We start from the raw sequence: 72089 nt of genomic DNA, 5'->3' as shown, positions 1-72089 counted from the left end.
TTTGGGCTGGTTCCAAGTCTTTACTATTGTAAATAGTGCTGCAGTAAACATATATGTGCATGTCTCTTTATAGTAGAATGATTTATAATCCTTTGGGTATATACCCAGTAATGGGATTGCTGGTCAAATGGTAGTTCTGGTTCTAGATCCTTGAGGAATCGCTACGCTGTCTTCTACAATGGTTGAACTAATCTACACTACACTGTTTTTACCAACAGTGTAAAAGTGTTCCTATTTCTTCACAGCCTTGCCAGCATCTGTTGTTTCCTGACTTTTTAATCATTGCCATTCTAACTGGCATATGATGGTATCTCATTATGGTTTTGATTTGCATTTCTCTAATGACCAGTGATGATAAACTTTTTTCATTCATATGTTTCTTGGCCACATAAATGTCTTCTTTGGGAAAGTGTCTGTTCATATCCTTTGCCTACTTTTCGATGGGGTTGTTTTTTTTTTCTTATAATTTGTTTAAGTTTCTTGTAGATTCTGGATATTAAACTTTTGTTAGATGGATAGATTGCAAAAATTTTCTCCCATTCTGTAGGTTGCCTGTTCACTCTGATGATAGTTTCACAATTGCTACAAAGACAATAAAATTCTTAGAAACACAACTTACAAGGGATGTGAAGGACCTCTTCAAGGAGAACTACAAACCACTGCTCAAGGAAATGAGAGAGGACACAAACAAACGGAAAAACATCCCATGCTCACGGATAGGAAGAATCAATATCATGAAAATGGCCATACTACCCAAACTAATGTATAGAGTCAAGCTAGTCCCATCAAGTTACCTTTGACTTTCTTTGCAAAATTAGAAAAAATGACTTTAAATTTCATATGGAACCAAAAAAGAGCCTGTATAGTCAAGACAATCCTTAGCAAAAACAACAAAGCTGGAAGCATCTTGCTGCCTGACTTCAGACTATACTACAAGGCTACAGTAACCAAAACATGGTACTGGTACCAAAACAGATATATAGACCAATGGAACAGAACAGAGGCCTCAGAAATAATGCCACACATCTACAACCATCTGATCTTTGACAGACCTGACAAAAACAAGCAATGAGGAAAGGATTCCCTATTTAATACATGGTGCTGGGAAAACTGGCTAGCCATATGCAGAAAACTGATACTGGACTCCTTCCTTACGCCTTATGCAAAAATTAACTCAAGATGGATTAGAGACTTAAATGTAAAACCTAAAACCAGAAGAACCCTAGAAGAAAACCTAGTTAATACCATTCAGGATATAGGCAGGGGCAAAGACTTGATGACTAAAACACCAAAAGTAATTACAACAAAACCAAAATTGACAAATGGGATCTAATTAAACTAAAGAACTTCCATACAGCAAAAGAAACGATCATCAGACTGTGAATTAGTTTCTATATAATTTAGAGAAATTTGTTCTTCTTTGTGGGCCTTAATTTTAAATCTTGAAAATTGGGGATGGTGTTCAATGATTTTTAAATACCTTTAAAATGTCACAATGCTTTATGCAAATACTAATATGGAGGTGAGGAAACTGATCTTTCTCTACATGTGTATATATCTATATATCATTCATATAACGAATATGTGAATAAATCCCAAGTGGAACTAATAACATTATTACTACCTTGGGGTGCATTTAAAAAGAAAGAATTTTTCTTGCTTTTTCTTTTGTAATAGGTATTTAGATGTGCTTACATATGAAAGCAAAAACATATTTTCTATGGGCTACTTGCTTGATTTGTTAGGAATACTTAATCTAAGTTTAATTTTTTTGTACAGAAGTTTTGGTATACCTAATTTAGTCAACTTTGCAGACATTTATATTAATCTTATAAAGAGATTATGTACAAATCATATTAATACTTCTTTTAATCTTCTAGATAGTTGTCTATGTTTGCTATAAGTCTTTCTTAATTTAAAATTTAATGGTTTGCTGATTCAATCACAGAAATTTTTAAATGTTCATGGAAAACACATTTATCTTTATTACCATAGTTAAAGGACCTTTCTTCTTCTTGCATAATATGTTATTACAACAGTCTTGGGCCTTATTTCTTTTTATTCTCCCAAGGATTCTTTCTTTTTTTCTTCTTTTTAAAAATCATTTAAACAGTACTTTCTCATCCTAGCTAAGACAACAGAGCCTACCCACTATCTTTTCCAACTTTCTTTCTAATGTAGTGTTCAAATGCCAATTTAGGTATGACTAATGCTTGTTTGTGAAGCACTCACCATGTTACATATGCTTTTCCAAGTTCATCACTCTTATTAAATACTTGTGAGGGAGGTACATTATCATCATCTCCTCTCCACTTCATAGATAAGAATGAAGCTCCAAGGAGTTAAATAATGTACAAAGAGTCACATAATATTGAAGGGATGAGCTAGGGTTCCAAGCCCAGCAGTGCATCTCCAAAACCATGCTCTAAACCACTAACCCACAGTGGTTCTTACTATCTGAGGGACTGTCTACACTTAATGGATATTAACCTGCTATGCTAATGGAACTGAACATCAAGACCTGAAAATCTTGGTAGGGTTCTCCTGCATAAGAGGTTTCTTGGAAGTTTTCTCTTTGGTCATTGAGTAACTGTGCTTTATGTGTATGTGTGTGTACTAAAAATAGAGAAAATGTTAATCCTACGAACTCTGCTTAGTTTTCTGACATTATGGAAATCTGCAAATAAATCAAGCACCAACAGATCTGAGTTTTCCAAGATATTAAGTCATAAGAATAACCACATTTTTTCTTGCCTCTCCACCTCATCCTTCACTCAGGCTTTGGAATACCTTACTGAATGCTCCCAAGGGTTCATGGAAGTTCAGGTCAAGAACAGCCCAGTTTTTTCATCTTTCCAGTTTTCACCTCAACTAGAGGAGGTGCCATTCCCATGACAGAGGTGAGCTGCCCTGCATGTGACGTTTCCAGGGAGAAAGGTTTTAAAGAAAAGCAAATTTTCTACTAATGCCAGCAAGTGTTCTGCAAATAGGGATTGTCAAGCTTCAGATCAAGATTGTTTTGTTCTGGACTATTGAGCCTTTGCAGTCTGTGTCCTGAGTGAAGCTGGAAGCATGGTACCTCTTCTCTTCAATGACTTCCCCCATGTGCTTCCCAGCACTGCTTACCTGGACACGAAGTGATCAAAATCAGAAGCTGCCTCTGCCTTCCAAGAGAGGAGAAACTGGGCAAAGGACAGGGAATTAATGCAGGCAAAGTGAGATCCTACATCTTTGTGGGACTTTTTTGTTTTCCTCGGGCTGAAAGAAAGGAAGATGAAGAAAATTGTGCTCTAAAAATCATATCACATAATCTTTTGCACATTTGCTCTGCTTTTGAATTGGCCAGTGGAATGGAAGAAATGGGATACTGGGCACAATTATAGCTATCCAGGATTTAATAGTACAGGTATTTTTCCCATGTTGGTCAGAAATTTATTTTCATCATTAATTCAGCTTTTATTTTTGACGGGTGCTCAAAGCCCCCATTATTCCTTTAGCAGTCAGTCACTTAACATCTATTGAGTACCTACTATGAACACACCCTTGAAGGAGACTAATGAAGTTTTCTAGTGTTTGTGTTGCTCCCAAACTTTGGGAAACTGTCTTAGGCTAATGGGCAAGTTCACGTTCGTAAATATGTCTAAAGCCCTAACACCTGTCTTTCCTTGGGGTGTTCACTCACATCTATGTAATAAGTGAAATAGAAGCTGCATAAAAGTGAAGCTAGGTTATGATCAATCTTGTGATACTGTGTATGATGTTACCATAAGTATGTGCTTTATACCTCATTATTCACAGTTTCTAGGGACTAGGAAATACCTATGCTAAGGAAGACAGACATTAAACAATTAAGGGACACTTAAAAATCCAAATTAATAAACGCTTCTTTGGCACCCACTGTCTGCCAAGTATCATGCTAGATTTTGGGCATCCAAAAATGACTATGTCCCTCCCTCACAGAGTTCATCATCTACCAAAGAAGCTCACATGCTAGTTTTGTATGAACTAATTCTAGTATCTTCATAATAGTGTCTTTATTATTTTTTATTTCAATAGCTTTTGGGGTACAAGTGGTTTTTTTTGTAACATGGATGAATTATATAGTGGTGAATTCTGATATTTCAGTGTCCCCGTCACCTGAGTATACATTGTACTTAACGTGTAGTTGTTTTATCCCTAGCCCCCCTCCCACCCTCCTCCTTCTGTGTCTCTAAAGTTCATGATATCACTCTGTATATTTTTGTGTACTCTTAGCTTCTCCCACTTATGAGTGAGAACATACGAGTTTTGGTTTTCCACTCAGGTGTTAACTTCATTTAGAATAATGGTCTCCAAGGCCAGGCGCGGTGGCTCAAGCCTGTAATCCCAGCACTTTGGGAGGCCGAGACGGGCGGATCACAAGGTCAGGAGATCGAGACCATCCTGGCTAACACGGTGAAACCCCGTCTCTACTAAAAAATACAAAAAACTAGCCGGGCGTGGTGGCTGGCGCCTGTAGTCCCAGCTACTCGGGAGGCTGAGGCGGGAGAATGGTGTAAACCTGGGAGGCGGAGCTTGCAGTGAGCTGAGATCCGGCCACTGCACTCCAGCCTGGGCGACAGAGCGAGACTCTGTCTCAAAAAAAAAAAAAAAAAAAAAAAAAAAGGAATAATGGTCTCCAGCTCCATCCAAGTTGCTGCAAAAGACATATGTTGTTCCTTTTAATGGCTGAGTAGTGTTCCATAGTGTATATATACCACATTTTCTTTATCCACTCATTGTAACTGTCTTTATTAAAGCAATTGTGCCACATGCACTGTATAACAATAAGGGGTAAAAATTAAAATATTAGTATCCAAAAGACATCAAAGGCACTCTACCTCCGTGTGACATCTGCCATCCTGCTAACTTGCACTGATATGCATGCAGCTGGCTTGTGAGTCATTTTCTCTTACTTCCTCACAAGATTTCCTTTCAAACCATGTTCTTAGAGAGGCTGCTCTTCCAGTCATGTCCTGACCGTGAATGAAGTCTTTGTAATGAGCTGAATTCCCTCCTTTTACCTCTAAAACAATCTCAAGGTCCATTTATGAAGAACAGAGTCCTCATTGTTCCAAGTCCCACAAATGATATGATGTTTTTTAAATGGCCAGCAAACAGCTGGAAACTTCTTAGGAGCCCTTGGTGGTCCTGTGGCCTTTCCTTTAGTTAGATTCTCATGAGTTGGAGAGGATCTGGGTTGTATCTACTAACTGAACTTATGCTAAGGTTACTTCAGAGGTACACCTAGGTGTGGTCCACAGCTAACTACTTGGAATTGCAACTCTTATTCATTAAGGCAAGAACCAGAAATCAAACTCTGTTGATGATACTTGGTGGAAAGTCAATTCACCCAGGAAAACTCAGGGACAAACCAGCTACTCTCAGATTAAGGAAGTGGAGAAGAAACTACAAAGCTTCCATAGCATAGGCTATGGAAGTTTTCAAGTATCTCATATTGCACCAGAGTCTGTAAGATGATTGGAACAACCATCCATACACAGGCATAAAACAATCTTCTTTTGAATATGCCACAAAATACTTTGGTTTCAATATTTGAGAGGCAGTTAATGTGATCAGGAAGATGATGTGTTTCAGGATGTTTACTTATTGCAAATACACATTTAAATCAACATTCCCACCCAGGATTCACTGTGTACATGGGTTCAGGAGCCTTTTGCTTATGATGTTTGAAAGTTAATCAAAAATTACATTGTCAAAAAGAGGTGAAATTCCATACATTTGTACTATCCATTTCAAGACCTGCTTCTAACACAGAATAAGCATTTGTGAGCTCTTTTAGTGTGGTAGAAATATAATTATAGTCCAGAATTCTGCACTTTTATTCTGAAAGAAAAATATCCTAAGCTCTGCTAGTTGGAAATAACTTTTTGTATAGTTCCATGTGTCAGAGCTTCTTCAATGACACAGCTGTGGCAGATTATACCTTAGTTCTCCAGAGAGGCGATACAGGTTTTGCTGTACAAACAGACCTGCCACGGAGATTGGAATTACCCTGCCTTCTGAGATTTATAGCATATTACTCAATTTTAAGAAATATAAGCAATTTTCAAATATTTTAAATATTTACTATTTCACATGTAATTAATAACTTAGTACCTCGGCCTTAATTAAATTACAGCTTCTAGTATCATTTTATATTGAAGGCTTTGGTATCTTTATGGATTAATGGCATAAGCTAGGGTGCAAAATTCTTGAATTTTATAGTAGCAAATTCTAGCTAGCTTGCTTTGTGCCTGGAGATATGTTTCAGTTTTCTTTACTTACATAATTCATGCATTTCTTATTGACCCACTTTATAGTCTTGTCCTTTTAGGTTGCAGTTATAATTAAGGATTACTTGGAGGTCAGATTCTTTGTACTTTTGCCTATCTGTCCAGCTGTTACTTTGTTTGAAGAATACAATGTTCTCATCATTCCCAGTCTTACCAAGTATGGAATTCAGTCCTTGTCTTTGGAAGCCCCATTGCTGTTTTCTGTTAACCTCTAGGATCATTTGGCAGTGGCGTGGAGAATATAAAGCACTCTTCCAAGTGTGACCCATCTTCTAGCAGGGAGACTCACCATCTAAACTTCATGACAGACTGTTTGCGACCTTAAAACAGAATCAAAATAGCCTTTGTTTACCTGTATTTGGAAATATATTTTGGACTGTGAGTACAATATGCTTATTGCCCCAAACACACAATTTGGACAGAGTCTTGCATTCCTCTTCCCTCCTCTTTCAGAATTTTAAATTTATATAAAAGTTGTAGTGGCTGCATATTCATTTGAAATCTGCCAGTCAAAAATCATTCACATCTGTGTTTCATGAGTGCTGGACCAAGCTAGGATGGACAGATATTATCTTCATCATTTCAAGTTCTGAATTTTATATGCAGGTTACAGATAAAGTCATAAGGACAAAGAATGTTAATCCATCATTACCACTTATAGTCCACAGCATTTTCTATTGCATAGAATTAAGTTTCAGGTTATGTACTTACTATAAATAAGAAGAGGATAAGAGCTAACATTTACATGGCATTTCCCAAACATTAATTAATTCAACAGCAAAATAAATATTATATCTTGTGACGGAAAGCTGCCTAAATTTTATAACTAAATTATTTATTACTTGGGAAACGTTTCAGTTGTATGGCAATCAGATAAGCAGAAAAAAAGAGACTGCAACACAAGGTGTTCTTATTGTTCATGTTTGCACTGAGATAATTTGATGGGCCTAACTGTTCATAGGGAATACACCTGGTAGTTTAACTTACTCCAGTGTTAGTTACACAGCAAGTAGGCACACAATGACTAGCTTATAGTACTGTTTAAATAAGTTGCAAATAACAAGTCAAGAAAACTATAAATAAAGCATTAGTTAGAGGTAAACAAATTAGAAGTGTGGATGAATCTGAGAGCAGGGATTTGCTGAGAAAGGATAAATGATAAAAGCGTTTGTTTCCCAGGGCACCTGTATCAAATTCCCACAAACTCAGTGGACTCAAACAATACAGATTTATCATCTTACTGTTCTGGAGGTCAGAAGTCTGAAATGGGTCTCACTGGGACAAAATCAAGGTATTGGCTTGACTATATTCTTTTCTGGAGGTTCTAGGGAAAAAATGTGATTTTTTTCCCCCCAGTTTCGAAGGCTGCCTATGTTCTTCCATTTCTGGCTCCTTCCATTTTCAAAGTCAGCAAAGGCTGTTCAAGTCTCACATTGTATCACCATAACACTGACTCTTCGGCCTCCCTCTTTCAAGTTTAAGGGCCTTTTCATTACATTGGGCCTACCTGGATAAATCCAGCATACTACCCCTATTTTAAGGTTAGCTGGTTAGCAACCTAATTCCACAAGCAACCTTAATTCCCTATGATAGGTACCCTAACATATTTAGTTTCCAGGATTAGAACATAGACATCTTTGGAGGACCCTTATTCTGCCTATCACAGGAAGGTAATATGATACAATGATGTGATATAGCAGAGTGTCCACCTCGTAAAGTTAGGTCTGGCTCTAACTTGATAAATATAAGGACCACCTTGATCCAAGCCACAGCTCATGCCTCTGGAGTTTCTACTCTAATATAGCTAGAGAAAATTACCCAAGTCAGAAACCTGAACATCATCCCCAAAGCCTCTCTTTCCCATCATCTACATCTGATTTTGTTATCAAGATCTGTTAATTTTGCCTCTTAAATATCTCCTGAAATTCTTCCCTTTGTTGCATTTCTTACCTTATCTTGTTAGCTCAGGTTCTCATCAACTTTCACCAGAACAATTGCATTTATCTCCCAGCAGGTGTTTGTGTTTCAAGTCTGAAGTTAGCCCATCTCTATTTCCCACATAAGCATCAGGGTGGGCTTTCTAAAACACAAGGCTGTTTAGGTCATTCTCCTTTAGTAATCACGTAACGGCTCCCCATCCTTCATAGGAGAGATTCTCATCTTAAGAGAATAACAATCTTTCTAAAAAGGCATTTTGAACTACTCAAATGTAAATTTTCACTCACCTAGCCCAAGTTTCTAAGATGTTGCTTTAGGGATCATACCCCTTCCCCCTCATTGATCAACCATTTGAATACCATTGTGTAAGTATCTGGTACACAAATAAGCACAACTATTAGATACAGAGTGATTTTTTTTTTTTCTCTCCATGGTCCCTTAATGCTTTGTTCTGTGGGGCTAGTTTTCTCTCTGCTCTTGATGAAAACTCCACCATACCACTGACCTTTGTAATTAATCTTAGGTAATACAAAGTCATAGGATCATCAAATATATATAGCTGGGGAGAGTTACACAAGGAGAAACCCAAGCATGATATTCAAAACCCTGTCTTCCTCACCACCTACATAAAATATGTTCATCAAAAGCCTTCATTATGCCTCTTAGACATCTCTTGGATTTGTCTAGTTTCATATCACAGGTAAAATGTCCAACTGCACTCGGATTACAGCTATTCTCCTTTGCCTAACTAAGGCTGAATGGTGGAAAGCTTGCAGTTGGGGAAGTGGATGTGGTCAGCCTTTTCATTCTGGACAAGTTCTTCTCTCAAGTTGAAAAGTGTTGTTTCTAATTGTTTTAAGTGTAGTGGAGGAAGTGATATGTGGGCTGGAAATATCCTACTTGACCGGTACATTCAAAAGTTGGTTTCATACTCTCAGGACATGGCTAAAGTTAAAAGCCGCCTTCTTGGGTGCTGAAATTGTGGTTCTCTTTAGAAGTCTCAATACTGGGGAGTGCTCATCTACATTTCCCTTGATGCAGGTGATATACTTTTCTCTGACTCTAGGAATGCTGTATTTTAAGCATCGTTGTGCTGAGGCCTGTTTGCCCCTATGGGTGACCCTGTAATAAAGCAGTTCACATGTAGTCCAAATCTAGTTATGGCAAACACTCTTGCATGCTTTGTGTCAACCAAAGTTGGGAGTCAGGCAACTGAAATATGCTCCCTCCCCTTCCTTCCTCCTGCTTGGAAGAGCTAGCCAGTCCCACTTGCTTTTTGAATTTTCCCTGTGGGAATCAGACATCAATCCACTGCATCACTTCAATAGCAAGGACAGCTACCAAGCTCTCGGTCGAAGCTCTCTCATTAGGGTCAAGGTGAGAAGTGAACAAATCCTTTCCCTTGGAGTTGGTGTTTCTCACAGTAGACTAACTTATGAGTAGCTCTCTCTAAAGTCCCCACAAATTCTTTCCACAACTGCTGTCTAAACTCTTATATTCTTCACATGCGTGAGAGGTTTGAGTCTCTAATTAAGTACTTTTTTTAGTTTTCACTTGGTGTGATGGTTAATTTCATGAGTTAACTTGTCTGAGCTACAGGTGCCCAGATATTTGGTCAAACATTCTAGGTGATTCTGTGCAGGTGTTTTGGATGAGATCAGCACTGAAAACAATAGGCGGAGGAAAGCAGATTGCCCTCCCTAATGTGGGTACATCCAGTCAGTGGAAGGTCTGAATAGAACAAAAACACCAACCCTCCCCTGTGTAAGACAGAATTCCTCCTGCCTTGCTTCCTTTGAAACTGGGACATCAGCTTTTTCTTGCCTTTAGACTCAAACTGAAACATTAGCTCTTCTTGGATCTTGAGCCTGCCAACTCTTGGACAGGCACTCCACCTTCAGCTGTCCTGCATCTCCAGCTTGCTGGCTCTGTCTCTATCCACACACATATCCTATTGGTTCTGTTTTTCTGAAGAACCCTTACTAATAAACTTGGTGATCTATTTTGCAACTCATTTTGGTTTCTAATGCTTGTTGCCATATATTCACAGTCAAATTTCCACTTAAACATCCTGCTACACATCTCACATGTAATGAAAAATGTATCTAATTGAGTGTATTGTGCATGTGGACAGTATAGATGAAGAAAAAAGATAAAAAACCCTTTCTTTCTAAATCTACACTGTCAAATACAGTAGTCATGAGTCATGTTGGCTATCTAAATTTACATTTAAAACAAATAAAGTTTTTAAAAATTGAGTTACTCTGTGGCACAAGACACGTTTCAAATTCTCAATAGGCACATGTGGCTAGTGGCTACCATATTGCACAGTACACACATGTTGTCCATGAGCCAGTTCAGGTTCCTGATTTCACCACACAAAGGAATTTGAGAGTGAGTCCAAATAAAAGTAGACAATGGAGGCCATGTGTGGTGACTCACACCTGTAATCCCAGCATTTTGGGAGGCTGAGGCGGGTGGATCACCTGAGGCCAGGAGTTTGAGACCAGTCTGATCAACATGGAGAAACCCCATCTCTACTAAAAATACAAAAATTAGCCGGGTGTGGTGGTGCGTGCCTGTAATCTCAGCTACTCAGGAGGCTGAGGCAGGAGAATTGATTGAACCCAGGAGGCAGAGGTTGTGGTGAGCTGAGATCGCACCATTGCACTATAGCCGGGGCAAAAAGAGTGAAACTCTGTCTCAAAATAATAATAATAATAATAATAATAGATAAAGGAGTTTATTGGAAAGTAAAAGTACACTCTGACAGCTGATCAGAGTAGGTTGCTCAAAAGTAAGACAGCACCTACTGATGCTGGGGAAACTCCCTTTATGCGAGTCTTACATGATTTTCATGAAGGGGTGGGAATGGGCATTGTTGCAATGCATGTTGTGGGTGCTCTTCTGGACACATATGCACTACAGCTGCCATGCTAGTACATATATTGCATGCCTCCTTAGCATCTTAATTCTCTACACAGCAGTGTTTTTAACTATTATAATGAGCATAGATCAACCCAAAGACACTGTTCATGGGCTTCTGTGCTTGCAAAAATTCGGGGATTTTCTCCCTTTCTCTTTTACCAGCTTGTGGCAGGATGTTCTAACCATGAACCCAGGATATGGTTTGTGCACTGTTGGGTGGTTTGTTCCTCTTTAAGAGAGGCTACGACCACCTTATCTAACCCACCTCAGACATAGAAGATTTCCCTCATTGCAAAATGTTTTATTTGGCAGCATTACACTACATACATCCAAGTGCATTAGAGTACACCAGGTCTTTCCTTCTTCTGACCAAATCATCATTATTCTCTAGCTTACATCTTCATCTAGGCATACAGCCACTTTTTAAACTTCACCTAGATTGCTTCCTCTCTCGGAAATGGTCTTTCTTCGTTTTTCTTCTTCTTGCTCAACTTCTTATTTCACTGAAGTGTCCTTTATGCTGTGGAAATTTCCTTATTTCCGGGAAGAATGATATAGTTACGTTTGCTCTTCTAATGCACTGTCTATTCTTCTATGGTTGTGCTTATTTATTATTACATTAAATTTGTACAGTTCATGTCTTTTCCTGGGTGTTCACTGGGTTCTGAACTTCTTCAAGACGGGGACTGTTGCTGACGTGTACATCTCCTGCCACAGTATCTGGCCTGAAGAAGATGCTCAACATATTCTTAAATGACTTAGCCAGTGACGAAGACCCCCATTGGATTAAAAACCACCATAGGATGCATCTACTTCTAGATCAACCGAGAATTTGTTTGTAATACAATTTCCCCTAAGGTCCATGATTATTCCATTATATTCTCCTATATTATTTAATTCATGACATGGTGTTAGGAGTTGAATTGTGTATTCTCAAAATTCATGTGTTAAAGCTCTAACTTCCAGTACCTCAGACTGTCTGTATTTGGAGAGTCTTTAAAAAGATGATTAACATAAAATAGGGCCATTAGGGTGGACCCCAAATCCAATCTAACTGGTGTACTTACAAAAAAAGGACATCTGGATACACAGAGAGATGCCAGGGATACAGGTGCAGAGGGAAAAACAACGTGAAAACACTGCGTGGTCAAGGAGAGAGGCCACAAAAGAAGCCACCCTGCTGCTCCCTGGTCGTGGCCCTCCAGCCTCCAGGACTGTGGGAAAATACATTTCTGCTCTATAAGCCACCCAGCTTTTGATATTTTGTTATGGTATTCCTAGAAAACTATATACATAGGAATATATCTGATACAGTCAAGTAATTTTTTGAAGTATTACTATGTATATTAAATAACATATTTTAAAATAGAATAATTTTTTAAAACTATTCATACTTTAAGTTCTAGGGTACATGTGCATAATGTGCAGGTTTGTTACATATGTATACTTGTGCCATGTTGGTGTGCTGCACCCATCAACTCGTCATTTAATCTCCCCCCTCCCCTCCCCATGATATTCCTGTCCCATGTTCCCCCTTCCCGATGAGTGATCCCATGTGTTCCCGAGTGAGAACATGCAGTGTTTGGTGTTCGTTCTTGCGATAGTTTGCTGAGAATGATGGTTTCCAGCTGCATCCATATTTCCTACGGACACAAACCTACAAAGGACCAAACTCATCCATTTTTATGGCTGCATAGTATTCCATGGTGTATATGTGCCACATTTTCTTAATCCAGTCTGTCACAGATGGACATTTGGGTTGATTCCAAGTCTTTGCTATTGTGAATAGTGCCACAATACATACGTGTGCATGTGTCTTTATAGCAGCATGATTTATAATCCTTTGGTATATACCCAGTAATGGGATGGCTGGGTCATATGGTACTTCTAGTTCTAGATCCTTGAGGAATTGCCACACTGTTTTCCATAATGGTTGAACTAGTTTACAATCCCACCAACAGTGTAAAAGTGTTCCTATTTCTCCACATCCTTTCCAGCATCTGTTGTTTCCTGACTTTTTAATGATTGCCATTCTAACTGTTGTGAGATGGTATCTCATTGTGGTTTTAATTTGCGTTTCTCTGATGGCCAGTGATGATGAGCATTTTTTCATGTGTCTGTTGGCTGTATGAATGTCTTCTTTTGAGAAATGTCTGTTCATATCCTTTGCCCACTTTTTGATGGGGTTGTTTGTTTTTTTCTTGTAAATTTGTTTGAGTTCTTTGTAGGTTCTGGATATTAGCCCTTTGTCAGATGAGTAGATTGCAAAATGTTCTCCCATTCTGTAGGTTGCCTGTTCACTCTGATGGTAGTTTCTTTTGCTGTGCAGAAGCTCTTCAGTTTAACAGATCCCAAAAATAGAATAATTTTCTAAAATTTTAGTACTCAAGAAAATTATTTAACAAAATTATTCTTGTATTTTTTGTGATCTGATGTCATATGTTACAAAGAACATCAACTCTTCCTGGATCTTGGGCCTCCTGACTTTTGGATAGGAACTATATAACTCATATGTACACATTTCTATATTCAACACTGTAACTAGTATCTATTGCACATGTAAACAATGCCCTTGGTGGCATTAGGTGAGTGTTGTACTGAGTATACATATTTTTCCTTTCTTTTTTAACAGAACTGGAGAAAAGTGAAAAATGTTGGGTTCCTGTGATAGGATTACCTAAATAGCCCCAGTGTTTGTATATACCCAATGTCCAAGCTCCCCAGATTGCCTCAAGATAAACTAAATTTTAGAAAATTTTTTTGGTTAACTATTTCTTCTGTTTATTGGCAATGTGTATTTTATTTGTGGTAATTAACTGCCTAGTGTATTTGTCCATCTTTATTTTTATAATTTTTTATTTTATTTTACTTTAGATTCTGGGATACATGTTTATTTAACCAAAAAAAAAAAAAAAAAAAAAAAAGCAACTTCAAAAGACATGTTTTTACTTCTGAAAACCTATAGGTATAACTGATTTTACTCAGGCTAGTCATTCTGATGATTACTCTAACTTCTAGTGAGAAAGTGTTGGGATCTTTTCTAAAATTGTGATCCTCATTTTCTACTACTTGATGCAGAAATAGCCACTGTTAGTAAGAGTTCTTTGGCTATATAATTCAGTTGCATGTAGAAGGGCTTCTAAAAGTCCCAGAAATCAGTCACAATAGTTTTCTATCTTGGGAAAAGCTCACATTTGCTTTATAATAATGTGCAGAGGCTATCATATTGGGACACAAACCTGAATTCTCTAGTTCTCATCTTTTGATATAAAGAGCTATATTGAGTTCATTCACTCTGTGGACTTGCCATTCTATGAGTCTACATGATTGAATTTTCTGTTCCATTGATCTGGTGAGGAAAGATGCTGGTAGGAGTCTGGCATAATCACCAGAAGACCGTCCTAAAATTTATATTTTATTACTGTCTTTTTCTATGTCTGGTAACCACCAAATGGTCATCCTAAAGAATGCTCGCTTTCTATACATTTTTATTCACAGTGGAGAAATATATGGACTGAATGAGGTGTGTGTTTACACACATATATATATACTTGTGTGTGTATATATATATAATTGCATGTGTATTTATTTTTAGAGGCATGTATCATAAAACACATAACTTATAGTTTATATACTACAGACTCAAACTCATGTAAAGAAGGAGTTGCTTTACATTTGAGTTCATTATCGTATTTCATCCTCACAGACACTTTATGAAGTAGATACTAGTAATATCTAAGTAATATTCTGGATCCAAGGTCACTATAAAATCAGGCTGACTGCAATTAAAACAATTCTCTATGACTTAGCCCAACAAAAGTTAATACCCACCCACAAATGTTAATGCAGAATTTCTAGTTGGACAGCTTGACTCCAAGGGGCTAGACCTAGGCCCCTTCCATTAAGTGACTTTACCCTTTCTAAAATTTTCACTTCCAGATGCACGGACTAAAGAGAGTGGGTTTGGGAAATTTCTTGGAATATTTTAGGAGTATGGTGTGAAAGAGGCTTCTATCACTTCTGGCTGCATTCCAGGACTTGCTGTCAGTCATATGGCCAACTCAGCTGCAAGGGAGCCTGAGAAGTAGAGAGACACACACTGTTGTATGCACACTCTAATAGTTCCTGGGCCCCTCATGCAGTCAGTAAGCAGAAAAACCCCAGAGACTACAAAACCTACATTAGAAAACATGTCTGGCAAATTACTTTGAAATCCTGTAGGTGCTTTAGGACAATTCAAGAATATTTCCAAACTTCTTCATGGAACTTTTTGTTTATCAATTTGTAGATCTTAAGGTATTTCATATAATGTATATTTTTGTTTTGAGATGGAATTTCACTCTTTGCCAAGGCTGGAGTGCGATGGTGCAATCTCGGCTCACTGCAACCTCCTCCTCCTGATTTCAAGCGATTCTCCTGCCTCAGACTCCCTAGTAGCCAGGTTTACAGGTGCGTGTCACCAGGCCTGGCTAATTTTTGCATTTTTAGTAGAGACAGGATTTCACTACATTAGCCAGGCTGGTCTCAAACTCCTGACCTCAGGTGATCCACCTACCTTGGTCTCCCAAAGTGCTGGGATTACAGGCGTGAGCCACTGTGCTCGGCCGGTATTTCATAATTTTGCTGAGACAGCAATAATCAAAAAACAAATGTAACCTTGGCTGGCAAAATCTTCAAGGGTCCCTACTCTTGAAATTGAGAACAACCTTTAATAATGAAGTCAATAGTTAATTGTACTTTTATAAGATGAAGGTTAACTGATGAGGATAAATAAGCTATGAATGTATTTATTGGTGCTCAAAGCAGTGTTGGTATTACCATGAAATTTTTTGGTAAGAAATTCAGGGAAGTTGTTTATTTGCTATACTAATGCAGGGACTAACAACTGTAATACTCCTGCTGAGTGTATCACTGACTAGACCACAAATACCTGACACCAGATTTCATGCTTTATTTATTTATTTATTTTTGATAGGGTCTCGCTCTGTTGCCCAGGCTGGAGTGCAGTGGCACAATCATAGGTCACTGCAATCTCAAACTCTTGGGCTCAAATCATCTCTCCCTCCCCCACCTCAGCCTCCCTAGTGGTTAGGACTACAGGTGTCTTCCACCATGCCCGACCAAGTTTTTGGGTTTTTTTTTTTGTAGAGACAGGGTTTCACTATGTTGCCCAGGCTGGTCTCAAACTCCTGGCCTCAAGCAATCAACTCCCAAAGGGTTACGATTATAAGTGTGAGCCACTGGGCCTGGTCTAGGTTTCATACTTTAAATATTGCCTTTATTTTCCTAGTGAATACCATGTACTTTCAATTATTGCACTTGTTACTGGTAATTTACAGAGGACCATTACATTTCACATTACTAGTAACTTGAAAAATTATCAGATTTATAGCAAGTAAAGCATATCATATCTGTCCCAATTGGTGGTTGTGGCCTAGTAGAAGTGACTGGGTTTTGTTGTTGTTGGTGTTGCTGTTTGGTTTTATTTTTGTGGGAGGTTTTCTGGTAAAAACTAGAAATCCTGCTAGACAAATTCTGAAAGAGCTGCAACTCTTGACTGTGGTATTAATCTTGGCCTTATTATTTTTACTGTGTAATTTTGGGCAAATTATTCTAACTCTGCAAGCCTCAATTTCTTCATCTATAAATTGAGGATGAAAATATTGACCTTTTCTGGAAAGGTTCCTGTAAGATAATACAGTTAAAGGACTTAGTATGGCTAACTGACATATTGTTCCTCCAAACGTTAACTCTAATAGTAATAAAAACAATCATTGTAAGTGTTATTACTATTATCTTGGTCCCAATTTATTTTTCTTTAAAATGAAGACAATAATATCTGCACTGCCATGAGAAGTAAAACAGCTATATATAAAATGTGTGATATGCAATAGTCAATCAATTGAAATTGTTTTACTAACCCTTTCTAGCCAAAACAGAACCCAAATTTCTCTCTACATTCGGTTACAGGACCTTTGACACTGATCTGGTAAGTCCTTTAGACTCATTAACAGTCCTTTAGATTCTGAATTTTAAAGACTATTTTGTAAATTTTCAGTGTCAAATGGGAGATACTTGGTGTTTAGTATTTCTTTGATCAATTTCCACAACTTTCTCCATTTGTGAGTTATTGAGTTGGTTGTATCCGTTATAAACCACTCAAACTGTGAAGATATGGATTATCCAGAAGGCAATATAGACTCTTCATGTGTTTACATGGAGTTAGGTTTAGCTGACCCTAAAGCCATGACTTCTCTAATTCTAGAGATAGATTTGCTTTGTGTTTTTTATTGCTCGTACATAGAAGATCTATTGTCTGTTTTGACAGCCATATATACAAATAGGTTCTGATTTATCGAGAATCTTAGATTTTCTCTGTGCTGTATTCGGATTTAGCATTCATGTTATGCTACCCTGGGTAATGGCCATTGCCATTGCCCAGGGATATAATTAATAAGCATTCAATCATTTGGCAACAGGATTAGACACCCAAGTCAGCAGACTATCAACTACAGCAAGTCACAGGACTACAGGCATTGACAGTTCCTATATCAAGGTTAAATCTTTGAAAAGAAGATTTAACTAATGTTTTGAAGTAAAGAAAAGAAGTAATTCCTTGGGGAAAATGTCTCCAGACCTTCTGAATTTAAATATAGTTAATGCAATAGTAAACTGATTTTCCCTTCAGAATCAGTGGTGTTTTCTACTGAACTGTTGGTTTTGCAGCACTAGATTAAATTGAAATCCTCAACCGAACTGAAGAAGGAAGTAGAGGATCTGAGTAAGTTCAGCTGCATCTCTACTTTATTCTTGGAGTAGAGACTGCTCTTGAAAGAAATTCCTGCTGCCTTGACAATTTCCCTTTCTCTTTTGGATTATGGAAATCACTACTACAGTAGACTTGTTATTCTTGTTCTGCATTGCAGTCTTTCTCCCCATCTGTGTTTCTTTCTTAATTAGGATTATCTGCCATCTCTCACTACTAAAAGTTAGGTAAAAGTCATGATTCTCCAGGCTTCTAAGCAGCAACATGATCAGTAAGACCAGCTTCTGGCAGGAAAATGAAATTGTTTTTAATGTTAAACAAGGTAACTGCAGGATTCCACCTGCAGCCCAAGTATCACTGGGAACTGATAAAAGATGAAGTCAGAATATTACTCTCTGATCAAATGGATTGCCTTTCAACATAGCTTTTTAAAAAGAATCTCATCCCAAAAGCCACACAGCTGTAAGCCCAAGATGTAGTAAGAAATGAGCCGCTTATAGGAATTGGAGATTAGCAGAGCCTCATTAGGGATCCAGGCAGGGTAAGCCACAGAGAGGCAGCTGTATTTTTCTGTGGATGGGCCTGAACCTTGGAACGGATGCATTTTGGGGAAATGCAATTTTATTTTGGTCCACATTTGCCTAAGGAATAAAATATTCCAAGAGACTCCAAATACCATTTCAGGGAATTTTAATGTACTAACCTAAATTAGCTAACTTATTGGGAAAGAGGCTCTGTTCGTATTTACTGAGATGTCCAGCCTCAACTCTCAGAAGTGTCTGGAGGAGATGTGTATTACTGTAGTGAACTGGGAAGTTGTGGGAGGCTGGAGAATGGGGGCAATCTGGGGAAGATTACATCATGATTCATATCTCTCAGGTGAGGCTGATGCTTACTCTCCTTAAATTGCTACCGTGCAGGAATCAGCACGGCTGTGCCCTTGTAAAGTGAATGAAGACATGCAGAAGTATTAATCTTCAAAGGGCTTTCATTTTCTCAACATAAAGACTACCTTTCCTAGGCCAAAATTATGGTCTCTTAACCACACGAAGACCCGTGCTTTCCTTAGTAAAGCCTGTATTTAAGGAATGTTGACAAAGGTTAATGTCATGTGCTTGTGTGTGTTTTGCAAAACATCAATTTAAATATATAGAGCAGTAATATCTGTCCTAAGCAGTATGCACATAGCCCTCAGGAATGTCATTTTGCAACCCTACAAGAACATTCCTTCTACGGATCAATAACACACTTGGAGAGATGATTTTGATTCAAGTCATTTTCTTGCCTTTGGTTCCTCCTTTTCCAATGTGGTTCAAAGGTACTGCAGCAGTGTTGTTGATTACACACACACACCACACACACCGACACCCACACCCACACACACTCAGAGTCAGTGAGAAAGTCTATGGGTAATTTTGACCTATGGTGCACTTCTTTCTTTCCCTGAAAAAGTTGCCAGGTGATCATACACAGCAGGAAAACATTAGAATGTGTAAATTGTAGAGAAAATCCACAGGGTAATCATTAACCTCAGGCAAGCAGCAGGCCTGTCCCTCACATTCTCGCATGCAGTGCTGATGGAACAGGTGGTGTAAGGCAGTTACCGCCATGGTGGAAAGTAGGGATCACATCTTAGAAGAAACCATGGTCTGTAATTATCTGGGGGCTGACAGTTGCTGAACAACTTCCCTAATGATACCTGACGCATGTCTTAATGCTTTACTCAGGCAGAAAGTAAACTACTTTACAGCCAGAGTAGGCACCATAACTCACTGCCAGCTTCCTATTTCATAGCTCCTGGCGCTGGGTATGGGTGGAACATGCCAGGACTCTGTATTTATGGTTAACTCTTTAAAAATTATTTAAATTCTTGAAATAAGTCTTCATGTTTAGGTATAATCACTACTTTTTGGAATATGGTGGTTAGGGAGGAGAAGTGATGGGGAGCCTTCTAGCCTTAGAAGAATTTGGAGTCCCTCAGAAAAGTGCCCTATAAATTCAAAGGATAATCATCTGGGTCATTTTTGTCATTATTTCCATCTAAACAAGTTTCTAGATGTATGATTGGACATAAAAATAATCTTGTGGAATGTAGTTCTTGGAGCCATGAGAAATGTGGGCAGACCCTGGGAAGAAATAGCATCCTATTGGCGATGTCTTCAGGGCTTGCTGACTCAGAAACTTTTAAAATGCAGAGCACAGGAAAGCTGTGTGAGATCCAAGATCCCTCTTCACTTTGCACAACTGCGTCCTCATATATTTGTGCCATCTGGTTGAACGTGATTACTGTGACTACTGACGAAAATAATACCCCAAATTATCCACTTAGCTTCATTTATCAGAACAGAGGAACAAAGCAAAAAGAGAATTTGCATTATTTCATGGAGAGTGCATGTATCAATGCGAGGTGATATGGTCTGGCTGTGTCCCCATGTGTTCTGGGACGGACCCGGCGGAAGGTAATTGAATCATGGGGGTGGGTCTTTCCCAGGCTGTTCTTGTGATAGTGAATAAGTCTCACAATATCTGATGGTTTTAAAAAGGGGAATTTCCCTGCTCAAGCTCTTTCCTCTTGTCTGCTGCCATGTGAGACATGCCTTCCACCTTCTGCCGTGACTGAGAGGCCTTCCCAGCCATGTGGAACTGGAAAGTCCAATAAACCTCTTTTTCTTCCCAGTCTCAGGTATTTCTTTATCAGCAGCATGAAAACTGATGAATACAGTAAATCGGTACCAGTAGAGTGGGGCACTGCTGTGTGAAGCCCTTGGTGCCCTGCATCCCAGCTGCTCTAGCTGTGACTAAAAGGGGCCAAGGTATAGCTCAAGCTGTTGCTTCAGAGGGTGGAAGCCCCAAGCCTTGGCAGCTGCTACTGGTGTTGAGACTACGGGTGCACAGAAGTCAAGAATTAAGGTTTGGGAACCTCCGCCTAGATTTCAGAAGATGTGCGGAAATGCCTCCATGCCCAGGCAGAAGTTTGCTGCAGTGGCAGGCCCTCATGGAGAACCTCTGCTAGGGCAGCACAGAAGGGAAATGTGAGTTCGGAGTCCCCACACAGAGTGCCTACTGGGGCACTGCCTAGTGGAGCTGTGAGAAGAGGGCCACCGTTCTCCAGACCCCAGAGTGGTAGATTCACCAACAGCTTGCACTGTGTGCCTGGAAAAGTCACAGACACTCAATGCCAGGAAAGAAGAAGCCAGGAGGGGGCTATGCCCTGCAAAGTCACAGAGGTGGAGCTGCCCAAGGCCATGGGAGCTCACCTCTTGCATCATCGTGACCTGAATGTGAGACATAGAGTCAAAGGAGATCATTTTGGAGCTTTAATATGTGACTATCGTCCGGGCGCGGTGGCTCACGCCTATAATCCCAGCACTTTGGGAGGCCGAGAGGGGCGAATCACGAGGTCAGGAGATGGAGATCATCCTGGCTAACACGGTGAAACCCCGTCTCTACTAAAATACAAAAAAAAATTAGCCGGGCATGGTGGCGGGTACCTGTAGTTCCAGCTACTCCGGAGGCTGAGGCAGGAGAATGGCCTGAACCCGGGAGGCGGAGCTTGCAGTGAGCCGAGATCGCGCCACTGCACTCCAGCCTGGGTGACAGAGCGAGATTCTGTCAAAAAAAAAAAAAAAAAAAAAAGATGTGACTATCTCACTGGATTTTGAACTTGCGTGGGGCCTATAGCCCTTTTGTTTTGGCCAATTTCTCCCATTGGGAATGACTGTATTTACCCAATCCCTGTACCCACATTGTATCTAGGAAGTAACTAACTTGCTTTTGATTTTACAGGCTCGTAGGTGAAAGGCACTTGCCTTGTCTTGGATGAGACTTTGGACTGTAGACTTTTGAGTTAATGCTGAAATGAGTTAAGACTTTGGGGAACTGTTGGGAAGGTATGATTGGTTTTGAAATGTGAGGACATGAGATTTGGGTGGTGCCAGGGACAGGATGATATGGTTTGGCTGTGTCCCCACCAAATGTTATCTTGAATTCCCATGTGTTGTGGGAGTAATGCAGTGGGAGGTGACTGAATTTGGGGGACAGGACTTTCCTGTGCTCTTCTTCTGATAGTAAATAAGTCTCATGAGATCTGGTGGTTTTACAAAGGGGAGTTTCCCTGCACAAGCTCTCCTCTCTTTTCTACTGCCATGTGAGATGTACATTTCACCTTCTGCCATGATTGTGAGGCCTCTCCATCCATGTGGAACTGTGAGTCCATTAAACCTCTTTTTCTTCCCAGTCTTGGGTATGTCTTTAACAGCAGCATGAAAACTTGACTAATACAGAAGGAGAACATCTCATTCAGAAGACTACCTTGATAAACCTTAGGGATAAGGAGGATAAACTGTGGTCAGTGTGTTTTAGTAGCCAAAGGTCTTGGTTAAATTGTATTCTCAGGAAGGCAGGAGCTGTTTGAGGCTCTCTTTGTTTGCTGAACACCACTGGAATGTGTTTGAATATAAAAAATATGCAATAGGTGCCGAGGTAGTGAATTGACACCTCATGTAAAGGAAAGAATGAGAAATTTTTGAGGAAAACCTAGAGGAGAGGAGAGAAGGATCCAAAGTCAAGATATTGCAGTAAGAAAGTGAAAAGTCAAAAGAAAATAATCTTCCATGGAAGTTTAGATGAAGCAGGGTTTTAGAGGCAAGAATATTGAATAAATTTTAAATTATTTGATGTAGGGTGCAAAACGTTAACCTTCTTCTCCATCTTCTTTATGCAAATGTTAGAAAATCTGTCAGAGGCATTTAAACCAGAATAACTCCATCTTGAATCGGGGCTAGGTAGAATAAGGCTAAAACCACCTCGGCTGCATTCCCAGATAGATAAGGCATTCTTAGCCACAGGATGAGACAGGAGGTCAGCACAAGATGCAGGTCATAGAGACCTTGCTGATAAAACAGGTTGCAGTAAAGAAGCTGGCCAAAACCTGCTGAAACCAAGGTGGCAACTTGAGTGGCCTCTGGTTGTCCTCACTGTTATACTCTGACCAGTGACATGACAGGTTAGAAATGCCATGACTATGTCAGGAAGTTACTTACATGGTCTGAAAAGAGAGGCATGAATAATTCACCCCTTGTTTAGCCTATAATCAAGAAATAACCATAAAAATCAGCAACCAGCTACCCTCGTGGCTGCTCTGCTTCTGGAGTAGCCATTATTTTATTTCTTTACTCTCTTAATAAACTTGCTTTCACTTTACTCTGTGGACTCACCCCGAATTCCTTCTTGAGTGAGATCCAAGAACTCTCTCTTGGGGTCTGGATCAGCACCACTTTCTGGTGACAAATCTACATTTCACACTTATGGGGTGTGTGTGTGTGTGTGTATTCCATAAGACCACTCAGAGAAGTAACAAGTTCTGCACCCAAGTTTTCTCAGCGAGAGCAAAAAGTGCATTTACTGACCACCTCAGTATCAAGAAGATTAGGAAAAAGCTAACCTAATTCTTTCAGTTACTGGAGAGAAATCAAACCAAAGCAAGTTTTGGGGGGCAGGGAGGATACTAACTCCAGCCTGAGAAAGAAAATGCCTAAGTGCAATTAAAATGAAATACCCTGAAGGAAAGGAAAGAGATAATAAAATTATTTTAATGATCATTATTGTAATTATTTTTAAATAGAGTCAAAGATTTCCACATTGCTTAATTGTTCCAGTGTTGTTACTATTTTCTTTTCTAAGCCTCTTCTGATTATCTTAATACTTAACACATCTGAACTCAGAACTCTCCTTTTATCCCTCTAGAGATTTCATTTTAGAGTTGAAATAACAATCTTGGTGCTATCATGATTTGCCAACTCAAACAAGATGAGAAGAGATCAAATACATAATAGCCAAGTAGGATATGTGGAGATGTTTATTGAGTTGCATCACATTCTGGTTTTCTGTTGATGTTCTTCCTTTTGTTTGTTTTTAAAGACTAGGGGACTTCTTGGCTCATCTGACAGAGGCAGCCTGTGGATCATCAAATCCTAAGAGCTAAAAGGACCTTAGAGATTATCACCTTCTCAATCTATGCTGGAGACTTACCTGTTCTCTCACAGTCTAGAATAGAGATTTAGTCCCGACTTGAATTATTCAGGGGTTCACAAGGCTGATAGTTAAATTTTCTGAACCTCTGAATTATTGAAACATTTTTAGGTAAGCCAAAAGATGTTCAATAAAATTATTTTCTGTTGTCTCCAGCGGCCCAAAGTTGGAGAACAAAACATTCTAAATCATGGCACTAGACTTGCAAAGGGGGTGATCCTAAATTGGGCCTACCTGCAGTAGTTATCACTCATTCACAAGCATCTATAAAAGGCCAGGGTTGAAAGCCTTCAAGAAAGACATTTCCTTGGGGAGCATTTTCTGTGTCACTAGGATGAGGGGAGAATTAAGTACTTTCCATCCCACTCTAAGTGAGAAGCCTTCAAGGAAGAATCAGGCTAAAAACCCTGAAATAATGTTTTGGTCAAGCTCTTGATGTGTGAAGATGTGATACTTGAGTTACTCTTGGTCTAATGGGAGAGGCTGTGACTGGAGCTGTGCCTTGCTGGTGACAAGAGGAAGAAAAATGACTTTGAGAGTGAGCTATAGAATGAGCTGCACTTGCTCCAGCTATAGGCAAATGCGTGTCCTTACTAGTATCTAGATTCGAATCCCACCGAAAGGAATTGGCTGTAGGTCAGCTTGAAAAGAATTCCACCCAAAAGGACTGCCTGAAGAGACAAGGAGAGCACAGCAGAGGGACCCAGCAAAAGTCCAGATTAGTCCTAAGCAGCCGGCTGGAGGAGCAGCCTTGCCCAGGTTGACCAGCAGTAGAGGAATCCTCAGTAGAAGAGTTTCTAGGAATCTGCAGAAACACTGTTGAGAGACACTGTCAGCAAAAAAGCCCTGAAAGTAACTCAACCAACCACATACAACTGAGCCACTTTTGCCTAATCTTCTCTCACTTCCTGGGTCTGACCTGGGAGCCATCAAAGAGTAGCTAGGGAGTGAGGAGAAGAAGTGGAGCTGGGAAGAGAGAGGAGGTCAATCACTCATGCACTTCAGATTTCCAGCCAGATACAGGGGAAGGGAGAAGCTTCAAATAGGATAAGATTCAAAGCTTTTTATATTATTGGGTAGGGCTTTGAAAAGTACTGAAGGCCGGGCGCGGTGGCTCAAGCCTGTAATCCCAGCACTTTGGGAGGCCGAGACGGGCGGATCACGAGGTCAGGAGATCGAGACCATCCTGGCTAACACTGTGAAACCCCGTCTCTACTAAAAATAAAATACAAAAAACTAGCCGGGCGAGGTGGCGGCGCCTGTAGTCCCAGCTACTCGGGAGGCTGAGGCAGGAGAATGGCGGGAACCCGGGAGGCGGAGCTTGCAGTGAGCTGAGATCCGGCCACTGCACTCCAGTCCGGGCGACAGAGCGAGACTCCGTCTCAAAAAAAAAAAAAAAAGAAAAGTACTGAAATGAGACTGTTCTTGTGACTAAATGGGGGCAGAGAGGCTTGTCCTAGATGCCAATAAATGATGGGGAAAGAGAAACACCCTAGGGGTATATATGAAAGGTCAGAGGGCAAAACCTTGCTTGCTTGCTTTTTCTTTCTTTCTCTCTCTTTCCCTCCCTCCCTTCCTCCCTCCCTTTCTTCCTTCCTTGTTCTTTTCCTTTCCTTTCCCCTTTCCTTTCCTTTCTTTGCCTTTCTTTTCCCTTCCCTTTTCTTCCTTCCTCCCTCCCTCCCTTCCTTCCTCCTTCCTTCCTTCCTTCCTTTCCTTCCTTCCTTCCTTCCTTCCTTCCTTCCTTCCTTCCTTCCTTCCCTTCCTTCCTTCCTTCCTTCCTTCCTTCCTTCCTTCCTTCCTTCCTTCCTTCCTTCTTCTTTCTTTCTTTCTTTCTTCTTTCTTTCTTTTTTCTTTCTTTCTTTCTCTCTCTCTCTCTCTTTTCCTTCCTTCCTTCTTCTTTCTCTTTCTTTCTTACTTTTCTCTTTCTCTCTCTCTCTTATTCACCCACTCTCTTGCTCTTCGTTTTTGTATCCTACTGAGTCTAGCTGATTCAATAAATTAGTTATACTTAAACTGATAGCAATTGATTTTCTTTTTCTTCAGCTTTGGTTTTATTCCTGTCTCTGAAGACACACATAAATCATTTATTCATGTACTAAATTCAACACCTTCAAAGATTTGAAAATAGCATTAATGGGGCCTCTGAAATTATTGATATTCAAAGTCCAAAATCCTCTGATTCCTTAGCCAGTTTTCATTTAACTGTATTTTTATCCTATACCTGGTCACCCTCTTCCCCTGTCGTGCTAGGTTTATATCATTCGTCTTAAAACTGAGGCTTTTCTTACAAATGTACTCTGAGCATAGTGAGGCTGTTCCTGCCATAGATCCTGTCAGGCCACACTGCAACAGGACCAACCAGGAATAGTTAGCTTAATAGTTATGAGAAAGTAAAAATTAAAAGTATAATTGTCAAATAAATTGGTGCTGAAGATTCAAATTTGAATCAGATGCATTTTAAAGATAAGGCCATTCTTCTGTTTAGGTAGAATAGTTAGATGGGTGGCAATATGGTATGATTTGATTGTTAACATTATGCAAAAAGTGTTTTTCTACACTGGCACCTAAAATGCTAGTGAATTATTTTGTTTTCCACTGACCAGATGTAGAATACTGGAGAAGTCCCTTAAGATTACAATGCACTATTTTTCCAATGGGGAACTAGATGAGAATGAATTAAATTCTTCATTTATTGAACAAGTACTATAAATAAGGCACTATGGTACCATATAATCAGCTCGATTTGTTCTTGAAACTAGTCCAGAAGTGAGAGGGAAGCTAGACAAATGTCCAGCTAACACTGGTACAGAACAAATTGAAATAAGATAAAAGAATTTAAGCACCGTGAAGGTATATATTGGCTCTCAAAAAATATTTGTTGAAAAATTGGATGAATAAACTACCACACACAGTGAAACCCAAGGAAGAAGAATTTGTGTCCCTTCCTGTTTTATAACTCAGTGATTCTTGTACTGGTCCCCCTTTTAAAGAGTTTCTTCCCTTTGTCTGGTATTATTTAGAAATTCAAATATTCCTAAGATGTAACTTATTACACAAATAACACTTTTTTTTTTTTTTGTAAATGAATTATCATGGCAGTCACAGAGAGCTGAAGAATACAAAGCATCTTGCTGGCAGGGAAGAACAGACAAGAAGAGGGAGAAAACAAGGTTTAGAAAAGGTGACTGTCTTCTGCTAGCTTTTGAATGTGTTTGCTCTTGCTTCTCTAGTTCTTTTAATTGTGATGTTAGAGTGTCAATTTTTGATCTTTCCGGCTTTCTCTTGTGGGCATTTAGTGCTATAAATTTCCCTCTACACACTGCTTTATATGTGTTCCAGAGATTCTGGTATGTTGTATCTTTGTTCTCATTGGTTTCAAAGAACATCTTTATGTCTGCCTTCATTTCGTTATGTACCCAGTAGTCATTCAGGAGCAGGTTATTCAGTTTCCACGTAATTGAGCGGTTTTGATTGAGTTTCTTAGTCCTGAGTTCTAGTTTGATTGCACTGTGGTCTGAGAGACAGTTTGTTATAATTTCTGTTCTTGTACATTTGCTGAGGAGTGCTTTACTTCCAATTATGTGGTCAATTTTGGAATACGTGTGATGTGGTGCTAAGAAGAATGTATATTCTGTTGATTTGGGGTGGAGAGTTCTGTAGATGTCTATTAGGTCTGCTTGGTGCGGAGATGAGTTCAATTCCTGGATATCCTTGTTAACTTTCTGTCTCGTTGATCTGTCTAATGTTGACAGTGGGGTGTTGAAGTCTCCCATTATTATTGTATGGGAGTCTAAGTCTCTTTGTAAGTCTCTAAGGACTTGCTTTATGAATCTGGGTGCTCCTGTATTGGGTGCATATATATTTAGGAGAGTTAGCTCTTCCTGTTGAATTGATCCCTTTACCATTATGTAATGGCCTTCTTTGTCTCTTTTGATCTTTGATGGTTTAAAGTCTGTTTTATCAGAGACTAGTATTGCAACCCCTGCTTTTTTTTGTTCTTCATTTGCTTGGTAGATCTTTCTCCATCCCTTTATTTTGAGCCTATGTATGTCTCTGCATGTGAGATGGGTCTCCTGAATACAGCAAACTGATGGGTCTTGACTCTTTATCCAGTTTGCCAGTCTGTGTCTTTTAATTGGAGCATTTAGTTGATTTACATTTAAGGTTAATATTGTTATGTGTGAACTTGATCCTGCCATTATGATATTAACTGGTTATTTTGCTCGTTAGTTGATGCAGTTCCTTCCTAGCCTCGATGATCTTTACAATTTGGCATGTTTTCGCAATGGCTGATACCGGTTGTTCCTTTCCATGTTTAGTGCTTCCTTCAAGGTCTCCTGTAAGGCAGGCCTGGTGGTGACAAAATCTCTAAGCATTTGCTTATCTGTAAAGGATTTTATTTCTCCTTCACTTATGAAACTTAGTTTGGCTGGATATGAAATTCTGGGTTTAAAATTCTTTTCTTTAAGAATGTTGAATATTGGCCCCCACTCTCTTCTGGCTTGTAGAGTTTTTGCCGAGATTTCTGCTGTTAGTCTGATGGGCTTCCACATGATTATCTCAATAGATGCAGAAAAGGTCTTTGACAAAATTCAACAGCCCTTCATGCTAAAAACGCTCAATAAATTCAGTATTGATGGAACGTATCTCAAAATAATAAGAGCTATTTATGACAAACCCACAGCCAATATCATACTGAATGGGCAAAAACTGGGAAAATTCCCTTTGAAAACTGGCACAAGACAGGGATGCCTTCTCTCACCATTCCTATTCAACATAGTGTTGGAAGTTCTGGCTAGGGCAATCAGGCAAGAGAAAGAAATCAAGGGTATTCAGTTAGGAAAAGAAGAAGTCAAATTGTCCCTGTTTGCAGATGATATGATTGTATATTTAGAAAAGCCCATTGTCTCAGCCTAAAATCTCCTTAAGCTGATAAGCAACTTCAGCAAAGTTTCAGGATACAAAATTAATGTGCAAAAATCACAAGCATTCTTATACACCAGTAACAGACAAACAGAGAGCCAAACCATGAATGAACTTCCATTCACAATTGCTTCAAAGAGAATAAAATACTTAGGAATCCAACTTACAAGGGATGTAAAGGACCTCTTCAAGGAGAACTACAAACCACTGCTCAGTGAAATAAAAGAGGACACAAACAAATGGAAGAACATACCATGCTCATGGATAGGAAGAATCAATATCATGAAAATGGCTATACTGCCCAAGGTAATTTATAGATTCAATCCCATCCCCATCAAGCTACCAATGAGTTTCTTCACAGAATTGGAAAAAACTGCTTTAAAGTTCATATGGAACCAAAAAAGACCCCACATTGCCAAGACAATCCTAAGTCAAAAGAACAAAGCTGGAGGCATCACGCTACCTGACTTCAAACTATACTACAAGGCTACAGTAACCAAAACAGCATGGTACTGGTACCAAAACAGAGATATAGACCAATGGAACAGAACAGAGTCCTCAGAAATAATACCACACATCTACAGCCATCTGATCTTTGATAAACCTGAGAAAAACAAGAAATGGGGAAAGGATTCCCTATTTAATAAATGATGCTGGGAAAATTGGCTAGCCATAAGTAGAAAGCTGAAACTGGATCCTTTCCTTACTCCTTATACGAAAATTAATTCAAGATGGATTAGAGACTTAAATGTTAGACCTAAAACCATAAAATCCCTAGAAGAAAACCTAGGTAATACCATTCAGGACATAGGCATGGGCAAGGACTTCATGTCTAAAACACCAAAAGCAACAGCAACAAAAGCCAAAATTGACAAATGGGATCTAATTAAACTAAAGATCTTCTGCACAGCAAAAGAAACTACCATCAGAGTGAACAGGCAACCTACAGAATGGTAGAAAATGTTTGCAATCTACTCATCTGACAAAGGGCTAATATCCAGAACCTACAAAGAACTCAAACAAATTTACAAGAAAAAAACAACCCCATCAAAAAGTGGGCAAAGCATATGAACAGACACTTCTCAAAAGAAGACATTCATATAGCCAACAGAGACATGAAAAAATGCTCATCACCACTGGCCATCAGAGAAATGCAAATCAAAACCACAATGAGATACCATCCCACACCAGTTAGAATGGCAATCATTAAAAAGTCAGGCAGCAACAGGTGCTGGAGAGGATGTGGAGAAATAGGAACACTTTACACTGTTGGTGGGATTGTAAACTGGTTCAACCATTATGGAAAACAGTGTGGCGATTCCTCAAGGATCTAGAACTAGAAGTACCATATGACCCAGCCATCCCATTACTGGGTATATACCCAAAGGATTATAAATCATGCTGCTATAAAGACACATGCACATGTATGTTTATTGCGGCACTATTCACAATAGCAAAGACTTGGAATCAACCCAAGTGTCCATCAGTGATAGACTGGATTAAGAAAATGTGGCACATATACACCATGGAATATTATGCAGCCATAAAAAAGGATGAGTTTGCGTCCTTTGTAAGGACATGGATGCAGCTGGAAACCATCATTCTCAGCAAACTATCACAAGAAGAGAAAACCAAACACCGCATGTTCTCACTCATAGGTGGGAACTGAACAATGAGATCACTTGGACTCAGGAAGGGGAACATCACACACTGGGGCCTATCATGGGGAGGGGGTAGAGGGGAGGAATTGCATTGGGAGTTATACCTGATGTAAATGACGAGTTGATGGGTGCTAACGAGTTGATGGGTGCAGCACACCAGCATGGCACAAGTATACATATGTAACAAACCTGCACATTATGCACATGTACCCTAGAACTTAAAGTATAATAATAATAATATGAAAAAAAAGAAAGAAAGAAAAGGTGACTGTGGACAGACAGGAGTGAAACTCTATTCACTTCTCAAATATCCTAAGGTTGTTCATTCAGTACCACATACCTGGACCCTGAATTGCTTTGAGTGTTTGTTCCTCAAGCACTATGTTTGTTTTGAAATTTCATTGTAAGTTACAGAAAGTTTGGGATAATGAAGATGGAGCTGAGATCAAAGTTTGAAAATTTTCATTCATAAGATAGAAACTAAACAGAACCTGTTAGTAGGAGATTCTAAGTGAGAATGGAAGGTCTCTAAGAGCCAAATGTTTGACTGGGGTGAAATAAAGAAGGAGAATGTCACAGCTGGGTTTTCCCCAAAACCCTCTGTAATTCTAATCACATAGGTGTCACAGGAAGTCACTGATGCTAGTCTGAATTGCACAGAAGTACTAAGTAGGGAATAATGTCAGCTGATATGGTTGAATAAAGCATACATTAGGGAATCAGTTTAAGTCTAGTATGTAACTGGAGGGGTTGAGATTGAGAAGGAGTGCTATTACATGTATTTAGAATATTTTAAATAGTACAAAATAGCTTTTTGACTCAATAGTTTGGACATATGCAATTACATAAGCTCAGATAAAGTTATATTAGCATATTGGCAGGAAAAGGAAAACGTGTTATCTGATGAAATTTTAAAAGGATAAAGTAGCTATTATTCCTCTCTCTTAAGAGTTCATATAGCTGTTGGCATGTAATGGATGGAAATTATGATCAATGGGGCTATGAGCTATGCAGTAGGTGGTAGTCCATGTTACAGGGATGTGATCATGAACTTCCCACATCTCAAGAATGATTGCAAATTGTTCTCATTTAATCTTAGTTTTTATGTGTGCAGCTAATTATTTTTCTGTAAGAAATAGGTGCTAAGAAAGTTAGTTGTCTGCATGAGTCATGTGCAGTAAAACCACTTTCTCCTTTTTACTTTTTATCATTTTAAATGTATTCAGTATTTCTTAACACAGTTATTGCATTTTTTATTGCCCCTATTCTTTAAGTTTTTTAGCCTTCCATGTTTGCTATTTTATGCTTGTTTTTGGCCATTTGATTCTCATCTGCATTTACCTGCAAACCAATTAGGTGAAAGATATCAAATTGGCCGCATGTGGTGGCTCAAGCCTGTAATCCCAGCACACTGGGAGGCCGAGGCAGGTGGATCATGAGGTCAGGAGATCGAGACCATCCTGGCTAACACGGTGAAACCCTGTCTCTACTGAAAATACAAAAAATTAGCCAGGTGTGGTGGCGGGCAACTGTAGTCCCAGCTACTCCGGAGGCTGAGGCAGGAGAATGGCGTGAACCTGGGAGGCGGAGCTTGTAGTGAGCTGAGATCGCACCACTGCACTCCAGCCTGGGTGACAGAGAGAGACTCCATCACAAAAAAAAGAAAAAGAAAGAAAGATATCAAATTAACCATTTTTATTATTTATCTCCAAAAGTTATTTGGAGAGATAGCTATTTATACTACAGCCTAATTTTAGTTTTCTGAATGATTTATTGATTTCAGTGATTATGCTTTTGGGTTCATTACTCATGGTCACACTCTGTATTAATGAGCCGATAATAGCATATTACTTGTAATCAAACTCATCTGGCTTCCCTCACCAAGAAAACAACAGAGAAGATAGACACTTCTCTGCACAATGTATGCTTCTTTTTTTAACCCTTAAAAATCAGATTTCTGATTATAGATGTGGTTGGTATGCATTTGCTTTAACAGAAATATTGTTATTCTACTCTCACAATTATGTATGTAAATAAATATGGAGCTATTTCAGCTTCAGTCTTGAGGCCCTAATATAATAGATGCTAACAATACCCGTGTTCCAAAAGGAGATGCTGTTAATTGTATTTCAATAAAACTGATTAAAAATGTGATGAAAAAATACTTATTGCATTTAAAAAGCCTGTAGTAGTTAGTCTGTAGTCACTCAAGAAGACTCCAGAAATTAATAATTGGAAACACACAATTCCAATCTTGGAAAATGACCACGAAAAGAGCCTTAAACCAGAAAGTGAAAATCCCTCAAGTTTAATTATGTGGTAGATCTTCTAGAAGTGTTCTTTTCCTTTCTTGGGTGAAAAGTGATTATTTGAATTTCTTTTTTTTTTTTTTTTTTAAGGATTGCAAAAATTTATTAAAATTGGAGACACTGTTTTAATCTTCTTGTGCCATGAGACTCCAACAGGCTGTCTACAAAGACCATTGGGAGGCTGAGGATCACTTGAGCCTAGAAGTCTGATGCTGTAGTAAGCCTCAAAGGGCCACTGCACCCCAGCGTGGGTGAGGCAAGACCCTTTCAAGCGGTAAGCTGCATGCTTGCTTGCTGTGGTCATTAACCCTAGTTTAGGATAACAGGTCTGCCTGCATTTCTTCAAGCATGAAGTCTGAGTCCTTTGCTTCTTTAAAACTTGCTCCACACGGTGTAGTCAAGTCGACTCTCCATACCTTTAAAAGGTCTCCATACATCGGCACCAGAAACATAAAGCTGGTCCAGACAAGTTGGACTCCACCGTTTCAACTTCCAGTTTTCTGTCTAATGCCTGTATGCCAATGGCTTGAGTTAGGCTTGCTCTTTAGGACTTCAGTAGCTATTGTCATCCCTCCTTTGGGACACAACTGTCCATAAGGTGCTATCGAGAGCCACATCGCATCTGCACCCAGCACCATACCTAAAGAGATCAGGTACAGATTTTAATTCATTGTTCCACGGTTCTTTATGTCGTGTTTTTAAATCAGTGATGCAGGTAAACACACCATTATCGAGCGACAGGTAAATAATACACTTAATGTTACAAAGGAGCACTGCACCCGCAGTTGAGAACCACTAACGGCCGGGCGCAGTGGCTTACGCCTAGTAATTTCAACACTTTGGGAGACCACGGCTGGTGGATCACTTCAAGTCAGGAGTTCAAGACCAGTCTGGTCAACATGATGAGACCTACTAAAACTACAAAAGCCTAGCCTGGGGGCGCGCACCTGTAGTCCCAGTTACTTGGGAGGCTGAGGCAGATCTGCTTGAACTAGGACGCGGAGGTTGCCATGAACGGAGATGGCGCCACTGCATTCCCGCCTGGGTGACAGAATGAGGCTCGGTCTCAAAAAAAAAAAAAAGGGAAAAAGAAACACTAATGGAAATATTGGTGGCACCGCTGAATGCGGGCACTTGGAGAAGCACGTGGACTACCACCGCCAGCCTTTCCTGAGAGCCGGAGGCTGATGGAGGCTCGGGTCACGGCCCTTAACAATCGCTTACTCGGGAGACTCGGCATGTGCCACCATCAGAGCGGTTGGCATTCATCATCACTCTCAGATGTCCCTACCAACACAGGCTTCATCACAGGCAGGGCACGAGAGCCGAGGCTTCTCCGCAGTTCTACCCGAACAACATAGTCGATTATTTGAATTTCTAATTTAAAAAATAGCTGAAGTCAGAGAGGAATAGTGCCTCCATGTATCAGCTTGAGGATCCAGTGGCAGTAGAGCACAGGGCTGCCATTGGGTTGGTCAGCCTATGTGATGGGTGAAATTATGAGATTCAAGATGAGAAACAAAGACACATAGGAAGAAAATGGACACATGATGGCAGAGGCAGAGGTTGGCATGATGCACCTGTAAGGCAAAGAATGCTGGCAAACACCAGAAGCTAGGGGAGGCAAAGATTTTCCCCTATACGTTTCAGAAGGAGCATGGCCCTGACATTCTCTTGATTTTGGATTACCAACCTCCAGAACCATGAGACAATAAATAACTTTCCCTTGTTTGAAGCCTCCCAGTTTGCGCTACTTTGTTACAGCAGCCCTAGGAAAGTAATACAGAATGTAGTTAGGCTCCAAGTGATACAAAATATAGGCAGTTTTCCTTGGTCAGGTTGTGAGACATATGAGAGAAACAAAGAGTGCTCCAGGGTCATTTCAGATCTCGTGCAAATGGACTAGTTGGTGGTGCAAGGAAAACTCAGCAAAAAGATGTTGAAAGTATACCCAAGAAGAGAAGAGTTCTGAGCAATGCTCTAGGGAGTGCTTCCACTGAGGGCTGCTAGTTAAAGATTTTCATGATTTTCCCAGAACTTCAAGTAAAATAAAATAAAAATGTAAATAAAAAGATTTTCATGATTTTCTGTGATAAGGGTTTCCCAAGAACCCATGAATATTTTCATAAGAGAAAGGATCTGCTTTAAACCTCAACACAACCATATCAGGGCCTAAGTAAAAACTCTCCTGCCTTTTTCTTTACCTCCTGTTTAGATCCTGGAGAGGTAACAAATCCACAGTAGCAAGCTGAAGGAGGAGATGCTGAAGCACAAAGAGGATAAAAAGGAAAAAGGCAATCATTCCTTCTCTCTTCTCCCACTGTAGGTGGTCAAAGTTAATCAGGAGCGAAGTTTTAACACTGAATTACATCCAGGGTTGGTATTACATTGGGCAGAACATATTCAATGTCCCAGAACAGCTTGGAAGAGTGAAGACTTCTTAATTTTTTGAGTTTGACCAGAAAAATCATGGGACCTTCCCTAGATTCCATATAAACTGGGGATGTGAGAGGCAGTGAAGGGTGGAATAATCAGCTGTGAACTGATATGTAGAGGCAGATTTGATAAATGAATAAAATTATTTTCCATTCCACCTTATGAGTCTTGTTCATTCAAAGTATTGGAAACACTAAACATTTTGTACAAAAAGCTCCTTTTAGATATTATTTTATTTTGTTCTCATGAGAGGCCTATGAAGTGCACAGATACTGGTGATGAAGAGCTGAAAGAGGTGTAGACAGACTTGCACACACTTTGACATGGGGATATTATTCCTCTCTGATGTCAGTGATAGTGATTTTAGGTATTTTCTCCTCGCCATTAGGAAACACACTATCTTTGAAAATGTTATTTTTTATTAGAAATTCAAATAATCACCTTTCATCCAAGAAAGGAAAAAAACACTTCTAGAAGATCTATAATGTCATTAAACTTGAGGGATTCTCACTTTCAAGTTTAAGGTTCTTTTGGTGATTATTTTCTAAGATTGGAATTGTATGTTTCTGATTAATTTTTGGAGTCCTCTTGAGTGAATACGAACTGCCAACTATCAGATGATTTTTAAATGCAATAAGTATTTTTTCATCACATTTTAAACCAGCATTATTGAAATGCAATTAACAGCACATATTAAAAACGTACAATTTGATAAGTCTTGACATAGACAGTCATCTTTGAAACCATCATCACAATAATAAACATAGCCATTAATTTCCAAAAATTTTCTCATGCCCCTTTGTAATCTCCTCCCCACCCCCAAACACATAGCACTTCTCTCTGTGAGAAGGTTTTTTAAATTTCAGTTTTCATTTCTTTAGTATATATGAGGCTATATACTAAAGCATATGAGACTATGCAAGCTATTTCTTCTTCAGTAAGTGTTGTTTGTTTCTCAAGGAAATTGTCCATTTTGTCTGTCATCAAATTTATTACCATAAAGTTATTAATAATATCCCTTTATAATTCTTTTAATATCTGTACAATCTGTAATGACATTACCTCTCTCATTTCAGATATTAGTAACTTATGTGTTTTCTCTTTTTTTCTGATCAGTATGGTTAGTTTATTGATTTTATTCATCAATAATAACCGCATTTTGGTTTTCATGATTTATGTTCTTCATTGTTTCTTTGTTTACTATTTTATTAATTTGCACCCTGATCTTTGTTATTTCCTTTTCTATACTTAAATACTTAATTTTCTTTTTTTAAAGGTGAAATCTAAGACCTTTCTTCTTTTCTAATGCAGGCATATTCATGCTATAAGTGTCCCTCATGTATTACTTTGGCCATATTAGACAATTTTTGAGATGTGTACTTTCATTTTCATTTATTACAAAATATTTTCTAATTTTACTCTGATTTCTTTTTTGACCAATAGGTTATTTAGTAGAGGGTTATTCAGTTTCCAAATATTTGAGGATTTTCTAGGGATCTTTCTGTTGTTGATTTTGAATTTAATTTTATTGTGGCCAGAAACAATACGTTGTATGATTTGAACCTTTTTTAGTTCTGTCAATCTTTTCTCTTCCTACACTGTGGCCTGGGAATTCACTTTAGAAAGTGAGCTGGAGCATGGGAGGCATTGTTTCCCACATTTTAGTGATCACTGTCCTTTGTTGCCTGAGGGCCAATGTCTTAAGCACTGTTGTTTTCTATATTTGGTCCAGATTTTCAGTCGTTTCAGGTAGGAAGGTAAATCTGGTCCCTGCTACTCTATCTTGTTTAGAAGCACAAGTTTGTATTTAGGTTAAATATTGTTTTCATGTGCTTTCAGTGAAGCTACTATATAGGAATTCTTGATTCAGCTCTGTGTTTGTAAACAAAATAGTGGCAAAGTAACAGGAAGAATCCATAGAAAGTGGGCGAAATATGTGCTTGGCTAACGTCTGCCAGGAGGAGTCTGGAGTTTGGGGAAAAAAAAACATAGTGAGATATACCAAGTGCACAAAATCAGACAACAAAATGGTTAATAATAATCATGAGTCTTCTAAGGACACCATGAGTACAAGACTGTAGTTGACTGTAGAAATACAGTGATATAATAGGCAAGTTCAAATGGAGACAAAGAAAGCCTAGGGTTCTAGTTTTTGCATGGACACTGTGAGATACTGGCAAGTGACCTAACCCATCTAAGTACTATTAATAAAAATAATATGGTGACTTGGAAATTGATTTCTGGACAGCATTCACAGAAATTCTGATCTAACACATTTGAAGTGGGGCCTTCAAATCTCTATTTTTGTTATGTTTTATACCAGTTATATTGATGCAAAACTAGTTTGGGAGTCTGCTGATAAGATGAGCTCTTACACTGCTTTTCAACTCTAGCCTTACTCATATTTAACTTTTAGTAACGATAATACTAGCTATCATTTATTGAGCACTGCATATGTACTGTCTTGGGTGCCTTACATACACGTGCCCTAGCCCCCTAGTCTTACACAGCAGATCTTATTATCCTCATTTTCTGAAAGAAGGTTGATATTTCTTCCTTAGAATGGCCTAGGAATTTGCCCAAGGCCACATATGAAGTCTGTCTAGAAAATAATAAACATAAATTTTATTTGTGACCTGGCACCAAAACTGTGCCTTTTCTATTTAATCATGCTGCCTATCAAAAGACTAGTCTGTATATCCTTAATGTTTTAATATTGTTGGTTCATGTCAGTCCAGTTTGTCAAAGGTAAAATATTATTTTTTTAGAAAGGGTCTTAAATATTCTAGAGAAGCATAAACAGAAGTGTCCTACAGTTAATGGAAAAATAATTTTAAAATACTAGTAGTTTATTGAACACTTATTTACACTAGGTTAAGGGCTATATTACATTATTTATTTCAGTGATTTTTATATGTTTGAGGGTTTCTTAGGGACAATTTGTCCATTACCTATGTATTATAATTTGAATGAATGTATTGACTTAAGCGCTTTATAATACCTTTAACATATGATACTTCCTGTCCATAGGTAATTTATATGCGCTTACTATTTTCATGTATATCTTCCCTTTTAACCTCTTCCACTTATCATCTCTTTATTGTTTCCTATTAGTTTCTTTCATTCTTTTGTCATTTTTCCCCTTTTTATAATTCAAGGCAGTGCTTAAGGGAAGTTCCCTCTATGTGTTTATTTCTTGTTTTCAATTTTAAAACACTTGATAATGTTATTTCATATCAGAAATGGGTAGAGACATTCATACCATCCAGGTGTGAAGAAAGTGAGAGAATGTTATATGGATCAGGCACAAAGATATTGCTGTGAACCCTGTGATTCAGGTGAAGTAGAAAATATTCGTATTTCAGAAGTTTTACCAAGATTCGAAGGAAGAATACAATTAATAAAAATGAAAACTTTTTATGTCCTGGCCAGATCTTTCATAAATATTTATAATATTTATTTGTAAAGTACTTTCAGTATTTGGGGCAATGCTTTGGATTGGGGTCACTGATTTAAATTCTGTCCATTCCCTCTCTTTCCTACCAATTGCCTTTGTCTCCCCTCTCCCTCTATTTAATTGGAGCTTTTCTCAAACTTGAGCTGATCTGAATGGAGGTACAAAGTGAAATTAACTAATTCCCTTGAAAGAAGTAGGGGTAGCAATACTTTAGAAAGCTTATTAATTCCTCTTTTCACTCTGCCTCTCTGCTCTGCTCTCAGACCTCACTTGGAACCCTTGGAGAAGGAAAATTAACAAACCCCCTGAAGCTGAACCACTACAGCCTTTCAAGGGAATTGGCTAATTTCACTTTGCTGCTCCATTTGGAGCAGCTAGGGGTACTGATCTTGAGGGAAATAATAGGACCTAGTGCTTGACATCCTTTACATTTTTAAATAAAATTCTACTAAGTTTTCTCATCAAACTAAAAAATGGTGTTCACCACATGCCTACATCACTGGTTTATATACTGACCCAAGCTATTCATACATCTTCCTCTATTTTCATTTCTTAAGCCCGTTCGAACCTTCCAAATTCTTTTTGATCCCTGACACTGAATAACTTCTTTCCTAAATGTCCAATAATTTTGTTTATCAGTAAGCAACAAATAGTTAAGTCATTTCTTTTTCTAGTGGAGTTCTGACTACAATGCCCTCTGCCCCCACTTCCTTTTCAGAATCCAAGATACTTTCTTTGGTCCTTGTTTAGGATATTCAGTCTTGGTCTCTTAAAGCAGAAGTATTCTACATCATGCCTATTTCTATGCTTTACTTAGAGAGCATCACAGAAAGAAATCAGATGGCCCTTGGTGAGGGCTCTCACAATGCTCTCATTCCTGAATTCTCTCAACGCTTCTGTAACATGACTACACTTTCAGATTCACAACCCATTCTTTTTCTAGGTTAGCAAATTCATAGGACATTAACAGTTTCACACTGTACTCTGGGGGCATTTTAGCATTAACCTCTTTACGTTCTGAGCCTTACCCATGTGAGTCTTCTCAGTTCCTCTCAAAGATATTTTAATGATGGAGCTTCATCTTTTGTCTTATGGTGACTAAATTTCTTCAGTTCCCACTTGTGTGGAAGTTTCATAAAAATCCTGCTTATAGTCTGAAATGAATTGCTTTTTGTAGAATGGCCCTTCAAGTAGTTCCAGACTAATGAGAGCAAACAAGATGGACTTGCAAAAGTTATCATTCAAAAATATATAATGTTTAAAGTAACTATCCTATCACCCACAGGCACTCTGGACAATCAGAGGTAGATGCTTCTTTTTGATATTAACCACATATATTTCTGTGTATCATCAATTGCTGTTGCATGCTTTTGTGTTGTGAATGTATTAAAAAGTATTCTTTTTGAAAATAATGGAAGACTCCAGTTTTGACATCAGAGCCTCTGACAAGTGAATCTGTTCTCATTATCACAACATCTATCTTGGCTTGTAAAAATCCTGCAGGTTTATGATGCATCACGGTATCCTTCACTACCTCCTCTTGTTCTTAAACATAAAGCTGCCACTTGTGCTAAGACAAGCTTGATAAGATTGTCTTATAGATCCAATTCATTTAAAGGGAACATTGCTGCCGACACTAACATCCCTTTGCCACAGCTCTTCTCTGCCTGAGTTAGAATATTATGCTCGAGAGTTAGAAGGATGAAGTGCAGATATACTATATGCACAAAATTACCACCCACTCCTAAAGGGTTAGAGCCTTAAATATCAAGATATTCATTCTAATATGAACAGAGGAAAAGTGCTGTTTTTGCACTTTCATAAATGAGGCCATAGACTTCAACCATCTACCATACTATCCTTAGTAAGTGGACAATAAGAAGAATAATAAGCTGTGGTTCATTTTAGATGTTAACCCACATCCAAATACCTGAATGACCTTCTCTCAAAGCTGTTTTAAATAAATGGTGTATAAAATACACACCAGGAGAGTCATAAATGGCCAAGGTGATATTTGAGGCCTTATGGGAGGTACTCATTTCAAAAATTCCATGCTCTGTCACCTCTAATGATCTTTGGCTCTTCATTCAGCTGAGAGTTGGCTTTTTAATGAACAAATGCCCTAAGCAGTCTAGATGGCATTCTTATTATGGTCATATATTTTGGAAGTGTGATGGGGAAGAGACTGATGTAAGAAGAAGGTGTAAGAGAAGGAAAAGAATACCCGAGAAATGGAGGGCATACATGTCCCCATCAAAGTGATAATAAGTGTGGTGGGGTGGCAATGTCTGTGGTTGTGAATGCCAGTTGATGAATGAAGCCTCATATTTTGCACCCCCAAACTTTAAGGATTCTGGATGTATCCAAGTGTCTGTTGTATGTAAGTCTGATAGGCACACAGTCTAGCCCATAATCAGTGTACATGTATTTTTTTCATATTATAGAAATGTGGATGTTCCCTGGGTTTATAAAACAATTTTGGGGTCTTCTGAGGTATTCCAGGAAGTGTGGGACCAAGTAAACTGCTCCTAAACCTCTTGGAATGTCTTGAATTCTTGTAGTTAAGAAAGGAAGAGGAAAAACTCTATAAATAATTTGCCAGGTTTCCACTAGTTATCTTGGCCTGAGAATTGTCCTCTTGGAGGTAGTCCTGGTGGAGTTTAGAGCACCGTTTTTTTTTTTTTTCCCCAACTTCAACAGTCTCAGAAGCTTCTGGACCACACTGGAATCCTGTTAAGAGTTGAATATAAATATCTCAGCAGTGTCATGGGCTTCTAAATCAGGCAAAAAGAGGAAATTCAAATATCTTTACCTCTAACTCAGTTAGCCCAGGTCATGAAGCTCAGGGACATTTGATTATCTTCAGTGATTGATTGTGGCTCCTAAATGGTTCTATTCCATATGGAAGCATCTTTTCCTTACATTTGAAACAAAATATTGGAAAATAAGTTTATGTTAGCTCCTTTAAGCACACTTTCAAAATTACATTTGGTTTATGTTAGCTCCTGTAAGCACACTTGCAAAATTATATTTGATAAATCTTTGGGTTTTGAAGGAAGCTAGATACCATTTTAAAGCATATTGTGTGAAATGACATGTTTCCAGTTATACCTGGAGGAATTATTGGCTTTTTATCATCAAACAAAGACATTTGCTTTTGTACTATATAGGGACTCTGGACTAATCAAGAAGCACAAATGACATGTAATAATTGCTTTAATATAATTCTATGTGACTTACTTGTCACTCATGTATAGAGTAGACTTGCATGTATATTTTCAGCATATTAAACTTGCTTCCAGTATATTTTAGATTTGTTTTAACTGCAAAATGTTTTCATTAATTTAGATGACTGGGAGCTAAAGAAAGGTAGCTTCTGGAAATTCCTTTCCATGTATAAGTCTCCATATTCAAATAGTATTTATCAAGTTAATGTTATGTATCAACTTCAGAACCCTGCCATTTCATTTATTTACAGTGAGACATGAGTAGATAGAAATAGCCATATACTTTGCTTTTCATTCTGATATGTGTTTAAAACGAGATGAAATCAGTATCTGACAAGGACATTGACCAGGGTATCTGTAATTCACAAGTGATGAGAAGGGAAGAGTTAATGGGATTTTTAATATGCTGAATAGGGCTTTTCTGCTGAACAGCACTACATTGTCTGAGAGCAACAGCTCTTGAATATTAAAAGAGAACCGTTTTGTCTTGTCCTGTTGCCATGGAAGGAGAGAAAGTGATTTTAGAAAAACAAACAGGAGAAGCCTTGAAGAAATTAGATAGATTTGAAAACAATTTGCCTGGTGGTATTCCTCTTGCCCAAACTGTATATACGTATAGGAGGAGGGCAGGGCAAATAATCCATTCTTCCATTGTTTTGAAGACAGATTAAAGCTCTATTGCTGTCCTTGAGACAGTGCAGGATGGGAGTGCTAAGGCAGGATGAAACTGGTATGTAGCTAGTATACACATTGGAACTGTCCTTTCATTAGGCATTCATAAGTGCACTTACTGCACCACCTTAGAGGCAGCACAAGCTACTTTTTGCTTTTATGTGGCCATATATTTGTCATAGGAAAGAAAATTTTAAAAACTATTTTATCTCCATGGATTGGAAATCTTTCTTTATGTTATGCTCCATTAAAAAAGAAAAACAAGTTCAAGGTCTCAGTGCTTTATGACAATAACAGTTTATTTTCTACTCTGTCAATGTAGGTTCTAGGAGAGCTGTGGGTCTGCCTCACATATCTTCCTTATTTGGTGATTGAGACTAAAGGAAAGAGCCTTATCTTGGTCTTGTGGCAAAGGGAAAGAACAGTGACAGAGCCATGGGATAGCTCTTGAAGCATCTACCCAGAGGTGGCAGATAGCACTTTTACTCACACTGCATCGGCCATAGTAAATTACATGGCCAAGTGTGATATAAATGACCTCCTCAGACCATGGAGTATTCGCAAAGACAAGCATTTCAAGTCATATGCTAACAGATAGAGGCATATAATTTTCTTTTAGGAAGGAGAATGGAAATACATAATTGAGATAAATAATGCCATCTTCATCACCCTTGATCAGTTTTGAAGGCTTATGGAAATAAAATGTGATACATTGGAGGCTATAGATCTTGCTCCTTAGGTGTATACGGAGTTAGGCTAGCAGTGATTCCCACGGTTTAGAGTTCCTGAGGATCACTTAAATAAGTTGTTAAAAATGTAAGTTCTTTCAGCCCAATGCCCATCAGTCAAAGAGTAAATAAAGAAATTATGATATATATATATATATATATACACACACACACACTCCATGAGATACTATTCAGCCATAAAAATAAATGAAATAATGACATTTGAAGCAACCTGGTTGGAACTGAAGACCGTTATTCTAAGTGAAGTAACTCAGGAATGGAAAACCAAACATCATATGTTCTCACTTACAAGTGGGAGCTAAGCTATGGGGGGATGCAAAGGCCTAAGAATGATACAATGGACTTTGGGGACTTGGGGGAAAAGGTTGGAGGGGGTGAGAGATAAAAGACTACACATTGGGTACAGTGTACACTGCCTGGGTGATGGTTGTACCATAATCTTACAAATCACCACTAAAGAACCTAGTCATGTAACCAAATATCACGTTCCCAAAAACACGTTGAAAAAAGAAAAGAAATAAACAAAAGGAGGAACAATTAAAAACAAAACACTCCTGTTCTAGAAAAAGGAGTATGAAGCATAACTAAACTAGTGCTTAGACATGAACATTTGGGTGATAAAATTACAAAGAAAATAAAGACGTGATTACCATAAAGATAAGGACTGTAATTACTGTTGAAAAGAGGGAAGGGACTGTGGTTAGGATAGGTGGATGGAAAAAATATATTTTTTTAAATAGCTGTGGTTACAAGGGTATTTGCTTTGTTTTATATAGTCTTCTATATCTGTTAGATTTTACAATGAAAAGTTTTTTTAAACACTGAACAAAAACAGCAGGTTCTCTGACGCAAGACAAGGATGCCCTCTCTCACCAATTCTATTCAACATCGTATTGGAAGTCTTAACTAGAGCAATTAGGTAAGAGAAAGAAATAAAGTGCATCCAAATAAGAGAGGAAGTCAAACTATCCCTGTTAGTAGTGACGTGATGCTATATCTAGAAAACTCCGTAATCTTCAGCTGATAAACAATTTCACCAAAGTTTCATGACACAAACTCAATGTACTAAAATCACTAGCATTCTTATACACCAACAACAGCCAAGCTGAGAACTAATTCAGGAAGGCAATCCCATTCACAACTGACAACTTCCACAAAAAGAATAAAATACCTAGGACTACAGATAACCATGGAGGTAAAAGATCTCTACAATAAGAATTACAAAACACTGTCAAATAAATCAGAGAAGACACAAACAAATGGAAAAACATCCCATGCTCATGGATAGCAAGAATCAATATCCTTAAAACGGCCATACTGCCCAAAGCAATTTATAGATTCAATACTATTCTTATCAAACTACCAACAACATTCTTCAGAGAACTAGAAAAAAAATTTTAATTCATATGGAACCAAAAAAGAACCCAAATAACCAACGCAGTCCTAAGCAAGAAGAACAAAGCTGGATGCACCACACTACCTGACTTCAAACTATACTACAGGGCTACAGTAACCAGAACAGCAAGATACTGGTACAAAAACAGGCACATAGACCAATGGAACAGAATAGACAGCCCCAAAACAAGGCCACAGATCTACAGACATCTGATCTTCAACAAAGCTGACAAAAACAAGCGATGGAGAAAAGACTCTATAGTCAATAAATGGTGCTAGGATAACTGGCTAGCCAGATGCAGAAAATTGAAACTGGATCCCTTCCTTAAACCATATGCAAAAATTCACTCAAGATGGATTAAAGACTTAAATGTAAAACCCAGAACTCTAAAAACCCTAGTGTCTTCTAGGGGTTTCTTATAGTTTCTTCTAGATTTTCTTATCTAAGCAATACCAATCAGGACACAAGCATGGGCTAAAATTTCATGACAAAGGCACCAAAAGCAATCCCAACAAAAGCAAAAATTAAAAAATGGGATCTAATTAAATTTAAGAGCTTCTGTACAGGAAGAGAAACTGTTAATAAACAGACAGCCTACAGAATGGGAAGAAAATACCTGCAAACTATCCATCTGACAAAGGTCTAATATCCAGCATCTATAAGGAACTAAGACAAATTTACCAAAGGAAAACAAACAACCCCGTTAAAAAGCGGGCAAAGGGGCTGGGCATAGCGACTCACGCTTGTAATCCCAGCACCTTGGGAGGCTGAGGCAGGCAGATTATGAGGTCAGGAGATTGAGACCATCCTAGCTAACATGGTGAAAAACCCCATCTCTATTAAAAAAAAAAAAAAAGTTAGCTGAGCGTGGTGGTGGGCGCCTGTAGTCCCAGCTATTCAGGAGGCTGAGACAGAAGAATGGCATGAACCCAGGAAGTGGAGGTTGCAGTGAGCAGAGATCAGGCCACTGCACTCCAGCCTGGGTGACAGAGTGAGACTCCGTCTCAAAAAAAAAAAAAAAAAAAGTGGGCAAAGGACATGAACAGACACTTTTTTTTTTTTTTAAAGACATACGCGTGGTCAACAAGCTTGGAAAAAAGGCTCAATATCACTCATCATTAGAGAAATGCAAATCAAAACCACTTCACACAGGTCAAAATGGCTGTTGAGAAAAAGTCAAAAAGTAACTGTTGCTGACAAGGTTACAGAGAAAAGGAAACACTTGCACACTGTTGGTAGGGATGTAAGTTAGTGTAACCATTGTGGAAAGCAGTATGGTGATTCCTCAAAGAGCTAAAATCATTCTGCCATAAAGACACATGCACACAAATGTTTTTGTTTGTTTTTTTTCTTTTTGAGACGTAGACTTGCTTCATCACCAGGCTGGAGTGCAATGGCACGATCTTGGCTCACTGCAACCTCCACTTCCTGGATTCAAGCAATTCACCTGCCTCAGCCTCCTGAGTAGCTGGGACTATAGGCACGAATCACCATGCCCAGCTAACTTTTGTATTTTTAGTAGAGATGGGATTTCACCATGTTGGCCAGGATGGTCTAGATTTCTTGACCTCGTGATCCACCCACCTTGGCCTCCCAAAGTGCTGGGATTACAGGCATGAGCCACCGCACCTGGCCATGAATGTTTATTTAAGCACGATTCACAACAGCAGAAATATAGAATCAACCTAAATGCTCATCAGTGACATATTGGATAAAGAAAATGTGGTAGATATACACCATGGAATATGATGCAGTTATTAAAAAAACAAACAAACAAACAAACGAGATCATGTCTTTTGTGGGAACATGGATGGAGCTGGAGGCTATTTGCCTTAGCAAACTAACAGAGGAACAGAAAACCAAATATACATGTTCTCACTTATAAGTGAGAGATAAATGATGAGAACTCATGAACATAAAGAAGGGAACAACAGACACTGGGGTCTGCTTGAGCATGGAGGGTAGGAGGAGGGAGAGGAGCAGAAAAAGTAACTATTGGGTACTAGGCTTAATATGTGGGTGATGAAATAATCTATACAACAAACCCCTGTGACATGAGCTTACCCATGTAACAAACCCTCACATGTACCCCTGAAACTAAAATAAAAGTTTAAAAAAATGCAGATTATCAATATCACCTCTCCTCCATCTCACCCCAACTCTCATTTCTAACATGGTAGTTTGCACTGAGGTCCAGGAATCTGCATCTGAAGAAGTAACTTGGCAACATTTTCTGAAACACTGACCCAGATGAGCTCTGTCTTCAGTCATGTAGTTGTGCTGTAAGAAAAATAGTATCCAGAGAAATAGTTTCTATGAATTCCCAATCCTCAGCTTTCAGTATTTCACAGTCCTTATATCTTGGTATCCCTTTTATTCTTCTCTCTTCTCACTCACGGTAAAAGGAGAATAGAAAAGTAACACATGTCCAGATATGTTATAAAAGAGGATTAATATTATCAAGAGGGGAGTTTATTTGTTCTCCTCTAAACATTCTACCCTAGAGAATTAGAAACACACTGGGGAGTAGATTCCTTCAAAAGACCAAAAGATCAGTTATTTATGCATTTGTTTGCACCATTTCAGGACGCAAAGTTATCAGAAGAGACAACCTCTCTGGTCTCAAGCCAGCTGGGACACCACCAGGATGTGACTGGAATTCTGTAAGGAGTCTTTGAGGACACTCCATCTATCCTGGGCAAATTTCTTGAGCCTTGCAGACTGGCTTACAAGGTGTCACAGGCTTCTGTTGTCCCTTGCTGTCTCTCTGTAAGTAGTAAAAAGTCTCTTCATGCAGTTTGTTGTATGCCCAGGTATTTTGTCTCACTGGACTCAGACAAGTTGGTGACCAGTACACAGTGAACCTGCTTCACAACAAGAGGAGAAGGAATTCCAGGTAAATTGACCTTCTATTCCTCTGGGTATAACTATGATCCACTATTAGGAATATTATTATATTCTTTTTGGCAGTGGGCCACACTGGTACACCATTTGGGATGTGGTTGGGGGTAGGCTTAGAAATTCAGAGTGGAGCATACTATTAAACTTATGTTAAGCATCAGGATGGGTTTTGTCTAGTATTTTGATTCTATTAGTGCCAGGAACCTGAAGATAACAGGACCTTTCCATGCCAGTTACTATTTCTCCTTGAAGTGTTTCTTCTGAGCAGTAACTCTAAGGAGTTGGCCGAGCATCACCTTGTTCCTTGTGCTGGGAGGGAGAGAGCAATGGCATTCCTGCTGTGAGGAAAGGGGCAGAAGCATCAACTCCCTTGCATTGTTGTCTTACAGGGAAGGTATTCTGTTTCCTACTTTTTTCACTTCACATTGTATCTTTTGCATTTTTTCTTCTTGCTACAATGTATTTAAAACTGACAATTACATTCACTAAATTTATGTAATATTCCACCTAGTTAGTATATTTTTTTCTGTCATTTCCCTATTATTTAGTATGTAGAATATTTGCAATACTTGATATTAAAAAATAAATCTAAACATTTTCATGAAAGCTTTTGTCTCCCCAAACCTAGTTCTCTAACATAAATTCTTATTTAATTCCTATGTTTAATGGAAAAATCCTTTTAAAATATGTGTTTTTTTTTTATTTTTGACATTTTAATTTACATGGGGCTATATTTCTGTCTCCTTCTCACTCACATTGTCTCCCTTTATGTTTATTCTTAATTTTGTTTCTTGAGATGGAAAGAGGGAAAAGGGGTGGAAGTGAGATCTAGGGGCACAGCCTGAAAAGTCAAAGGTAATTTAAATTTCTCTCAGAGCCATTTCTTTACAATGAAATGAGCAAATGGAAATGAAATAAGCAAAAACAAAATAAGAAGAAATAATTAAAAGCAAAGACACAAAAATTCTAAATCAACAGCTTTCTTAATAATTTTTTTTAAGTAGAAAAATTCAAAGCTAGAGTGACTAAACTTTCAATTATGTGGAAGGCTTTAGAGCAGTGGTTCTCAGCCTGGGTGTGTGCCACACTGATATGTTTGGAATGGTGTGGGAAGGAGGATCACGCAGAGAGTGGGGTTAGGAACTAAGCCTAATTCTGAACCTCTTACTCAAATTGCAGCTTAGCCATCAAAATCTTGGGATCCTCATCACAATGGTGTGCATAAAAACATAAGTCTTGCTGATTAAAAAGAAATTAAGAACATTTAAAGGATGAAATTAAAAATACTGGCAGCTCTCGATTTGCTAATTCATATGTATCAATTTCAGTTACCATGGTTTAGTTAAATAACACCAGTCCCTCAATAACATGGTTCACATTTCATTAACTATGGTATATTAACTGCAATTTCATGAAGTTCTAACCTCACTGATAGCACTTCAGTTCAGAAATCACTACATAAATAGCAGATGCACACCATGATCAGTAACGGATCACCTCAGTATGGCTACTGCACATCTGTTACTCAGTTACCACCCAGCAAAGCATGTAATTGTGTTGCCTCCACATCTTCCAATCATAAACTCACGTGACATTTTACAAAACAGATGATTAAAAGAAGAAATTGTGCAACAGACCAAAGTGCAGTAAAGAAATGAAAAGCAATAATGCTGGATGTGAAATTAGATCCAATAAGAAGACAGCTGACAATGGAATATCGACATTGCTGTCATTGAGTTTCTAGGTATGAGGCCACGGAAATTTACTGAAAGAGAACTTAACATAAATGAGAAAGGTAGTTGTGATGAACAGAATGAAGATGTCCTAGAGGAAGTAATGCTGGCAGAAAATTTTCAGCATTAGAAAAAACTCTTGGAAGTGTTTCAAGACACTGAAAGAACAAAGAATACAATGCTGGAAGGCATTCCGAACTTAGAAAAGCGTATGACAGTTCACCAGTGCATAAAAAAAGATGGTGCTCCACATTGTCAGTTACTTGACAAGGGGGCAGACATGGTTTAAACTACTTTTGATAAGTTTTTATGAAAAGTAAAACACGTTAGTTTTAAACATTTCTCATGTTTTAAATTATATTGTACTAGGTATTAGTTTTACTATTTTTATTTCCTTGTACCTTTGTCAATGACAGGAAGAAAGATTTTGATGTTTTGGCAAAACTTTTTAAAGGCCAAGTCCCGATCATTAGTTTTCTCATTGATTATTAAGATTGCTTTGCACAATCATCTTTACAGTCCCACATTATTGTGCTTGTACTGAGGATTATCTGTACCTTATTTCCTGTTACATAGTAATTTCAAATACTGTCTCATTTAGTCCTCACAATAACTTGCTGAATGAAGCATGCATTATTATTTGCATTTAACAGAAAAGAGACTTTAGAGAGATCAAGAAATTTACACTTACTCTTGGCTGAGCTGTGGTTCTACAGTCGTCCTGTATCCTCTCTTCACTACAATGCTGCAGAGACTCATTCCCCTAAGCTGCCCTGTCTGTCAGATGAGCACACCATGCACGTTACATTCCCAGAGTTCCGGTTATATCCTCTCCCACCCAGGGGCTCCTCTATTTTGCAGGTTCACTGTGGTCTCAATCTGAGTCTTGCCTTTGTAGATCAATCACTCTTCTGCTTCTCTACTATTCAGGGCATATTGTTGTTGTTGTTTTAAAAACATCTGACTCTCTCTTTTCTAATGAAACTGACTGTGTGTTTTTCCACAAAGCCAGACTCTCCTTTCTTATGATCAAATAATTAAAAGTAATGAATTAATGGAAGAAACTTGCCGACCACTCCTAGTGACTATTAGAATCCCAAGACTTTTTGGGACTAATCCCAGTCCTTTTTCTTCCTCAATCATCAAGCCCATCACTTTTTTCTTCTTACATCTTCTGGATTTGTCTCTGCTCTCAATCTCTGTTTCTAGATATAAATGTAAACATTCATCTCTGCTGTAGTATATTCATTTATTTTATGAACACTGATAACACTATGTTCCAGACATTCTTTTAAGTGCTTTACAGCTTTACAAATATTAGTTTATTTAAAACCTCTTAAAAGCTACCTGAGGCAGATACTATAATTATCATTCTCATTTATAATTGAGAAACTGAGACAGAGGCTTAAAGTAACTTTCCTAAATTCACACCCCTGGTAAGTGATAGAGAAAGGATTTGAAACCAGGCAGTCTAACTGCAGAATCCATGCTTTAAGCCCTGTTTTAGAATGTATCTCATTCATTCATACATTCATGCGTTTATCCATTTAGCAAACATTTATTAAGTGCTTATTGTATCAAACACTGTAATAGAGAAGAAAGAAATGTATAAAAAATAAGTGGAGAAATGTTTTGTAGATTACATCACAGATCAGGGTTAAAGTAAAGACACTAAGGAGTGAGTGGTCAAGTCTAAACAAGAAAGGCAGAGAAGAAATTTAAAATAGATGAGTCTTGAAATATGTGTGGGCAGTTACCTGGGGAACAGAACACTGCATTTTAAGGGCAAAAGCATTTTAAGATAGAGGGAGGGCTGATAACAAAGGCATAGAAGCATGAATAAACTGCTATGTTTGAACCACTTCCACGTGGTTGAAGCAAGGATTGAAGTAGGGTTTAAAGTGAGATGAAAGGTTGAAAACACAGGAAAGATACGACGTGAGGGGCAAGGACTTGGTTCTGGCAATGAAACTTGAGTGTATACCTGACTTATGTGCTTCTGCCTGGGGCAACACAATTAGATTGTAGGAAGCTAAAACAAGGAAACTTGTATTCTCAACAAATCACCAAGTTTATTTTGTGGTAAAATAGTTTAAGAGCCACTGCTACAGGTCCATCAGGCCTCCGTGATCTGGCTTCTGGTTTAAGTACTCCGCAGAGCACTTCACAGAGAGCTTCATTTTGCACCATGGGAGACTGAGCTTTCCTTTTAACAGAACGAGACCATTCTTATTCAGTTCTCCAATGGAAAAACCAGTACTTGTGGAGTGACTCCATGTTAAACTCCTTTTGCCTAGAGAAGCATATCTTGGCTCAATTTTACATAAATTCACCATGCTAGGCACTGTGAATTATTGCAAAGATAAGAAAAAAGAGATTTCGTTTTTAGCAACTCAACATCTAGTCATCCCCAATCTGTTTTTCATATCTCATTATAAGAGTGTCATCATTTAAAAAATTTGCATAAGAGATCTTAAATAATATATGAACACTAAAGCTGCCTCGCATTCTTAGCGTTACACAGTGCATCCTGCATTCATGGATGGGAAAGGGGCATCACTACTTAACGGCTACAGAAGGTCTTCTGACTCTGGGCTCATACAGTTTTCCCACCACATTGTGTTCCTTCTCACCCCAGGTTAATTCCTTCTTTGATGCATATTTTTTCTTGAACATTCACATATGCCTTTATATTTTCCAGAGCACTCTTTCCTCCTCCTTTTTACCTGTGAACTCCTACTAACCATTATAGTCTAAGCTTAGAAACACTTCTTCTTCCAAGCCCTTCCTGACCATCAAAGTTGTGGCTAAGTGCTCATTTTAGTAACCTGCTATCCTAGTACATTTTTACACTGCTATAAAGAACTATCTGAGACTGGGTAATTTATGAAGAAAAGAGGCTTAATCGACTCACAGTTCCACAGGCTTAACAGGAAGCATACTAAGATACCTCAGAAAACTTAAAATCATGGTAGAAGGCAAAGAGGAAGTAAGTCCGTCTTAGCACAGCAGAGCAGGAGAGAGAGAGAGAGCAAAGGGGGAAGTGCCACACACTTTCAAACAACCCCACACACTTTCAAACAACCATATCTCACGAGAACTCACTTACTAACGTGAGAACAGCAAGGGGGAAGTCTGCCTTCGTGATCCAATCACCTCCTACCAGGTCCTTCCTCCAACACATGGGGATTACAATTTGAGATGAGACTTGGGTGGGGACACAGCCAAACCATATCACCTGCAGTAAACATTGTCATAAAAAAAATGTCTACCTGGATGTTTTCTCCACTAAACTGAAAGCTCCTGCAAGATGGCACTTTCCCTGATGTATACCCTGTTGTGTGCCCTGAGACTGCTAAGCATTTGTATTCCCAATGCCTAGCAGTCTCAGGACACACAACAGGACACACAATTCCTTGATGACTTAGGAATTAACGAATGAGTGGATGATGGATCCTCTATATTTCCTTTTATGAGGAAGAGATTAATTTGTACTTATTCCAATAAACCCACAACAGACTTGTATTTAGGGGCATTCATTCAGTTTCAAGGAGCTGCAACAGTTGAATATTCAGTGCTGCATTTTGTGATAATATTTGACATTGAAGATTACATTAAAATTGATGTTGGTGTTTGTACAGGCATTTTTAAACATTAATCAAACAATGACAGGGGAAATATTGCTACAAGTTATGAAATTAAGTAGTTGAGGAATGATACAACCAAAGTAAGCAATAGAAACTGTAGTTTTTGTCTAGTGGGGGTGGGGGTTTGAGGAAGATATAAAACCAAGGCTACTCAATCTACTTTCAGCTTCTCATCTACTTCTAGAACCATAAAATATTAATGTATAAGTGACTTTTAAAAATCCTTTATTTGACCTCCAAACAATATAAGAATTGCTGTAATATCTGTGAAAAGTGGCCCTCTACCCAGTATTTTAATTCTTCGAAATAGTCTCTTTACTTTAGAATAATTAGAAAACTCAAAATAGTAATAGTAATATTATTAATCATCTTCTCTAAGGTTGTAGTCTGGGCTGAACACAGTGCAAGATGTCAAATATACATAATCTCATATAGCTTTCACAGCAATCACATGAAATAGGTGTCATTACCCCTGTTTTACTAACAGGGAATAGCCAAGACTGAGAGAAGGCAAAAATGTAAGTCCTCATCCGCTAGCAATTATTGGTGATGTGATTTTGCATCATTGTCTCAATGACTGCAAAATCCAAAGTCTTTCTTATGAAATATACAAGTTCTCAAATAATGTATTGTTTATATTTAATGACAATTAGTTTTACAAAACTAATATATGAATAGTTTTATATATTCATTTTAGTTTTGTCTTTTAGAGCAGCCCAGAAAAATCTTATCCCTCTTTTTCAGCACAGTCTTTCAGAAATTTGAAAATAGTTATTATATACCCTCTAAAACATTTGTACATGAATGGAATTAGTGCCTTTATAAAAGAAACCCCAGAGAAGTCTCTTATTTCTTCTGCCATGTGAGGACACAGTGAAAAGACAGCCATCTATGAAGAGGACCCTTGCCAGACACCAGATCTAGTGGCACTTTGGTCTTGGTCTTCTAAGACTCCAGGGGTGTGAGGAATAAAACATCCAGTCTGTGATATTTTGTTATGTTAGACTGAATGGAATAAGACAATGTTATGGACTGAATTGTTTCCCCTAAAAGTTTGTGTGTTGAAGACTTCACACCTGAGTACCTTAGAATGTGACCTTACTTGGTGATAGGTTGTTTACAGAAGTAATCAAGCTCAAGTAAGGTTAAAAGGTGGAACTTAATCCTGCATCACAAATTTCCTTATAAAAAGGGGGAACTTGGGCACAGAAACATGCATAGAGGGAAGGTGATACGAAATTGCAGGGAAGACACCGTCTACAAGCCTAGGAGACAGGCCTGGAACAGACAAAAGACCCTCCCCTCACAGCCTTTGGAAGGAACCAATCTTGTCAACATCTTGATTTCAGATAGCTAGCCTCCAGAACCATGAGACAAAACATGTCTGTTAAGTGAGCCGATTTGTGATGGAACTTAGTTATGGCAGCCCTAGCAAACGAATATATCTACAGATTCTTCAGCTATCTTTTACAACACTTCGTTTCCCGTCGGGTTTTGACCACAGGCATTTTAATATATCAATACTCCATTTGAAATTTGAGGTCAAGGCTAAACAAATGTAGTCTAACAAGTGAAAAGAAGAGAGCAATGGTTAACTTAATTTCTCTTTCTTTCTGGTTACTGTTCCTCAACACACTATGAGTTGCATTGAGTTCAAACAACTGAAACTTTGGACTCAGAGAGAGCTTCTGCTTTTCCGATTCACAAACAATGCTTTGAAACCCTTGTGGAGGAGGGGAATCCTTCTCCACAAAGTCAGCAGCTCATTAATCACAGACACAAAATTTGGAGGAAAAAATGAACTTTGTATTTTTCTCCATTTTCTCTCTTTGATGACACAGAAATGGAAATACGTTTTTGTAATACATCTTATCTCAGATCACTAAACTGGAAGCAATCTACATAGCCATAAATTTGGAAATAACAAGTACAAAACATTTTATAGTGACGAAAAATTGTCACAAAAGAAGAATTTACTGGCGAGTAAAAGTATCTGTCACAACTGTAACAGGACTCTTAGCAAACATATTAAAAGTAGCGTTTCTAATCAAATTCATATTCACAAATATCAGAATAAAAGTAGAATGAGTATTCTCAGATAACCACTTTCTGTGCAAACAAATGATGACTGTTGAGGAGGAATATATAAATCATGATGTTGATCCTCTTTTTGGAGGTAATGTAACTTGAGTTGTTTTCATAAGGGTGGTGATAAATTCTCCCCATCTATCCACAATCTTTATATGCCCAAAAATATACATGTTACACAAATATGTACATGTTTAGGTATATATACATATATGTGTGTGTATATATATGTATATGTGTGTGTGTATATATATATATTTAAAACCAACCTAGAGGAGGATAAGACTTTTAGCAACAATGGTTTCTATTCCAAAACTAGAAAACTTACCTGAATATCAAGCATATGACTTTGAATTAATGCCATGGTCCAAATGAGCTAATGGATTAAATTTCAAAAACATTTCACACAGTGACATATATGGAATATAAGCCTTATTTTTATAAGCATTCACATAATCACTATTTACATAGTCACAGAGACATAGAATGTGGTCATATTTTGCATAAACTTGAAATAATGTGACATAGCACGTTAGTAAAAGTCTCACTTTATGGGCATGAACTAATGCTTTAAAAGAAATCTAAGCTTTTTTCCCCCCAATTTTTAAGCATTGCATTACGTGAGAACCATTGAATGGGTCTGAAGGAATTATAAAACAAGTTGTTGCTCTTGTCACAGGGTAATGCTTCCTTATCCCTTACCCAGACCTCCTAGACTGTTAGTGACATATCCCTGAATGATTTGCTTAACTGTTGGGAACAAGTCCCCGAAAATCTGGCCAAAAACTCGCCCCAAAATTGGCCATAAATAAAATCTCTGCAGTACTGTGACACGCTGGTGATGGCCATAACGCCCACGGTGGAAGGTTTATCGGAAGGAGGGCAAAGAACACCTGGCCCCGCCCAGGGTGGAAAACCGCTTAAAGGCATTCTTACACCACAAACATTAGCATGAGCGATCTGTACCTTAAGGACATGCTCCTGCTGCTGTTAACTAGCCCAACCCATTCCTTTAATTTGGCCCATCCCTTCATTTCCCATAAGGGATACTTTTAGTTAATCTAATATCTATAGAAACAATGCTAATGACTGACTTGCTGTTAATAAATAAGGGGGTAAATCTCTGTTTGGGGCTCTCAGTTCTGAAGGCTGTGAGACCCCAGATTTCCCACTTCACACCTCTATATTTCTCTGTGTGTGTGTCTTTAATTCCTCTAGTGCCGCTGGGTTAGGGTCCCCCCGACCGAGCTGGTCTCGGCACTTAACTATTGTCCTGTTTTTTTTTTTTTTTCTAAAACATATACTGTTATCTTTAAGAGTTTTTAAATATCTTATAGCAATGTCATACAAGTATTTTCTGGGAAGTAAAGCTTATGCTAATACTAAAAAACACTCTTGACTCTCAGGAATGTTGGAAAGGAAGTTAGGTGTAGTATATAGTATGCAGAAGTCAGCCGTAGGTAGTCTTTTAAGATGGCCTCCAATGATCACCTCCTCCTTCTGATATTTATAGCCTTGTGTAATCTCCTTCCCTGTGTTTTGATAAGACGAGTTGCTATGCTATGAGCTGCCCTATGGAAAGACCCATGTGGCAAGGAGCTGAGAGAGGCCTTAGGCCAATAGCTGGCGAGGAACTGAGGCCTTCGGTCCAACAGCCTATGAAGAAGTATATCCTGCCAGCAACCAAGTTCCAAGTGAGCAGGGAAGCTGACCCCCAGTTGAGGCTTGAGATGATTGCAACTTCTTTAACACCTTGACTGCATCATGACTGTGTAAGACCCTGAGCCAGAGGACCTAATTATGCCATACCCAGATTCCTGACCAACAGATACTGTGAGACAGTAAATATTCTTGTTTTAAGCCACTAAGTTCTGGGGTAGTTTATTACACATAATAGATACTAATTCAAAGACAAATACTGACGATGTTCTATTTTATTGTTAATTTAGGACAGACTGGGGTTTTTTTGTTGCCCCGGCTTTAGTGTAGTGGTGTGATCTCAGCTCACTGTAACCTCTGCCTCCTGGGTTCAGGCAGTTCTCCTGCCTCAGTCTCCCAAGTAGCTGGGATTACAGGCGCACACCACCACGCCCAGCTAATTTTTTTGTATTTTAGTAGAGATGGGATTTCACCATGTTGCCCATGTTGCCAGGCTGGTCTCAAAGTCCTGAGCTCAGGCAATCTGCCCACCTTGGCCTCCTAAAGTGCTAGGATTACAGGCGTAAGCCACCACACCCAGCTGACTATGTTTTATGAGAGAGAGATAATGCTAAGAAAAGAAAAAGCAGCAGGAATGTAAGGATATATTCTGTTGGTTTTGGAGTCAACCTTTTCAAGGATGCATTTTTCCTTTCACATTTTTTTCCTTCGGAAATATTAATCTTAATCTGCATGAATTTGGAATTATATATGATGTTCTAGAACACATTCCTCACTTACTCTAAAAGTAACTTTATTCTATGCATATTTAATTGTATTGCTAAAATAACAGAATCTTACTTTTCTCTCTCTCTCTCTCTATATATATATTTTTGAAACAGAGTCTTGCTTTCAACCCAGGCTGGAGTGCAATGGTGCGATCATGGCTCACTGTGGCCTCCCCAGGCTTAAGATATCCTCCCACTTCAGCCTCCTGAGTAGCTGGTACTATAGGTGCATGTCACCATACCTGGCTAATTTTTTTTTTTTTAGAGACACAGTCTCATTATGTTGCCCAGGCTGGTCTCGAATTCCTGGGCTCAAGTCATCTGCCCACCTAGGCCTTTCAAAGTGCTAGGAATATAGGCACACACAACAACCATGCCCAGGTAATTTTTGTATAAAATACCACTTTTGATAGAACTTCCAGGTGTCAAAAAGTCTTGTCCTTGAACTGTTGGTGATCATAGTTTGAATCTTTCTCCAACTAAATGTATCTTCAAACTATTGAAATAAACAACAGAAATATACTGATAAGTCTTACCTTGAGAGAGCAGTGCTCAGGAAAGCTAACTACTGTCCCAGTGCTCAGGAAGGCCAAACTCAAAAGCTGTCTTGTTACAGCAAAAGAACCAACCAAACATGCTGGTTTGGCGTACAATCAATATTTTGTTAATATTTTGTTTTCAGCCTCAAGTTTTTTTCACTTATGAGGGTGATTTCCTTTTGAGGCTGCATCAACAATTTCAGGCTGGTGAGATACCAGAATCAGCCACCTTTTGTTTCTTTAGCAGAAATAGTTCTTGTTAAATTGAGTTGAAAGAGTTATTATATCTGCAAGAACGAGATGCTTCATTTGCCTGTCGTTAAGATCAGGCCTTGCAGATATTTAATTCATACGCTAGCCTTCTGAGGTCAGGATTATTATCCCTATTTAGGGGATCTGGAAACCAAGGCAAAAAGGTTGAGTAATTTATCCTAGGTCACAGGAGGGATCAGTGTCTGAGCTAGGATTACAGTTCAGAAAGCCCCAAATTCCGAGACCTATGATCAGACTGCACTTATTTCAAGCTGAGCTGGCCTACTTAAAATAATTCCTCCTTCCCTTCCTCCTGCCCCTGGGGCACTCTGTTGAGTATTTGAACTGCTGTCAGCAAATGTGAAAGAGGTCGGGAGACACAGCCTAGAAAATATATCCGACATTGGCTAGTTACAGTTGGGCTTCATTATAGCTTGACAGACAGTTTCTCCTCCAAAACTGGTTTTCATATAGGAATTTTCAAAAGGTTTTTTTCAAATGTAGGAATATTAAAGCAATTTATTCAGCCTTCATTAGTCTTTATCTTGTTCATAGGAACGTAAACTATTTAGGAGTAGGAAATAATAGCAAAAGAAGCTGCCTAATCATGGTGAATACTACTACAGAAGTTTGCATAATTTTGGGAATATATGCTAGTACCTGGTTTTCCATTCAGAATTTTCTCTAATAAGGGTCTCTGCATTTACCAACTACATTTTTTTGTTTCCAGAGTTTTATGAGACATGTATTTGAAAAGAAGTTACAAAGAAAAATATATGCGTATGTATGTATTTGTATATTAGTAAAAGTAATAAAATTCTTAAGCCAGTGTGGAAGAGAAAGAGATGTTCAGAAGAAGTATTTTTAGAGTACTGGATTTGGAGGCAAACTACCTGAGTTTGCCTGCATGCCTTTTTTTTTTTTTTTTTTTTTTTTTTTGCAGTTTTACGGTCTTAAGCAAATTATTTAATCTCTTTGAAGGTACAAATGGCTCTTGGTCATTAAAGAAAGAGTTCAGTTTGACGGGAAACATAGATAGATCACCAGCCAGGATGCAATGTAATCTGTGCTAAATTAGCGTTATGATCAAAATGCTCAGGGAACATAGAGGCAGCAACATTTAAGCCTAACCTTGATTTTCACTGCATACAAAACAGAAAACATTTTAACTAGAATGACCAGCATAGACTTGTGGTGTAAGACTACAAGGCTTAAGTGAGAAAGAGTAAGTCCTGGATGACTGGACTACTTGAATAACCAGGCAACTTGAGAAAAGTTACAGGAGATGAAGATGAAAAGGAAGGGGCAAATCTGGTGACCAGGCTAAGGAGCCTAGACTGTGAGACAAAGGGAGATAGCTATTCATGAATACGGCTATTCATTCATGCCTTCCTTCAAATTTTCATTCATCCATTCATTCATTCATTCATTCAAATTTATATTATCAGGCACCCTGATGCTTTGTAGCAGAGACACAGATGTTAAAGACATCTCAGTACACACTTAGAGAGAACTCTCAATGTGGGTGACAGAATGCTTTGAAAGATAGACAAGTAAACAGGCAATTAATGAGGTAGTGAGTACCATGATGGATGCACAGGACACAGAGGCAGAGAGACAGAAGAGCAAGGCTAGCCTGGGAGGTCAGCAAAGACTTTCTGCTAAAGAAGGTGTCTCAGGGAAGTCTTAACAGAGAAACAGGAGGAAGCAAAGGAGCAAGAAGGGACATGATTAGGGGGCACAGAAAACAACATGCATAGAATCAAGAGACACGGACGTGATACTCCCCCTTTTGATTATTCATAAAGCTTTGTGGAAATGTCATTGACTCTTCCAACTTAATTCACTGTTATGGAAAACATAATGCACCACAGGCCTATGAGGCACTGGAAGGGGTGCCAGTACAGAACAGATTCAACTAGAGCAACAAGAAGCAGTGATGACTGTGAGTCACAGATAGACACCATCAGAATTCACACAGCATGTTATTATGCCCGGGACTCTTCGCTGCTTAGGGTCAACACAGTTGAACACTAATTTGTTAAATTAAGCTCTAATGATGTTTGCCTCATTCAGTTGCTTTACTGGTCAGGAAATAATTTATTATTCTCATCAAATTAATTGTAAATTGAGAAACTAAGAGGTAAAGAGTTGAGGGAGGCCGTAAAGGAGCTGATGCTGAAGGGTAGAGGAGACTCTTACAAAGGAAAGGGGATTGGGCTGGCAACTGAAAAGCATGCCTGTTATAACACAGTGTCTCTCTCTCTCTCTCTCCCCCCCTCCCCAACCCCTTCTCCAAGTCACTGAGTCCCAGCCTCTCAGGAGGCTGAAGTGAGAAGATCACTTGAGCCCAAGAGGTCAAGCCTGCAGTGACCTATGATCTTGACACTGTACTCCAGCCTGGGTGACAGAGTGAGACCTTGTCTCTAAGAAAAAGAAAATAAATAAATAAATAAACAAACCCAAAGAAGACTTCAAGTCATATTTTGTACAGTTAATTATGAAATATATATTTGTTTTCAATATTTATTCTTTTTCATATTATCTTCTATTCTTCAAAATTCTCTGTTTCTTCTCCAAGTTTTTAAAGGTAATTTTACAATCTTTTCTTTTAGAGTTACAATGGCTTTGATGAAAGCATATATTATTTACAAAGCAAGTACCTTACAATGGAGAGAAGTTCATAAATCTACAAATCACTGATATGGATAGTAAGAGAACTCATTTTTAAAACCAATAAAGCAATTGAAAGAACTGTTTGTTTATGATCAGATCTTAATTCAACAAATTAAAAGTTCAGTAGTCTCCATTAAGTACCTGATAATTACATATACACCCCCACGCATACATCATCCAAAATTTCTTATTGAAAATCCTAAACTATCAAATAGTGACATTTCTATGCCAGAAGGTGGTAAAAGTGTAAAATATATCCCAATAAAATTCATATCCACTAACATTTATAAACACTCTATTTTTTCTTCCTTTGCTTTAAAAATGAATATTACATATTTTTGACTATTGTACTTTTTAGAGACCTCTTTAAGATAAGACAAACATAACAAAATGTTTAGTTATCTCAATTTTAATAATTTTAAGTGGTTTAAAATGGTTTATGCTTTTCTCCATACGCACACACTTAATTCAACCATAAAAACACATTTTCTGTAATAATATATGTCTTGGAGATATATTATATTGGAGAAATAAAACGTGTGATAGGTGATTCACACCTGTAATCCCAGTACTTTGGGAGGCTGAGGCAGGCAAATCACATGAGGTCAGGAGTTCAAGACCAGCTTTGACAACATGGTGATACCCTGTCTCTAATAAAAATACAAAAATTAGCCCGGTGTGGTGGCAAGTGCCTGCAATCCAGGCTACTCTGGAGGCTGAGGCAGGAGAATCGCTTGAACCTGGGAGGCAGAGGTTGCAGTGAGCCAAGATTGCGCCACTGCACTCCAACCTGGACGACAGAGCGAGACTCTTCTCAAAAAAAAAAAAAAAAGTGTGGTAGGAAACACTGAAGAATAGTGTGAGGCAATGATGTTTAAGAACATGCTAGCGTCATTGAAATCACGACTGTGGGAGGGGAAAGCACTACACACAGGTGTATCACAGAGACTTCCTGGAAGAAGCTGGATTTAAGGATGGATTTTAATGAAATGTTGCTTTTGGATTGATCAAGAGGAAAGGAAAGAGCATTTGCATATGAGGTTCAGAAATATAAATCAGAACATAAATTAAAAGGAAATAAAACACTCTAAGAGAATAACAAATAATGAAACATGCTCCAAGTAGAACATACAATAACATCAGAGGATCATTTAATATTCACCCAGTAGTCAGTTTATGGGCATTTATTGAGTATAATACATGCGCCTAGCTCATTGCTAGTTGCAGTGAGGAAATATAGGAAGGAGGAGACATTTCTGCATTCAAGAGGCTCAGCTTCTTGGGCAAGAGATGAGAATGACACATGAAATTATCTGCCTTAAAATGTAAAATAAGTTTGTGTTACATGTTTATTTCTGTGGTACAATCCTATATATAACATAGCTCAAAATGGAGAAAGGAACAGAGTAAGAACCAATGGCTTCAGGAGGAAAATGCAATAATATAAGCTTTGAAAGACGACTAGAATTCAGATAAGTACCAAAGAGCAGGAAGGCCATTTCCTGAAATTAGCTGAATGTGATATTTTGCAGCTGTTATTATGAGAGACTACATATATGGGGGATCCTAATTTAATTCTGTTTGGATAGATGAATTCTTTTTGACAAGTTTATACCAAGTTCATATTTCCCATGGCAATTTTGTTTCTCTTTCATTTTGCTTTAGGTCGTAGTGGATGAGGCTACCTGCCTGTCTGACCTTTGAGGAAGGGGAATTTCTGAAACCTTAAGGCTTCCTTGTACTGTCCAATTCAGTGAGAAAGAAATCACTAATGATAGTAAGCATTCTGTTATTTTTCTAACACTTATTAATTGTTAAAACTTGTTAAGTAATAAACTATTTTATGACAGCAGTTGCTCTATTTTTATTATAATTATTATCATCATTACCTTAAAGGTGTGTTTTTTAGTCAAATTTGGTTGTAAAATGTAAAGAATGTCAATAGAATTGAGGAGTATTTTGAACAGAATCTGAAATACAAACAAACTCAGGCATTCAATTTTAAAAGTGTGGAACAACTAACTGTTCACAGCATGCTGGAAAACACTTGGTAGAGAAAGTAAGATTGGGGTCACTGGGAGCATAGATGGTTAAAGTGTGGCTTCATCATGACTAAATAAACATTCCATTCCTAAGAAAATCTCATATCCTTGTAAGCAGTTGGTCTTCTAGTGGAAGAGAATTTAAAAAAAAAACAACAAAACACACATTGCAGTTGGGAACTCTAAAACATACCGAGTTACCTCTCTGGTTTTATTTAGCCTAAAGTGAACATATTTCATGATGAAGGCTAGAATTGCTCATGCTAGGCTGAAAGTGATAGAAAGAAATTAGAACTCTCTCTTTCAGCCTCTCAGGAGAGCTGAGTGGTTAGTGCAGTGCGGAAGGCTGGTGATGTGGCCAAGTTTATGAGCTGATGATGGTGAAAGCCTGATTCTTTCCTTTCATCACAGATTTGACTGGCCACTAAGGCAGGGCAATGACTCGATTTTCTTTCAAATCAGTGACTTGGGAAATGCTATTATCCCTTGGTTTCCCACCTGTTGACAAACTGCTAAATAATATGGGTGATTGATTGAAGTGTTACAGAAATAAACACATCATTGCTTTGATATGATCATTTGCAAAGCAACAAGAAGACTTTCATATCTGATTTAAAGATATATTCAGGAACAGAATTGAAAAACTGCAAGCTTAACGATCAGAAAGGTCAGTGATGAAATTGTCAATCTATTACTTGTAATCTTGGGGAAAGTGATTTTGCCTCTCTTAGCCTCAAATTTCTGGTCTAAAATTGAGGTTAATAAGCTTAATTACATGGGCTTGTTTAGATAATTGCATGAGATAACCAATGCAAAATTCATCTATTTTGGTGAATACTCGATAAATATTAGTTATCTTCCCTTACTCAACAAAGTATAGGTTGTCAAAAATTGGGATAGTGAGTAGAAACTGGAAGTTACTGCCAGCAAATTCCATTCTGAGACTCCCATGTCATAAAAATGAGAGATGAAAGAGGCTGTGTTTCAGCTACATTTGCCACTTGTTTTTATTAATCACACACATACACCCAAACATTTTTATATTTAATTGAAAGATGAAAAGTTGTAATTAAGTGGGAGGAGTTGTACTTTTAGAATCAAGTATGGGTAAAGTTTGTAAGAGCGCAGATAGATGAGTGTTAAGAATCCTATTTACTAAGTGGCTTCACTTCTTGAGCTTTGGGGAAATGGCTCTTTCATAATTTTAAACAGTTTGTGAATTCTCCTTCAAGTCAGGATTGTCAAGGGGAACTGAATATAACCTCTGTCTAATTCCACTCGGTATTTCATTTCTTTTTTGTTTGCAATGTATTAATTATTAAATGTGCTTCGTATTGATAATTATACTGCATCTTATTTATTAATGACTCACTATTAAGCTTAAACTTAATATCTCCAGAGGTTCTCAGGTCTCTACCTTTGCAGGTCATTGCTCTTTTTCTCTTTGCTGAACTGACAGCTGAGAGGGTTTCAAGCTTTGGGGTTTAAGGTAGATAGGTCTTAATGGCGTGATTACCCATGACACAGTTCATTACCACTAATGGAGTTACTCATGCAACCAAAGGGAGAAGAGTGATCCTGCACAATAGTGAACTAATAGGCAATAAATTATTACACCTGAGAAAAGCAATCATATGTAAGAGCAGTAAATGGCCAGCACCCAAAAGAAAGGTACATATTTTTATTTTGCCTGAAGTGTGTGTCTCTTTTTCAGAAGGACAAAGTTCATTTTGGAAGCAAAAAGAAAAAAAAAAATTCCACTTCTTCTTTTAATCAGTGTAGACATGGCAAGAGACATAAAATAATCAAGGCAAAAATTGAATTTACTCTTTATAATACTGCTTTGTATAACCCATTTCCATGTTTGGGCTTCTCTCAAATTGAGAATTATATCTGAATCTTTACATTCAAGGTTTCAGGAACATAGACTGCAAATTTATATTATGAGGTGATAAAAGTTCACTGGTTTGTTCCATAAAGGGAAAAACATAATCTAACTAGCAAACATTCTTCATACGTGTTTTGATGTTTAATTACAACAGCAAAACCCCTTAAACCTGAGGCCTACAATGCTCCTATGGCACTTTGGAGACCAGAGCCTTTGGTGCCTTGGTCTCCACAGTCAGGAATCAGTCCCTGAGATTACTCAATCACATTCCACTGAGCAGATAAGCTTTTCTGCCCCTGTACCCTAAAGGCATCTCTGGCAATTGTTTTCCTGTGGTTTACTGCTCCCATAGCTGGCCTATTTTGTAGATTACTCCCAGTATCTCCAAAGTAACCCCTTCTGATTTTCACCTCCAGTAACAGAAATTCTTAATGAGCCTTTTCTCATGCACAAGAAAGCTTCCCTGACCTTCTGATGTTAAGCCGAGATTTTGAAGCTCCCATCCATCCCTGAAATTAGAAAAACCAAAATCTTTCATCCAGGTAATTATACTCTACAGTCTCTCTCTTATGCTTAGCCAGTAAAGCCATCCTCACTTATCCAAGGTACAACACTATCCTCCATGGTGGTTCCAGTTTGAATATCTTGGGGTCCATTTTGCCTCATTTTTTTGTTAGGAGAGTAGTAAATGTGCTTGGTCAGAAATGGGAGCATGTCCTCTTTGCATTTTTGTTTAAGAGGCTGAATGTGTGTGTGTGTGTGTGTGTGAAGTATATATTTTAAAAAAGAATTTAATTTTAAATAGTTTTAGATTCACAGAAAAGTTGCTAGATAGTACAGAGGGTTCCTGTCTACTCCTTTCCCAGTTTCTCCTATTGTTAATATTTTATGTTACTATGGTGCATTTTTACAACTAAACATACATTATTATTGACTCAACTCTATACTTTATTTATACTTTCCTAATTATTCCCCAATGCCATTTTTCTGTTTAAGGATCCGATCCAGCATTCCACACTACATTTAGCTGTCAAATCTCCTTTGTTTCCTGTGTGACAGTTTCTCTGGCTTTCCCTGTTTTTGGTGACCTTGACAGTGTTGAGTACTGGACAGGTATTTTGTACACTATCCTTCGATTTGGACTTATCTGAAGCTTTTCTCATAATTAGACCAGGATTATGTATTTTGAGGAGGAAGATCACAAAGGTGAGATGCCATTCTCATTTCACCATGTCAAGCGCACTTTTTATTGGCATGACATCACTAATAATGTTGACCTTGATCACCTAGCTGAGTTAGTGTTGCCAGGTTTCTCCACTGTAAAGTTATTCTTTCTCCTCTCTTCACTTTCCACACTCTAGTCCTTAGAAGCAAATCAATAAGCCAATACACTTAGTCTACAATCAATGAATAAGAGTTAAGATTCAAATCCTTAGAGGGAATATTTACATAGATAATTCAGAATTTTTCTGTAAAGGATATTTGGCACTTCTCCAGCCATTTGTTTATTTACTCAATCACTTATTTGTATCAGGATCATTATCTGTTTTATTCATTGCTAAGTCCCTAAGCAATGTTACTCATGTAATGGTCTCTCAATTAATAAACCTTAAATGAATTAATGTAACCACAAGGTCAGAAGGAACCCAAATGCCCTCTGATAATGTCAATATTAATTCAGCACAAAAATTCTAGTAGCTCTCTTTTTTTTAATCTATAAAAATGGGAAAGTAATACCTACTTTGTAGAATTGTTTTGGGACAGTGGCCAGTGCAAGCACAGCTCCTGGAACATACAGAGTGTTCTGGTAATTGTGATTATTCTTATCTCATAGTGATGTTTATTATCCAATTCAGAAGTTCAAGTCTGTGAGAAGCAAAAATTCTCAATGATTACTGTGGGCTACATATATAATATAGGTTATCTGCCTTTAAATCATGGAGTCCCAAACTATAAATTGGTGTATAATTTTCACTTGTAAAATAACAATTTCTTTGCTAATATAAAAATAAATTTAATATTTATAGCATTCTATTGATTTACCTATTTACTTTCTCTACCTTGGTAAAATTTTGGTCATAGAGTTTTTTGTTGTCTTATAGTTTGCATTATTCGGGGAATAAAATTGTAACTGGCTTTCCTTTGGTACTATAACAACCCTTTATTCTTTATATAGAATGATACAGTTACATAGATTCCATAACAGGATTGTGAAGAAATCGTGTTTACTGTATTTAAACACAAGAATTTTTTGGTACTAATTCTGGTTACGGTTGTGATTTTGCCATTAAGTAATGCTGAAGCTATCAGAGAACATTCGAGTTCCTTCTGACCCTATTAAGATTCATTAACTGAGCTATCACTACATATGGGCATCACTTTAGGTGCTCAAGATTTAGTGACGAATAAAACAGCTAATAATCCTGCATTTATGACAATGGAATTTTAAAAAGCATATATATATATGTCTATATATATTTCTATATGTATAAAATTCTAAAAGTATATATGTGTGTGTGAGTGTGTGTATGTTGGTAGTAAGTGCTGTGGAGAAACGATGAGATACGAAATGTGGATGGAGGAAGCAAGCGCCATTTGCTGTTTCACATTGGAAGGGACCTACTAACAGTGTGATACTTAAGAAAAGGCATAGGGGAAGTGAGGGAAGAAACAATCCTGATGTCTGAGAGAACATTCCAGACAGAGAAAATCGTAGATGTAAGTGCCCTGAGATGGGAGAATAACCCAGGTATTTAAGGAACAGCAAAGAAATGAATATATATTAGAGCAGACTTTCAGATACGGATATTTACTATTCATGACCAAACTAAAATTGAGTTAAATATATTCATTGTTTAAAAGTAATTCATAGTTAAAAGGAAAACTGAAATAGAGATATATTATCCACAGTTACTTTTACCTTCAATGCCGTCATTTATTTCTATAAATAAATAACAAAATAAGTGTATTGAAATATATTTGAGTTCCTGGGGAGCAAACATTCTCATTGCTTATGCTTTAACAATTTTGCTTAAAGGTGCTACTAATATTTGGTTCAAGAGTCTTAAACTTGGCTGGGCACGGTGGCTCACGCCTGTAATCCCAGCACTTTGGGAGGCTAAGTCGGGCGAGTCACGAGGTCAGGAGTTTGAGACCAGCCTGGCCAACATAGTGAAACCCCGTCTCTACTAAAAATCCAAAAAAAAAAAAAAAAAAAATTAGCTGGGTATGGTAGCGGTTGCTGGTTATCCCAGCTACAGGTGGCTGAGGCAGGAGAATTGTTTGAACCCAGGAGGTGGAAGTCTCAGTGAGCCGAGAGCACGCCACTGCACTCCAACCCAGGTGACAGTACAAGACTCCATCTCAAAAAAAGAGTGTTAAGCTTTAAAAAGGCTTTTTCCCCCTATAGAACATACAATAAGTGTATATTCCATTTATCTTGTATTGTTGGCTATAGTCTTCTTCTCCTGATACAGTGCATTGACTTGCCATATCAGATTAACTGAGATCAGGTTAATTATAAATATGAGAAATGATTGTATAAAGATCATTATGTTTCCAAGATATGTATTCTTTAATATTTATAAAAATTATAAAAGTAAACTGTGATATTCATGGCTTATTTATTTCTATATTTGGACTCAATTCAATGCTTTAAAATATTTTTGTTTTAAAAAATCTTTGTCATTTTGTCTCAAAACATCCACGTATAAAAAGTATAATAAACTTAAACATTGTGTCCTTTATCCTCAATTCAGTGTTCACAGAGGCCTGTGTTTTCACTGCAGCAGGCAGTCAGATTTCAACAGTGAGGCAATATTGTTTTGTACCTGTGGTATTTGTAGGAAGACATCTTCAGATGGGTTATGCCTGCTGGGAGCTCAGCTGTCTTCCCTGTAAATTTCAGACACCCCAAGGGGTGTCTTCTTTGTTGATGATAATCACTGTATTTGGATTGGAACAATGTGGCCTTCTTCAGTGTCTGCATGCACACCCGTGTGTGTGTGTGCGTGTGTGTGTGGTGTGTGTGTGTGCGTGTAATTTAATTTTAAATTCAGGTCAGTAGTTTGGTTTAGGGAAAGAACACCCTATGTGTCCCTAGAAATACTGAAAAGCAAATATTTTCAAATGACATTGGGTGGATTGGGCTAGGTTAAAATTAGGTCAATTTATTTTTTAATCCAAAATATTACTTTAAAGATAATTAATACTTTCTCATTAATAAAGTTGCTTGTGTTTTCTAGATCATTTCTAAAAATGAAGACACAGGTTTATGAATTTTGAAAAAGAGAAACAGTTGCCTAAAAGTAAACGTTTTTCAATAGAATAGTTATTTTTACATCTTTTTAAAATGTAAACATTCTACTATAATATATTTTTGTATGTGCTGGGTAAATAAATAGGCGCTCAGGGGGAAACAAAAGGCCCTGATTTGTAGCATTCCCCGCTTTCTGTTTTGTGCATACTCCCACTATGGCCAATTACAAATGACCAACAATGTAATGCCTGGCTCACAAAATTCCTGAGCATTTATTAATCAGCTCTAGTGAGTCCACAAGAGCAGGCTCTAGCACCCCTAGAAAGTACTTATCCTCTTTCTCTGGGAAATTGGGAATACAGGGCCTACTTTGGTAACTTTTAGAACTGTCTGAATTATCTTCTTTCAACTTATTACTTTTCTGATCTTAGTGGTTTTCATTATCTAGCAAGGACAGGGCAGTATTCTTTTGACTGTGTGGGAACTGCAAGAAGTAATGGAAGAGCTGTGACCTTTGGATTATCTAAAAACTTGCTAAATTATTGGCACCTGGTGTAAGCGCACAGCAGACATAATCTCGATCTCGCTCTTTCCCCTAGTTCTTTTCTTGACTTCCACAGAACTTCCTTTCTCTCTAGAGCTAGGCTTACAGCATAAACTAAAACTCGGGGGCATAAATGCAATATGTTCTCAAGTTTGATATGCCATCAGTTGCAAAATATACCTTTGATTTTATAGTAGTTTTCATGGAAAGCAAACTACAGTTATGAAAAAACATTCTTTTTCCAGAACCAGAAGTGTTTATGTGTGTGTGTGTGTGTGTGTGTATGAAAACTAAGAGTATACAACTTATAAGGAAACAAGATGATGATATATGAATAATTTTGAAAGCTTTGGGGTAGTGTCAGCACAGCTATCCTAGGATTATGCTCTTTCAATGGGAGAAGGGGGAGGGATGGATTTTTTCTCCCCCTTGATAGTTTCAAATCATCGGCACCCTTACGTCACAACATTTGTAGGTAGCGAGTAGACTCCAAATTCTGTGCTACGTCCTATAAGAAAAGGAGCTTTGCAATAATTTTTATGTCTTCTTTACTGTCTTTGAAAGTGTACTGTTACCAATCAACAAGAAGAAAACAGATAACTCTGTTAAAAAGTGGGCAAAGGACATGAACAAACACTTCTCAAAAGAAGGCGTACAGGTTGCCAACAAAATGGAAAACAGCTCAGCATCACTAATCATCAGGGAAATGCAAGTTAAAACCACAGTGAAATACCATTTCACACCAGTCAGAATGGCTATTATTAAAAAGTCAAAAAAATAACAGACGTTGGCAACAGTGACTAGAAAAGGGAATGCTTATATACTGTTGGTGGGAATGCAAAATGGTTCAACCCCTTTGGAAAACAGTATGGTGATTTCTCAAAGAACTAAAAACAGAACTACCATTTGACCCAGCAATCTGACTACTAGACATCCACCTAAAAGAAAATAATTTTTTTGTTATCTAAAAGACTCTTAAACACTCATATGTTTATCACAGCACTATTCAGAATAGCAAAATTATGGAATCAACCTATGCACCCATCAATGGTGGATTGGATAAAGAAAATGTGGTACATATACACCATGGAGTACTTAAAAAAGAATGAAATCATGTCCTTTGCAATAACATGAATGGACTGGAGGCCATTATCCTAAGTGAAATAACTCAGAAAATCAAATACCACATGTTCTCACTTATAAGTGGCTGCTAAATAATGGGTACATATGGTCATAAAGATGGAAATAATAGTCAATGGGAACTCCAAAAGGGGGAATGAATTGAAGGAGGGGGATGATAGTTGAAAAACTACCTATTGTGTACTAGGTTCATTATTTGAGGGATGGGCTCACTAGAAGCCCAAGCTCTACCCATGTAACAAATCTGCACATGTACCCCCTGAATCTATAATATGGTTTTAAAAAGGTATTGTTACACTCTCAGTTTGAACTGCTTAATACATCTGATACCTGAAATTGGAACAGATGAATGACAATACTGAAACCAACTTCATTGTATAATCACATGACAGTGTGACAGAAATTGACATTATTATTTTTAAGGTAAAACAGCAAATAAAAACTTTACATTGAAAGAAATCTGTATTTCCCTTTCTCTTTTGTATTTTTGTGTGGCATTTCTTAAATTCCAGGATTTCTTACTTTTAAAAAAATCTCCAACTTTATCTCTAGCCATCTCTCTATGTTTATATATCTATCTATTATCAAACTATTATCTCTCTCTTCTCATCTGTGAATCCGTGTGTCTATCTATCTATCTATCCCTATCTATCTATCTGTCTATCCATCCATCCATGTATCATACTATTCAAAGTAAGTGCAAGAACATGACTGTAGATTGGAAATCTGAAGCACGAAAATAATATTGTCTGTTACATGTGCTTTCAATATCATCTTGGTCATTGATAGCATAATAAAAACGTGTTTATTCAGTACTCTTTTTTCTTTTTCTTTTTCTTTTTTTGCTATGTCTTTTTCCTAGCCAACAGCCTTATTTTAGCCATTCTCTAAGTTTCTACTTACCAAGTAGAATGAGAAGTGTATTCAATATATATAATACTGGTATTATGAGAATTCATTTAAAGCAAAACAAAGTGAGAAGTAGGTTGCATTAAAGTATTTTTATTGACAAATTTCTGATTTATGAAGGCAAGAGAGCAATTTTGCATGGTGAACACATTGTTAATTAATTCAGTAAACATGCCAGACCTCAAGTTGAAAAGACCAAGAGGAGTAGGAAATTTCCTCTAGAATTTTAATGGGTTGTGG

The 72089-nt window shown here is 38.0% G+C and overlaps 2 non-coding genes across 2 annotated transcripts; both read right to left on the bottom strand.

Annotated features, from left to right (window-relative positions):
• Positions 1–16673: 16673 nt before the first annotated feature.
• LOC117086487 lies at positions 16674–16735 on the bottom strand. Its single transcript, XR_004438388.1, has one exon. It is a non-coding gene; the product is annotated as a U7 small nuclear RNA (small nuclear RNA).
• A 17374-nt stretch (positions 16736–34109) lies between these two features.
• On the bottom strand, positions 34110–34189 carry LOC117086511. Its single transcript, XR_004438409.1, has one exon. It is a non-coding gene; the product is annotated as a small nucleolar RNA SNORD74 (small nucleolar RNA).
• Positions 34190–72089: the final 37900 nt, after the last annotated feature.

Source organism: Trachypithecus francoisi, unplaced genomic scaffold (genome assembly GCF_009764315.1).
Source record: "Trachypithecus francoisi isolate TF-2019V2 unplaced genomic scaffold, Tfra_2.0 Lachesis_group1, whole genome shotgun sequence".
In the NCBI taxonomy this organism is placed as follows: domain Eukaryota; kingdom Metazoa; phylum Chordata; class Mammalia; order Primates; family Cercopithecidae; genus Trachypithecus; species Trachypithecus francoisi.
The sequence above is the reverse complement of the archived record's forward strand: the minus strand, read 5'-3'. Positions and strand labels throughout refer to the sequence as shown.